We start from the raw sequence: 70,134 nt of genomic DNA, 5'->3' as shown, positions 1-70,134 counted from the left end.
TAACAGAGGTGTGTAGACTTTTTATATCCACTCTATCAGCTTATCTGATTATCTCATTGCAAATTTGCTCAAATCAATTTGATTTAAAATACAACATTTTCCCCACAAGGTCTTGCTGATAGCAATGCATATGCAAGTCAGTAGTATACAAGCATACAGTAGTAGATGAACAGGATACACTTAATATTGCCATGCATTATTGATTTTGTCTGACCACATCTTTTCTATCTGCATTTTTCTTTTTATATTTTTAATAATAGTTCTACAGAGTCCTTCTGATTCTCTATGGTGATTTAATATGTAGCTGAGTTAATCTTACGCTGTAAGATAGAAAATGTAATGAAACTTTGACTTTGCATTGAAAGGCTACACCATATCCAGTACTTTCTTGCCCATTCACTAGATTCTCAGTTTATGTTAATGATGCTTGATCTCCTATGGCTAAGACTTGTTCAAGACTGCTGAAAAGAAGGATCCTCTTTTGCCAGCTTGATTTTGGAACAATTCCTTGGTTTTCTAATATTAATTTTAGAGCATGCTGCATTGAAGAAATTGTATTTAAGCCGAGGGAATGTTTACAAATAGGTGCCAAATTTGAAATTATGTACATTTAGTTCAGTGATGCAATATTGTTTAACATAATAATTTTATTTTGTTTCAAGGTATTGGACACCTTTGGCTTAATGTAAACGTAAGTACTGTGCATTAAACATAGGATGAGAAGCAGTGAAGCAAAGATATCCCAACAGATTGATAATGTCAATCTTTGTATACAATAATAATGTTATGATTTCCATTAAAGTGGATTTTCCTGCAGAAATATGACCAAGAGCACCCTCTTGTGCATAGCAGCCTTTCAATATAAGCACAATCTTACCCTAAGTACAGGATATATGGTCATTTTCAAATTAAGTTTGGATGTTAATCTGTTGATATTAAACTCCCTTTCTTCAGAATTGTGTGTAATGTAATATAGTACATTATAATTGACCGATAATACACTTTCTATATATAAATTAAACTAAATTATGCATGGATGAGCCTTAACAATTAAAGGATACATAGAATTATTATTACCTGCATTTTCGTTCATGAAAAAGACACAATGGTCATATAATGACAGTTTACTATGAAGTAATTATTTTCTCTGTAAATAAACTTGATGTTATTAACATTATAATCTTGGGCCTCTGTCTGCTATGTACACTCACCTAAAGGATTATTAGGAACACCATACTAATACTGTGTTTGACCCCCTTTCGCCTTCAGAACTGCCTTAATTCTACGTGCCATTGATTCAACAAGGTGCCTTTAAGCATTCTTTAGAAATGTTGGCCCATATTTATAGGATAGCATCTTGCAGTTGATGGAGATTTGTGGGATGCACATCCAGGGCACAAAGCTCCCGTTCCACCACATCCCAAAGATGCTCTATTGGGTTGAGATCTGGTGACTGTGGGGGCCATTTCAATACAGTGAACTCATTGTCATGTTCAAGAAACAAATTTGAAATGATTTAAGCTTTGTGACATGATGCATTATCCTGCTGGAAGTAGCCATCAGAGGATGGGTACATGGTGGTCATAAAGGGATGGACATGGTCAGAAACAATGCTCAGGTAGGCCGTGGCATTTAAACGATGCCCAATTGGCACTAAGGGGCCTAAAGTGTGACAAGAAAACATCCCCCACACCATTACACCACCACCACCAGCCTGCACAGTGGTAACAAGGCATGATGGATCCATGTTCTCATTCTGTTTATGCCAAATTCTGTCTCTACCATCTGAATGTCTCAACAGAAATCGAGACTCATCAGACCAGGCAACATTCTTACAGTCTTCAACTGTCCAATTTTGGTGAGCTTGTGCAAATTGTAGCCTCTTTTTCCTATTTGTAGTGGAGATGTGTGGTACCCGGTGGGGTCTTCTGCTGTTGTAGCCCATCCGCCTCAAGGTTGTGCGTGTTGTGGCTTCAGAAGTGCTTTGCTGCATACCTTGGTTGTAACGAGTGGTTATTTCAGTCAAAGTTGCTCTTCTATCAGCTTGAATCATTCGGCCCATTCTCCTCTGACCTCTAGCATCAACAAGGCATTTTCGCCCACAGGACTGCCGCATACTGGATGTTTTTCCCTTTTCACACCATCTGCATCTCCATAAAGTTGGTCAGCAGCAGGAAGCATGAGGTGCACTAAAACTTCCTGGTAGATGGTTGCGTTGACCTTGGACCTCAGAAAACACAGTGGACCAACACCAGCAGATGACATGGCACCCCAAACCATCACTGACTGTGGAAACTTTACACTGGACTTCAAGCAACGTGGATTCTGTGCCTCTCCTCTCTTCCTCCAGACTCTGGGACCTTGATTTCCAAAGCAAAATTTACTTTCATCAGAGAACATAACTCAGCAGCAGTCCAGTCCTTTTTGTCTTTAGCCCAGGCAAGACGTTTCTGACGCTGTGTCTTGTTCAAGAGTGGCTTGACACAAGGAATGCGACAGCTGAAACCCATGTCTTGCATACGTCTGTGTGTGGTGGTTCTTGAAGCACTGACTCCAGCTGCAGTCCACTCTTTGTGAATCACACACATTTTTGAATGGGTGTTGTTTCACAATCCTCTCCAGGGTGTGGTTATCCCTATTGCTTGTACACTTTTTTCTACCACATCTTTTTCTTCCCTTCGCCTCTCTATTAATGTGCCTGGACACAGAGCTCTGTGAACAGCCAGCCTCTTTAGCTATGACCTTTTGTGTCTTGCCCTCCTTGTGCAAGGTGTCAATGGTCGTCTTTTGGACAGCTGTCAAGTCAGCAGTCTTCCCCATGATTGTGTTGCCTACAAAACTAGACTGAGACACCATTTAAAGGCCTTTGCAGGTGTTTTGGGTTAATTAGCTGATTAGAGTGTGGCACCAGGTGTCTTCAATATTGAACCTTTTCACAATATTCTAATTTTCTGAGATACTGAATTTGGGGTTTTCATTAGTTGTCAGTTATAATCATCAAAATTAAAAGAAATAAACACTTGTTAGAGTCAAAGTGTCACCACAGTTTAACGTGAAAAGTAAAAAAACACAAATCTTTCTAAGAAGAGGAGTCCTAAGAACTCATTTAGGCTTGTTGGAAATCCAACCAGTATGTGGAAGCTAAATCTTGGCACTATCTATAGACCTGTCTCATCACAAAACCTCCCAAAAGATTTTGGACAGTTAAGATTGCAGCAAGCCTTCCTCCTAGGCATCCTCTCCCAGCCAATTCTTCTTTTTCCACACTGCTCTTCCAACCGTGAAGTCAAGTGGGTCAACATGTGTGAGGGCATGCTCACTCATCTGACAATCTCATTTAGCTTTGAAGACGTCTGAGCCGCTTGAGGGAGTCACTAGAGCACGATTGATTGGACCAGAGAATCTTCTTCCCTCCTCAGGCAATGCTGGCCAATTAAGCCAATATTGTCAGCTAGCACAGGGATTCAAACTTTATTGCTTTTTGACTGACCTTTCTAGGTGTCTTTTCAGTTGTGAACCAACAGTGTGTGTTTTTGTCAACAATCTCCTCAACATATGTGTTGTGTCTAAGTGGAAGAATAATTATATTTATTTTAAATATATAAAAATAAAATGCTATACTTTGATTAGGTCAGTATTCAATATATTAGAAACACCTCAGGCAATGATTACAATTAACTTGGCACTAAAAAAACTTTCACTGTATTTTTGTTTTGCAACTCCAGTGTAGATTTGGCCTTGCTATTGTCCTGCTGAAAAATGCTGAAGGATGAACTCCTCTCCCACTGTCTGGCGTAAAGCAGACATAAGCAAGTTTCCCTCCAAGATGTCACCTGGGTTTTTCTGCATCCCGTATGTTTTCATTTGAAAGCATCCCAGTCTTTGTTGATGTTAGGCATAGACATACCATATTCAACAAGGTGTGCAGTTACTAAGTAGATAGTGTTTGGATTTGTCCCAATCCCATCAAAAGTATATTCATATTTGTTTAGTATTAAGTATTGTTTAATATAGGATGCATGTTTTGGAATACTTGTATTCTACATTTTACATTTGGATTCTCTTGATTTCAGTTTTCTTCCATCTCAATAACTGGACTCTGTTGCTGTTTTAAAATCACCAAGGGCATCATAGCAGTTCCCTTCCTGTGCTGAGGCTCTATTTAGAAGGAAAACTGTATCTCTGATATATCTGGGTGGTTTCAGTCATCATCTACAACATACTTATTACCCTGATTGTGCATAAAGAGATAAAGACATACAACATGTGTTTTTATGGCAATTTTGACAGCTGAACTAATTTAGGATTTCCTAAACAGGATGTGAATACGCAACAACCATATTACATTTTTATGCCTTTTGTGTCTTGCCCTCCTTGGGCAAGGTGTCAATGGTCATCTTTTGGAAAGCTGTCAAGTCAGCAGTCTTCCCCATGATTGTGTTGCCTACAAAACTAGACTGAGAGACCATTTAAAGGCCTTTGCAGGTGTTTTGGGTTAATTAGCTGATTAGAGTGTGGCACCAGGTGTTTTCAATATTGAACCTTTTAACAATATTCTAATTTTCTGAGATACTGAATTTGGGGTTTTCATTAGTTGTCAGTTATAATCATCAAAATTAAAAGAAATAAACACTTGAAATATATCAGTCTGTGTGGAATGAATGTACAACATACTTATTAACCTGATTGTGCATAAAGAGATAAAGACATACAACATGTTTTTTTATGGCAATTTTGACAGCTGAACTAATTTAGGATTTCCTAAACAGGGTGTGAATTTGCAACAACCATATTACATTTTTATGCCTTTTGTGTCTTGCCCTCCTTGTGCAAGGTGTCAATGGTCGTCTTTTGGACAGCTGTCAAGTCAGCAGTCTTCCCCAAATTGAACAGATGTTCCTAATAATTATTTTATGTGAGTGTATATACAGTATACACACATGGGTCTCTCTTTCCTTTCTTGACTTACTCCACAAAATAACTTCCTTTAAAGCTGTAATAGTTTGGTGTAGTGTTGCGGAGCAAGGAACCAGGTTGCAGGCAGAGGTAGTTCGGTGTAGTTCAATTTAATTACAAGAAACAAACAAACACAGAGCACAAAAAAACACACGAAAGCAAATGGCTGTCTAAAGCAGCAAAATAAATGTAGCAACGGGTATAAGGCACTAACATTTAACGGAAACACACAAGACATCCAAACACGACAATAACAATGATCCACAATGTGAGGAGCAGAGGGGAAACATTTAAATTACAAACGATATTAATTGGGACCTGGTGTGAATGGTTGAAAACAGTCCGGGATGTGTTCGTGAGTGATGGGAAACTGAAGATGCATGGAACAGTGGCGCTGCTGCTCACCTTACCGTGGTAAAAGTGACAAGGTGAAACCACTCCATTCCAAGCCTGGCACTGATTACCAAAACAATGACACATTTCCCTGCCCTTTTAACCTAGTTGATCTGTCAACAGTCAGCCAGGAGCAAGTCATTAGTTCACAGTTGTATTGTACTAGAAAACAACAGATTTAGACTAAGAATATATCTATCACTACTTACAGCAGAAGAGCCGAAGACATCTAGCACCAGATGTGGCACACTAAAATGTAGCTCGGGAAGCTGGATACTGTATATATATATATATACTGACAGGAATGACTACTAAAACAACAAAATGTTGTTGTGCCTCTTACATTTTGTTGATCTCAGGAAAGCACAAGACCTCAAGCCATTTACTGGGTATGTGTTATTAGTGATAGACAATATACAAATTATGTCAAGCTAACAGCTGAGCCCTCAATCTCAAGGTGTAGCGACCGGGTGCGCTTCCTGAAGTCAGCCACCAGCTCCACAGTTTTGTTTTTGTTTAGTTCCAGGTTATTTTGACTGCAACAGCCCACCAGCTGGTCAACCTCTCCATGGTACAGTAAAACAGATGAAAGCAACCAGAGCTGTTGAGTAGTTGACCCGATCCATTGGGGGAAGTACAGTTGTTGGTTTAGAATAAGTAGAGAAGTAGAGAGCATGCATTCTTGCAGCATTCCAGTGCTGAGGGACACAAGTGTATAATGAACACATCCATATTTTTGTGTTTCATCCTGTCAGTCCGAATCCAGTGAATCTCTGATGTTTGGACATAGACACATTCAGTTAGGACCTTTTAATGAGGAGTGCCTTTTGTCTGGCTTAGTTCTGCAGAGATGGTTGTGCTACTGGAAGGTTCTCCCATCACCACTCAGGAAACCTTCTGAGTTTTGTTAAAGTGATCATCAAGTTCTTGGTCACTACGCTGATCTAGGCCCTTCTTGCTTGGTCATTATGGGGTATTGGGTAGATTGGTGAGGAAAAATAGGGCTGTAATCAATTTTAAAATAAGGCTGTAACCTAACAAAATGTGGCAAGTGAAGGGGTCTGAATACTTTCCAAATGCACTGTATACTGACAGAATTGCACCAGCCTTCTGTTGACATAAAAGCAATTATCAGTCATGGAAATAAAATTGCAGAAAATGTTTTGTCACACTGTGTAAAACGAAGATGGAGAACAAGCTATAGGATGAGAAATACAGGAGCTGCTTGTCTGAAACTGCACTATTCAACTGTACTGAATTTCCAGAATCATCGGAATCAAAGCACACATTAGTCCATACATTTCCTAATATGGTACCTAATACAAATGTAAAAATAATCCACATCTAGAGTTGAGGATATTTATATAATTCAGTTTCCTCAAGGTGGCAGTATAACACTATTGTGTATTTCAACACCTCATGACATAAAGGACATGAAAATGACAAGAAACAAGAAAACACACCTTTGGAGACTAGGGACTTGAGCTTGTTGAAGCAAATGTGAACAGCTTTGATATGCATTTGGTAGTGTGACAATATCAAAATCAGTTTAGTATGAAAGTCATTCCACCATACCCTACTGGGAACTCAGATGTAAAATGTCTGCAGCCAAACCTGACGTACCCAAAAGTTTGAATGAGGCCCTGGTTCACTCCGAGGTCTAAATGGAAAGTCTGCGTTTACACAACACTGAGTGTTCATGTCATCTTTACACATAATGGCTATGTCTTCCCTCGCTTCTGAGAAACTTGGGTCGTGAGCAATGGCTGCCGCTGCCTGTTTCGTGTCCAGACATCACAGGCTGTATTTGTGCATATTAGACTGCAGGATAAAACACTGGTATCATCCAGCACATCTAAAGCAGGGTAGTAAATAACAGATGATGTTCGTGCTTGCCAGATCTACATGCCTGCACTCTAAACAGACTCTGTGTGAGTTATGGCTGTTTACTGTAGCCCTCTGTTTTGTTTTTCACATTCAGACTGAACACCAGAAAACTGCTGTGCAAATTGTTGTGTTAAAATGTAAGTAGGGCTAGAGTTGTTACGCATTCATGTAGAACTGGCCAACGTTTTGCTTACTGTTGTTTAAAAGAAGGAAGGTGAACAGTAGTTATTGATTAAAAAGCAATCATTCAAACGTAGCTTTAGTATAATCATATGTAACTTGATTAATAGACTAGCAGCAAGTTCACATAAACTGCTAGTTACAAGAGCTTATGAGGTATAATATTTCATGCACATTGATACAAAATGAAAATGAACACCCAGAAATGAAAAGTGTCAATCAAAAGATTTTACTTCTACCTTGGTTGCCTTATTTTTATATATTTGTTTTGTTGGGGTGAGCCTTCAATAAAAAGTTTAATTGACCACGACATGACCGCAATGTATGCAGTTCCAGTATAATGCAATATAATGTCAAAGCCGGGTTGTTATTTAGTAGGTTTCCATTAACAGTTCTGAATGATGTCATACCACACAAATGCAGGCTCGTAAACAACATCGTTTTATATCAATAGATTGATGGCTGATTGGATGCAAATATTCCTTTCAGAAGTGATGCATATGTACCTGAATATTCATTCACGTAAACATTTCAGTGTTGTAAATGACAAAAGTTCACTTCTTGAAAAGGTACACGACAGTACTCTGAAAATTAACATACGAAGGTCCCTATAAGGTCTTCTATAACCAAGATATCATCCATTCTGAGACCGTTATTCTGATTATTTTTTAAAGACAATTTACATACAACCTTTTATGAAACTTAAATTGCTTATTGTACCATAAAACTTGTTGCCTTTAAAATATTATATGGACACTGCATATTTTCTTCTTCTCATGTGTTTCATAGGTCTTAGCCAGGTCTGTGTGCTGTACTCAACTGCATCATCATTTATTCTTTGTAATACAAAACAAAGAATACAATATTAACAATAATTTATGATATTCATATAATCAGTCAAAACTTGAAGTTAGGAATGAAGGAAACAAGGTGAGAATCTCAATTGTCCAATCGATTTCTCTCATCCTCTGTTCTAGACATTTTCTCCAAACCCATCTGATAAGCAAGGGAGTTTCACCTGGAATTCAGACTCTCCCAACAACAGAGGAAGCAAGCATTTGACAAAATACCATTTTAGACAGTGCCTGAGTATGTGACTGACAGACTATTTCTACCAAAATACCTATAGCCTGTCTGGAAACAACCATACCGTCCTACCTTCCAGAGCTAAAATACTGGTGGAGATCTGAGAATGATGGTCACTCAGTGACCTGGAGAGAACCCACCTTATCCCCGGTTAAAATTGGTGGAATACGTAGAGTGGAGTGTGGATACAAAAAACGCCCTTAAGTTTTGAATTAAAATGTTTACGATTGCAATTTTAACACTGACTATGTATATATTTTCAAACACAATTACTGTAAAGTGGGGTAGTTACATTTTATGAGAAAGCTGATTCACAAACATTTCCTAGTTGGCAACGTTTTGGATGGATATCCAATATAGATGGATGTTGTATGTCAGGGTAGTAGCTACCCACTGCCCAGAAATCCATGGGACCCAAAAGGCTTTACACTCCTTGTTGGCAGGTACATTTCTTTGCAGTTTAGATGCTAATTTCCTGACTTTCCACACACTGTGCAAAGGGGTAAAAGGGGGAGTGACCATTCATTTCCAACAATTCTACACATTTCCAATTTCTTGTGTTCAAAAATATTTGTAATGGAATCCTAAGAAATACAATCAGAAAACCAGAAAATAATAATAGTAATTTAAATGGTATAGGGTTTAGATCTGGCCCCAAAGTCTGCCTATGTAGTAAAGCTGGTGTAGATATTGAACACCATATTGGGTGATGACAATACTGTGAGTGTTATACTCTTTAATATGGTTTATATGTACAAATATTTCCTAGTTCATTTCAAGGAAGCAGTGAAAGGATATAGTATATGTATTCGTTTGTTATTAGCACACTTGCTAAATTCCATTTAATTGCGATGAGCATTGCAACCACCGACTAACTCTAGCTGGGAGCACCTCTCATATCTCAAGACACAGGTACAGTGGCTTTATTGGATAATTAAACAACATACAAACGGTATGCAAGGATATTTTGCAGATATTTACCCAGAGCAACTTACAGGAGCTTAAAGGGCACAACGATTTTTCAACTTGGAATTCACCATCAGCTTTTATCCTTGTTAATAAAAACATGATAAAACATTTGACCCAGCAGGTTTTTGGTTACTGGTGCAGTTTACTACCATTTTCCCTGGAAGACTTGCTTAGAGACCCAGGTATGCTTTCACATAATTAAAAGTGAGTTTGCAGGGAAATAACTCTAAAGCAATAACCAGCTAGGTAATGTGTCCTTTGGCACGTATGAATATACAGATGTTTACAGTTTCCTGAATAAATCGTAAAAACACATAGTATAAAGGCATTAATCATACAGGGATTTTCTCACTGAAGAGACAAAATGAGACCAATATATTATCTTTAACCACAATCTTTTCCACCAGCCAGTTCACTAGCAAATATCCTGGGGAAAAGGTTTCCTTTACCAAAACAAAATTAAGGGGAGAAGGTAACCTTCCCGTAGCAGAAAAACACATTTAGACATGATCATGTCATGTGTTTAAAATAGCATGATCATTTGGACAGTATATTAGGTTGGAAAACAAAGGAGTGTATTTGAATAACATAAAATCTACAAATAAGTTTTAGGTTGGTTAACTCTATAATGAGGCTTTGATAGAATGCTATTAGAAAATACTATCATTATTATTAAATAACAATAGCAATTTCCTATGTTTTGGATATTCAGGTGATTCCTTTCCACTACACTCAGGAAAGGACCCAAAAATTAACCAGAAACTGTATGGACAATTTACAACCTTTTGGACAGTTAACTTTGGTATGTATTTTCTGTCTAAGGTTTTCTGTGCACTGAACTATGTGCACGCGCACACACACACACACACACACACACACACACACACACACACACACACACACACACACACAGGAACAAGGTGCCCCTACACTGAATCATAAGTCTAGACACACATCTTCCTCACCCAGAACATACCTTATCCACATCAATTTACATCCACCTTCATTTTATGGTGAGTGGCTGACTGCATTCTCCTGTATCTCATCAATGTAAGCTTCCATGTAGGGTCTTTGTGGCTGGTAAGAGAACGCATGTAATTGTAGAGAATAGGATACATCAAAGCCACACAGCTAATTACAAATTCCTTGCTATTCACAGTGTGATTAGACCATAACTTTTTCATGTCAATGTGTATGACTTTCCGCTTCAAGCAAACAATTAACACTGTCCTGTTCATTCGTGAGTATATTTCACCCAGGTATTTTCTTCAGTTGTCTTGGGGGGGGCTACAAATGGAAAGGTTTACAGTCACAACTCTCCATCTCTCTTGGTATCGAATGTCTGTGTTATACAATACATCCCCTCCGCTGACTTCATGGCTCTGAAACCTCCTAACAGCGATGCTGTCATCCGCGGGATGGATGATGAGCTCTCAGCAGTGAGTGAGCCAGATACCTCCTGGTTAAACTCCATGAAGGCTGAATATAATCCAGTATCTAGGCCAGGGAAAGGCCAACATGACCTCTTCCAACTGTACAGTTACGGCCCATCACAAACAGTAGGCAGCTTGTGGTGAAATGCCACTCCTGTCTACCCGACATGTTTATATTGTATCTTTGGTGATCCAACTGCATAACAGTGAATCTCAGTGACGCTAACCATATGGAGACAGTCAGACCAATAAATGTCAGTGATTTCTCTGATGCTATTTGATCAACCACCTACTGTAGCTGAGCCATAGGTGACAGGGACAGGACAGCCCTTCATGCACTGAAAGGTTTGAATGGTTTCTTCGTCTGTGATGAATGACCAGCAGTGTGCCTCTCCTAGGCTGGTCCTACGTGCTCCGATAAATCTTTATAATGTCTTTTATTGTCCTTCTGCAGATGGGGCAGCAGGAGTTGGCCATCTTCTTCAGTTTGAGGCCGCAGGTGTAGCACAGACACATATGGCCACAGGCATACAGCACAGTGTCCACGACGTTCTCATAACATATGGTGCACTCGTCACTCCACAGGAAGCCAGGGGATTCTGACAGGCTGGAGAAGGGCAAGCTGAGGGTTGTACCTGAAAGATGATACAGTGGGTTCTAGTGTTAGGTGGAGAACTTCCATAGAGTATAGAATGGAAACTGTATTGATTAAACTTTTTCAATTTCTGACAATACACTTTTTAAAACCCTGTTATATTAATTCAAGGGCCCTAGACTACATCACATTTTTTATTTAAATATAGTCTTGCTAAAATGCCAAATGATATATTCTTGTCCCACTGTGCACCCGGTTTGACTTCTGGGAATATTTGAAACCCCATAACCCCAAAATGTCTACAAACATGGGTCCTTATCTTAATAAAGATTTTTCAGTTTTTTTTTAATCTCCATTTGGATATTTAGTCCAAATATGGCTGGGAAATGTTAGCTTATTTGAGTTGACTGCTCATAATTATCAGTCTTGTTCAGAGGACGAAACAATATTGAGCAGGAGGCATCTAAACAATTCACCATTAGCATGTTGTTGTTATGTATAGATGTGCAATAGGGACGTTGCAGTCATATGGACAAAGATTCAGCACACAGGCAAAGAGTGTAATGGTGGACTACATATTTTACACAGCACTGTACTGTTCTTAAATATTATTATATTTACAAAATGTGTGTTCGCTATGCACCTTAGACCAGGAGGAAGGGCCTAGTTAAAGGCATTTCAACTCCTAACCTTTCTCCTCACACACTTCTTAAATCCCACTGAATGAAATACAGCCACTCCCTTCTGATATCCTCAGGGCTGTTTGTAGGTTATAATTATAATATTGTACAGTCTGGGTTCACTGTTCTCATTGGCATGTGCTCTTATTGGTTGCATACAAGTCTTCTGTTTTATAGATCTCACGTCAGAGTTCCCTGTCATTTCTGTAATTTGTGTGGTAGACTATTAAAAATATCATTATAATGTCTTCAGTACTGCAAAATGGCCTACAATTGCAGATATGATTGAGGCAAAGGAAAAAAGATTCAGACCCATAAATATGCATACAACACTTAATTTAACTGTTTCTTTCATATTATTATTTCTAACCCCCTCAGCCACTTTTTTTTCAGGGCTGTGCATCACATATTCTGAAACCCTTTTGACGCCCCTGATCTGTTGTGCCGTTTGAGCTACAAACAAGTAAGTAACATGTTCTGAAAGATAAGAGTCAAGGGAACAAGCTCGCTATTACTTTCAAAGTCGGAGCTACATACCAATTAATTCAGAGTTGCCAGCCAGGGTCTTTTCTCTGAAGGCATCTTGTCACAAATATTAATGCTGAGACCTAACAAATGGAGCTACAAACTAATAAATAAATACATTAATCAGGCTCAGTAGAGCCTCTTGAACAGAGTCTCTGGTTTTGCTAGGCTCACACAAGCTTTTGTATTGATCAAAAGGCAAGCTAAGTACCATTGAATATTGCTATGGAAGACCACTCATGCCGGAAATTCTTTCCCAAAACAATAAGTTGAAAAAATATATATATTTCACTGTAATTTCAAATATTTAAAATAATCAGTTAGTACTTAGGTCTTAAAACTCTAAATCGAATGGTTTCATGATCCAATGTATGTTCCGATGAATGTAAATGTTAAAACAATTCAGTAAGCGAGCATAGTAGAAAACCTAAAGGCAAAGAAAGGCCAAAATGATCTCATCATTTTGACGGCTGTAATATTGTGCAATAGAAATACAACCTGCCCAGGCTATTCAAGTCAAAAGAAACTCTCAGAATATTCTGCATACGTTTACTGAAGCTAATGTTGCCTTTCCTGGTCATGGATTGGTGAATGTTTAGTCACATTCCTGCCATAAACCCGTGGAAAATGCAAGACAGAGACATGGAGAGAGAGAGGGGTGTGAAGGATACAGAGAGGAGATAAAAGAAATAGACTGAAAGACTATGCAGGGATAATATCTGACACGGGGATAGAGAGAAGCTGGCTATGGTACGAGCCTGTGTTCACCTGTGGAGTCGCTAAACGTTGGTCGGTTGCCGGTGTTGAGACTGGTGTTGGTGTTAAGGTTGGCGATGAGGTTGGACTCGGAGCTGCCGCTGCAGTGCAGGCTGGGGGTGGTGGAGGTCCTGCACGGGGAGCAGGGAGTTGACCGACCCTGAGGGTCCACATCCAGGGATGAGCCTGCAGAAACAGAGAAGCACCGCGCGTCACATACAAATACCTCTGAAGGTCAAGGTTCACGCACACGGACAATACGGCTTTCACAAGCATGACACTGGGTGTTGTTGTTGTACATGCAGAAGTCCACGGTGTGGTTACCATGTGTCAGCTAACGCCATGGTTAGACCTTGAGATTTTTGTTTTTGTTGAAACGTGTTAGTTATTGCACATACACACTTCACAGATTAGGGATTTCCTAAAGAAACATGCAAAACAGAATAGGATTTTGCTAGCTTGTGCTTGGCTCTGCCCACCTCCTATCCTACTGCAGGATCTGCCCACCTCCTATCCTATTGTAGGTTCTGCCCACCTCCTATCCTACTGTAGGTTCTGCCCACCTCCTATCCTACAGTTGGTTCTGCACACCTCCTATCCTACTGTAGGTTCTGCCCACGTCCTATCCTACTGTAGGTTCTGCCCACCTCCTATCCTACTGTAGGTTCTTCCCACCTCCTATCCTACTGTAGGTTCTGCCCACCTCCTATCCTACTGTAGGTTCTGCACACCTCCGATCCAACAGTGGGTTCTGTCCTCCTCCTTTCCTACTGTAGGTTCTGCGCACTTCACTTCACTTGCTACCTTTGGAAACAACAGCTTGTGGACTATTTTGGTTTAATTATAAAAATATATTTGGTATTGTAGTCCTGCCAGAAAAAGCCCCGCCTCCCCAACCCCCACATATGAAGTACAGTCCCCCTGGCCATGTTACACAAAGTCTGCAGTATCTGTCCAGTGCCATCTCCATCTATTGTGAACAGCAGCACTGGCAGCCCAATTTGGCAGCAGCCCTCACACTGGGATCTCTCTCAAAAGAGGAGAACAGCTCTGACAGTTTCAAATCCAGACCTTGTAGGCTTGAATGCTTGAATGGCACAAAACCATTTTTATCTGCAATAAAAGAAATCTTGCACTGGTACGGTCATGGCATAAAATGTTTGTGCGTGCAAAAATGATCCATACTGTCATTTTGTCGGCAACACCCACACCAAAATAAAAGAAAAAGAAAACAAAAATACATTTTTGAAACTTAAACCTGAAATGCAATAAAGCCTTGACAATGGAGTGCCCTATCCTTTCCCCTGTATTCCCATGTCTTAGTTAGACCACCCTTATTAGTGGAGACTCAGTACCAAAAAACATAACAAGCCCTGCAGCCTCTGCAAATACCGGTTGATATTCTGGCCAGGTTGCTGTTCAAACTATACAGACAGAATGTACTGTAGGCTCAAGGAAATAACAGGAGAGCAAAGTGAATAATTCATTTCCACGGCCTTAAAAGTGCACTCCATTCACATAATCACCCCACTGACATTGTCGAGCTCCCCCCAAAAACAGCCTGTTTCATGAAAGAGATCTCTCTTTGTCTAAAGGTGACCCCGCCTAACGTTTCCAATGCCTCACCATTCTACACCAGTACACCATCTTTGCATCGTTACACCTAGACACACCAGGGCCCATTTACAATATACAGCATGCGTGACGTTTCAATGGTAATGTGGAATGCTTTTGGAGCTTGTGCAATCAAAAAAAGTAACCAATCAAAACATGTCTCTTCACACTCCATGACCATTTCACAGCTCCAAAAACACCCAACCGTGGACAAATACGACTTGGGGAGAGGGCTGTGCGTTTCCACAGCAACGCACAGCGTACGGTGGCAAGTGTGTGGGCAGAAATGTTACAGCTGCTCTGTCCTCTGCCGGAGCGGGTAATGGGAGTCTCACAGTCGGACTCTCAAATGAGGTGACGGAGTGGCGGACAGAAAAAGGATGCAAAGGTTAAGTGGGAAGTAGAGAAGAAAGAGCTAGAGAGAAAAAGGGAGGAAGTAAAGCCACTGCAACATTCCGTAGATTAAGGCATGGCCAGAAAACTAGACATGATTGTTTTATATTTATACTTCATTGCTTGGAGAGGGCATTATAAGCAGCTAGCAGAACTCCCCCTGATGGATGAACGACGCTGTCTCATGCTGCTGCTGGGCCCACGCAGGACAGAAATAACCACCTCAAACCAGGAGAGAAGATGATGGTGGAAGAGATAGGACACACAAAAAGGCTGCACAACATCGAACCAGTTTATCCGTTCCCTCATTTTATGTGACTTACAAAATGTGGAAATGTAAAACTCCAAACTGTAAAATTCAGTTTGGAGAACTCTCCAATGAATTACGACAGAACTATTGCCCTTAACAATTTGGCCAGGGGCACACTATGTTTAAGGCTGGATATGTGATTACAAGATGCCTTCTGCATCACAGCTGTTTTCATTTTAAAATAATAAATGTTTGCATAAAGTGCAAAGATGCAAAGTATACAATTTTGTATTTCCTTATTTCTCTGTACCACATTGAAGATTTGCTTTCAGCATTTAAAATTTACTTAATGTAGAAGAATCATTCTAAACCAAATTAAACACCAGCTCTAAACTACACATGCAACTTGTCATAAATTCTCTATTTACAACAGCACCATGCCATTATCTACCACATGCCTTTCTAGCGTTCATTTATTATAGGGTGCTCCTGAAACCACCTTTTTGCCTGGCACCGGAATGCTGAACAGTTGGAGCACTATTCAATATAGGAAGGGTATTTTTCTGTCCATCCAGGCAAGCTTTTCTTGGTCTGTACAGACTGGGCATGATCTTAAAGTCAGCACCAGATAGAGAGTACATATTGTCATTTGTGAAGAGTGTGGCTGGATGTGTGCATATGTGTGTGTAGAGAAAGAATGTGAGTATAGATTTGAATGTGGGTGTGAGGTCCTACTGTATATTAATGTGTGAAACTCTTTAGAGCCAAAGAAAGATTTTGAGTAATCTAAAAGCTTTTACTACGCCCAACAATTTTGTAGAATGTTCTAATGAAGTGCCCTAAAGATTGAGATGACAGGTCCGGACCCGTCTGGACCTTCTGCTGTACACCTTCTGACAAGACCTCAGGGTGAATACAAATATATGTATTTGGTAGATAATATAATTTAGTATTATTTGATCACTTTTTTTCTGATTTAATCTTTTTTGTCTTCATTTTAATGGTATTCCTTTTCAATTTCTTCAGTTAAAATTGGAAAGAGAAGGTTTAATACCAAAGAGTAAAGAATTTCCAATCAGAATTTCTCTAGGGCGGTCTCTGAGTAGACAAAACCAGGATTTGGACAAAAGGCACCTGCCCATGTCATTGGACTTTCCATTCAACTTGATTAGAGCAGCATTTAGAAAGGAAAGTAGAATCCACCAATCACAATTTGACTTGCAATTGGTGGGACTGGTTTGGAGACACTTCACTGACAGCAAATAGCTAGCATTTGCCTTCTTTGCACACACATTTTTAGTTGACAGACTTTCGAAGCTGCTCAAACAGGTGTGTTTAACATTTATGCTGGCTAATATTTGATCTGCCTTTTAGAAGATTAACTTTTTTATGCGTTTATCTTTGCAGTGGGAAGTAATAGTTGTATATTTCGATTTGGAAAGGTGTTTAGTCATGATTGGGGCTTACTGGTATATTCCGACAGTGAATATTTTTATTTTATGTTGCTGTATATTCAGTCATATTTTCTCTCTGCCTGAGTAGATCTGTCATTTTGCAGCTCTCTCAATATACAGGCTGGTAACGTTGGTCATTATTAACCTTATATTACATTTTACTGTTTCACCTTTCCGCATCACAAACCATCCAAGAACTCACCTAAGATCCTGAGTTGTGTGACGGCTCCATGCAGACCGAAAAACATCCACAGAGGTCCGGAGTTGTCGACACACACCTGCATTCCTGCATTGATCCCGTTGTGGCTCAGAAACACCTCCCCCTCAGCGTTCACCACAAAACCCAGGATGTCGCCGTTCTGCAGTGGCGCCCCCACACGACACACCACCCAGAATTCCTTGCGGTCGACCAGGGACTCCAGGTTGTGCGGCAGGTCACTGGGCCGAAGCCCGGCCGGGTCACACGACGTCACACCGTAGGAGAGCGACCCGGGACTCGTGGAGCCCGTCCTGGTCACGTTCACAAAGACTCTCTCTCCGCAGCCCAGTGGCCGGCTGGTGAACACCAGGGTCCTCTCATTACCGCAGCCGTGCGCCGCGCCTCGAGACACAGTGCGCTTATCGGCTGCCTTGACATCGGCGCCTCGGAGTGGGTGTAAGTGGAGGTCACTGTCAAAGAGAGAGAGAAGCAGGGAGGACTGCTGGGAGTTGAGGGAGTTCTGAGGGACGGAGAAGGAGGTGCTGAGTGGGTGCCGTTGGAGGCTTTTGTTACACAGGGTCAGATAGGGGCGGGGATCGTCTGGGTCCTGCCGTGGGGACGCCTGGTGGAGCGTTGGCAACGAGGGAGGAGGCACACACTCCGGAGGCACCATCTCACTATCTGTGGATGCACAAATGTTGAAACAAGCTGATTCACATTTTCTGGTCATTTAAAGTCAATGATTTTGGTTTAAAACAATAGAATACTAGTATTCCGGGGTATTTCTCTTTCTCTTTTCAGTTGTCTTTCTTTTACATTTAAGATGTTAAAACTTTAACATCAATGCACAAATACTGGGAACTGCAGGTTTGTAGAAATTGAAGGGTTAAGGGGGGTATGGACATTGCTGGGGGGTATGTCGATATCAAAATAAAACAGACATAATAACTTTACGTAACATTGACTGAAAGACCATAAAACTAAGCTGTGGACTGGATGGGACAGTTATACACAAAACCAGAGACAAAACATTACAGCCATTCCATACCCTGTACACAGAACCCCATTAACCCCATTAACTTGGTTTTTAACTTGGACACCATTTACTCAAACAGTTTTGGTCACACCATGCAAAATTAGTAGAGCAGTAGCTAATGCTTAAAAATGTGTATTTGGCCTATGTCATTCCATTCAAAATCAGTGTGATCAGTAATTTTGCCAGTGTTTCAATCCGATGTAAGTGTTGTTTAATGTCTCTGAAATGCTTAAAAAATATATTGGAAGTTTAGAAGACAAGGCAATAATGTTTTATGATCTTCTGTGTAAAAAAAAAAGGTCTGATAGAGTGGCCTGGTATTATTGGTTTCAAGTCCTAGACAGCAGGTGGGTATTGGCTTCTGTATTCCTGAGAGTATTATCTTTTAGAGATATTTTTTTTTAGCTTAAACTGTTTAAAACCAACATTTGTGATTGTGTTCCTACATGAATCACAATATGTTCAGTATATTTCTGCTGTAACCTTTTGAACTATGTACACTCACCTAAAGAATTATTAGGAACACCATACTAATACTGTGTTTGACCCCCTTTCGCCTTCAGAACTGCCTTAATTCTACGTGGCATTGATTCAACAAGGTGCTGAAAGCATTCTTTAGAAATGTTGGCCCATATGCAAGGATTGCATCTTGCAGTTGATGGAGATTTGTGGGAAGATGGAGATGGAGATTGGTGCCAAGAAAATATACCCCACACCATTACACCACCAGCCTGCACAGTGGTAACAAGGCATGATGGATCCATGTTCTCATTCTGTTTATGCCAAATTCTGACTTTACCATCTGAATGTCTCAACAGAAATAGCGACTCATCAGACCAGGCAACATTCTTCCAGTCTTCAACTGTCCAATTTTGGTGAGCTTGTGCAAATTGTAGCCTCTTTTTCCTATTTGTAGTGGAGATGAGTGGTACCCGGTGGGGTCTTCTGCTGTTGTATCCCATCCGCCTCAAGGTTGTGCATGTTGTGGCTTCACAAATGCTTTGCTGCATACCTCGGTTGTAACGAGTGGTTATTTCAGTCAAAGTTGCTCTTCTATCAGCTTGAATCAGTCGGCCCATTCTCCTCTGACCTCTAGTATCAACAAGGCATTTTCGCCCACAGGACTGCCGCATACTGGATGTTTTTCCCTTTTCACACCATTCTTTGTAAACCCTAGAAATTGTTGTGCGTGAAAATCCCAGTAACTGAGCAGATTGTGAAATACTCAGACCGGCCCATCTGGCACCAACAACCATGCCACGCTCAAAATTGCTTAAATCACCTTTCTTTCCCATTCTGACATTCAGTTTGGAGTTCAGGAGATTGTCTTGACCAGGACTACACCCCTAAATGCATTGAAGCAACTGCCATGTGATTGGTTGATTAGATAATTGCATTAATAAGAAATTGAACAGGTGTTCCTAATAATCCTTTAGGTGAGTGTATTTGGGTGTTAGAAATATGCAACTCAGAAAGACAAACATTCTGGAGTGCTAACAATATCACCTTTCCTTGGACTGTGCACTTATAAATAGCCTCCCCTGGGCAAAATTTGCACCCTGTTGAGGAAAACCCACAAGGTCATTCATAAAGAGCCATAAGAAAGAAAATATACCATGGGTTGGTAAAACAGATCTGCATCTAATCATCCCCGGGGACAGCCAAAATTAACCTGGCCCTCTAAACCTGGGCTAAAATTAGCCAGAATGTACTCGGATGAAGAGTGAAAAAGGGCATTGGCCAAGGTTGATTAACATAAGAGGCAGAGTCCATTCTTGTACAAGAGTGTTTGAAGTCTGAGTAAAGGCCACATATCATCGGTCTTGATCTTGTCTAATATTTTCCCGAGTCTAGTCATGAAAAGTAAAGTAAGTAATTTTTTGTTTCAAAATAAAGCCTTAATACTCGTAATACTTTTTTTCTCTAGTGATGCTTGCAATAGTTTTTTATCTGATCCAATTCAGCTGTGAAATGACTCTAAGTAATTAATTTGCATTTTATTGCATGACATATGTATTTGATACATCAGAAAAGTAGAACTTAATATTTGGTACAGAAACTTTGTTTGCAATTACAGGGATCATACGTTTCCTGTAGTTCTTGACCAGGTTTGCACACTGGCTAGGCCACTCCAGGACCTTGAGATGCTTCTTACGGAACAACTCCTTAGTTGCCCTGGCTGTGTGTTTCGGTTCGTTGTCATGCTGGATGACCCAGCCACAACACATCTTCAATGCTCTTACTAAGGGAAGGATCTTGCGATACATGGCCCCATCCATCCTCCCCTCAATACGGTGCAGTCGTCCTGTCCCCTTTGCAGAAAAGCATCCCCAAAGAATGATGTTTCCACCTCCATGCTTCACGGTTGGGATGGTGTTCTTGGGGTTGTACTCATCCTTCTTCTTCTTCCTCCAAACACGGCAAGTGGATTTTAGACCAAAAAGCTCTATTTTTGTCTCATCAGATCACATGACCTTCTCCCATTCCTCCTCTGGATCATCCAGATGGTCATTGGCAAACTTCAGACGGGCTTGGATATGCGCTGGCTTGAGCAGGGGGATCTTCCGTGTGCTGCAGGATTTTAATCCATGACACTGTAGTGTGTTACTAATGGTTTTCTTTGAGACTGTGGTCCCAGCTCTCTTCAGGTCATTTACCAGGTCCTGCCGTGTAGTTTTGGGCTGATCCCTCACCTTCCTCATGATCATTGATGCCCCACGAGGTGAGATTTTGCATGGAGCCCCAGACAGAGGGAGATTGACCGTCATCTTGAACTTCTTCCATTTTCTAATAATTGCGCCAGCAGTTGTTGCCTTCTCACCAAGCTGCTTGCCTATTGTCCTGTAGCCAATCCCAGCCTTTTGCAGGTCTACAATTTTATCCCTGATGTCCTAACACAGCTCTCTGGTCTTGGCTATTGTGGAGAGGTTGGAGTCTGTTTGATTGAGAATGTGAACAGGTGTTTTTTTTATATAGGTAACGGGTTCAAACAGGTGCAGTTAATACAGGAAATGAGTGGAGAACAGGAGGGCTTCTTAAAGAAAAACTAACAGGTCTGTGAGAGCTGGAATTCTTACTGGTTAGTAGGTGATCAAATACTTATGTCATGCAATAAAATGCAAATTAATTCTTTAAAAATCATACATTGTAATTTTCTGGATTTTTTAAATTCCGTCTCTCACAGTTCAAGTGTACCTATGAAAAAAATTACAGACCTCTACATGCTTTGTAAGTAGGAAAACCTGCAAAATCGGCAGTATATCAAATACTTGTTCTCCCCACTGTAACTGGTCAAGAGACGAGTAGATTCAAATGCAAGAGAAGGAGTGTGAGATATCCAGTCATGTCGGCGGAGTCTGCAATTGCCTGGTTTGCCTTCCAGCAACACACAGAATGTTTGTGTAAAAACAAAAATAAAAAAGCACAATTAAAATAACTGAGACAGCAGGGACAACATCCAATTTATATTGTCATCTGGAGAGAAAACACAAGAAAAGATAAGTTGACATAAGCTAAACGCTAGCTAGCTAACAGTCGTTAACTTGCTAACAGTCGTTAACTTACTAACATTTGTTAACTTGCTAACATTAAATAGTTCTCCAGCATTTGAATGCTGGCCTCTTACTGTAACTGTAGTCTAGCTAGATCTTGCTCCATAATGTGAACAGGTGCCCACACTGTTGCTTGCTATTTATCTAACTGAAGCATTGTATATAGGTTGTGATTTAGTACTACCACTCACGTTTTTGCCACACCGCACTTGAATGTGTTGAATGTGCACTGTCTGCAATCTATATTACTTCCTTGTTTAACATCATACATACAGCACCTCTGCAATTATTGACAGTGCAGCCAAACATGTTATTTGGTTCTATTTAGTTTTATCTAACCTTTTGGATTTGCAATCTGACAGTACACGTACACAATGGCCCTCATTTATCATTCTTGCGTAGAAACGGGCGTATATGTTAGCGTAAGATTTTGCTTACACTCCTCTCACCGCCTGATTTATGAAGATGTGCGTACCTTTAAAATCCAGGTGTACGCAATACCTGCCCTTGATAAATGCCGCGGCTGAAAACGTTCGTCATTAGAATAACACGCCCCTATATATTCAAGTCTCCGCTTCCCCCACGCCCTCATTTTATGCCATGGACACACGGAAGACGGCAAAAAAGAGAAACTTCTCTGACGTGGAGATTGAGACGATCACCAGGGAGGTAGAAAGAAATAAAATTGTTTTATTTGGCAGTTTAAAAAGCGGAATAAAAGATGATGATGTGATGTGGAGTACCATTCATTCACATTAATTATTGCATGACAATTTGTAATATTCGTCTTATTATTTTATGATATTTATTATTAATGACGTTTATGGTTATTTAGAAGAATGTCGTCATTATTATTATTTCAATTATTATTATTTAAAAGAAGAATGTCATTTTTATAATTTTGTCAGTCTGAATTATATTTTGGTCATTAAAAGCCTTTTATTACTGAACCCAGTCCGTGCGCAACTGCCGGGCCTAACCCTGAAACGTAATGTAAAGCGCACAGGCTCGCATCTGAAGGAATACATATAAATCAAATGCTTTGGTAAAGTCACACAAATTAAACATTGAAGTCCATGTTGCACAAAAATAAACACTGAAGTTTGTAATTATTATGTTGTTTGTTTTACAGTGGGTCATAATATATCATATCTTTTAGTTTGTCAGTGCGTTAGGATTTATTTTCCTGCGCATTCCCGAACTAACTCAAAACGTGCGTACACCACCTCCTGAGCTGGCGTAGGATTTGAGAGTGCCGTACGCCAACGTCCATATTGATAAATCTCAAAGTCACCGTGGTTTTGGGTGTACGCCAGGTGTACGCTGGAAATTTGGTGTACGCACTTTTGATAAATGAGGGCCAATGTCACCATTTACTTTTAGGGAATTCTCAGGGATACTGCATTAAAAACAAATAGTGACATTTAAACAGTTTGTCTTCCTCTCTTTAGGAAACGTTTATATTTATTGCTTTGTATGCCTATCAAAAATTCCAAAAAAAATTTGAAGTGTTTTTTTTACTACCACTTATCCAGCACATTATGGATACCATAGATTTACTTTTGTTTGGATTTTAAGACACTGATTAAAAATGTCCTGGCCTAAAAAGACGAATATATGGAGATTGAGAAGGCATTTTAGTTTCGGACCGGCTTAATATGTTTCTGATACTAACCCAAAAAATATGTAAAGGAGCCATTATGTATGTTCTTGTGAAATTGTAACAGTAGTGTCAGTATAGTGGGGAAACTGACTGAATCCAACTGGCATTACCCTGGTCTTGGTCCTGACTCAGTCTTGACCCCCCACGGTCTTGGTCTTTACTTGAACTCGATTTGCTATGGTCTTGGTCTTGAATCGGTCTTGTGTCACGTGGTTTTGACAACAACACTGCAGATTCCTGACCTTCATCAAGGATAATCATGTTTATCTTACATCAAAAGAGATCTGCCACATCACCTTCTAATCAGTGGACTAGCACACACATAGTTAAAAACAATATTACTTACATAGTAACTTTGATTAGGAAAGTGCCTTGCACAACCAACTTATTTTTTATCACTTTTGGGACCCATCCATGTGAACTGTGTATTTCTTTAACTGTTACCACATTTTCCTACAGGTTCCTACTTCAGTTGGCCTCTTGTCTTTTATCTTTGACCTTATTTTTAAATAGCTAAAGAGAGGATGAAAGAGGGATGGAGGAGTTTGCAAAACCAACTGATAAAAGGCTGAAGTGAAGAGACCTGCCACCTAAACCCCCATTGGAGATAAACTGACATAATTGCTTCCTATGTGAAGGGTTTCTACTAACAACAACCAAAGTCTTATCACTACTACAGTATCACTATTGTCTAAAGAAACCTTTTCTGTTAATCACATCAAAGTCCTGATGATAAAATAAATGGTTCCTCCATATAGTTTACATTCCATGTCACTTAGGGTGAGTAGTACAGTTAAAATACAGCATGTTAGTATCAGACATTCCTCTCAATTTAGATTGGTAGAGAATGAAAAGAAACATGAAAAAAAGAAGGTAGGATTGTAGAAACGTACTAAAAGCCATTTCCTTATTTGAGCACTAGCTTCTGTGGAGATAATTCCTTCTGTCACAGTCTATTGCTTTAATTACTACAATAAATTAGCTTCTTCAGACAGTATAAGGATTATATTATGTGAAAACGAAAATAAATGCCTTGTTTCTGGGTGCCCATCCAAGGTTGGTTTTCTGTGGTTCTGATTTCTCTGGTGTCCTGTTGGACTTCAAGAGGGTCTGAGCCCAAGGAGAATGCCTCAGGACTACCTGGCCTGACAACTCGTACTGTTGCTGTCCCTGTTTGTGTTGCATGTCTAGTTGCTTCCTGATGATTCCTGATGTCAATGCTCACAGCCAACCTGGTCGTCTAGCTAGTTGTGTTGCTGATCTGGATTCTGCCTAAAGACTCTGACCACAGCCTACCTGATTGAGAAAACCAGAGCCTAGTGATATTATCACCAGTTTATTTTAGTGGGTAATTTCTGCTAACACCTACATTGTGTGCATTGGAGTAACACAATATTTTCACCAGAAACAGTGGCAGTGTACATCCCACCGCAGAAACAGTACTCCAACGGTACAAATACTGTGTCAAATGTACTATTTTGTTTTGGCATGGACCAAAAACTTCATTAATAAAGCTAATTCTTAATCCAAATATAATTACTCTTTCCGCTGGGGGGTTGGAGCTTAACTCCTCTCAGACCTACTGTTGTTTCTTGATTGATTCAAAAGCTTGCTCGTCAACATTTAAAGAGGTTTAAACTTTCTTGCATTTTTTTTTGTTTTACATGAAGCCTATCTGACGCTATTGTGCAGGGAACTGGCACACATTTCAGGCTCTCTGCTAACTAAAAGGGTTAAGGTGCAGCTGTTCCTTCTTAGTAGTGAGGGAGGGCTCTACCTCCCACACTTTAATGCACCCAAAATAATTTCTGTGGGAAGAAATATTGTGCAACACTTTCATTCCAATATTGCTGCAGATATATCATGAACATTTTCTGGTATTACATTGAGGAAATTCCACATATTGCTCCTTTAAACACTTTGCCCATCAGTTATCCTTTGTTTTCTCATACATATTTAAATTTCACTTGAGCAATGCATGGCTCCCAACAGTTTGAAATACACCATCATTGTTCACGTTCTAAAAAAAGGAGAGTGTCATGCCTGAATGACACTAGCTCTGCAGACGGCGCTAACAACATGGGCCTCCAATGCATCCTCTAACCCCTCAACATCCCAAAGGATGTCAACAATACTGAGTGGTGGCCTGGTGCAGTCAAAAATAACCTGGAACTTAACACAGACTAAAATCCATCCTGAGATTGAGGTCTCAGCTGTTAGTTGGCAGAATCATTCAATCTCACGTGGCAGGACAACATCACTAAGAGGGAACACCAACGGATGTACCAGTTGTGGCAGCAGAAAAACAGAAATCACCCAACAACCCCGATCCAGCTCCACCCACACCGCCGCCAATAAGTCTGGTTAGGATCTACGACTGTTTGGTCTGAAGACAGACTCACTGGCTGTCACGTGTTGTCCATTGAGGTCTGACTCAACACCTGTGCAAGGTCATGTGCAGGCAAAATCACTGCTGTCTCCTTCCTTGTTACCAAATTGTTCCAAACAATATGGTGAGAATATACTGAGCCTTTACCAATGCAGGAATAGGGTTAGGTCTGGACCACTGATTACTATTTCCTTCTGATTAAACAAATGGAGAACCTTCTCATTAAAACACATGATTAGTCTGATGCAGCCTATATGTGTACTCCTATTTTCTGCAGCAAAAAATATAATATCTTTCCACAAACAGGACAGTTGAAACCATGCTTTTAACTATCAAATTGTATTCACTATGGCATATTTTTAGAAGGCTCCACATTCAATAGCAGTAAAGACAGAATGCAGTCCAGTTAAGTCCACTTAAGGCATTTAAAGGGAAACCATTCACGCTCATTCTGAAAATCCATGCCTTTAATAGGAAAAAAAAAATGTAGCGTGCAGCTGTGTGTTGGCTGACAGAATCTGATTCATTTCTTGGCATAGTGGAGCTGGATTAGGGGGCTCACCGGGTTTTACTGAGAGCGTGGCTGTAACCTATTCAAGGTCAGTGATCTCAAGTGCCTTTGTGCAATGTGTGTGTGTGCGTGTGTGTGTGTGTGCATGCGTGACATGTACTGTATGCATGACTCAAGGGCCTCAACTCTGTGCAGAGTAAGTGTGTATCTCTCATTAAAAACAGAGGGACTGCCTGGGATAAAGGGAGAGGGTCAGCTTTGTCTTTCCCAAAACGTTGATTGAGAAGGGTCCTTATGAATTAGCTTCAATAGGGAGTACTTTTTGATCCAATATTTAACTGCAGAAAACCCTGCATACTCCAATTGACTACATACTTTTCCAATTAACCTAAAAAAACATTGGTCAGTTTAACACAATACTTAATGGTGTCCAGCGAAATGTAAAAACGGGGCATGATGTTAATGGGCATGATGTTGTGATAACGTTTTGGAGACAACTAAAAAATAGGTATCATGTTCAAGTGATGGAAGAATACAGTACTTGGGCTGATATGGACTACAAAGTGGATCTGGTGCTCATATTTCTCCTTCAAGTAACCTCTCCATGAGTAGCACACTAGCTACCTACAGTACTAGTATTAGTCATAAGCTACCTATTATATATCTCTAGCGCCACACTAGACAGGGAAAAGTAGACAAAAAGCATTTGTTTGCCTGGTTATAGTTAATAGTTACAGTTGAATTGGTTGATTTCCCACTACCACTCTTTTCACTTGCTTTGTTAATGATAGTGAATAATCTAACACCCCAAAACAGACTTTAGCGCCAAATGTCCCTTATCTATCACAGATTAACAAGTCAGTGATTGATAAACACCTAATTTACTAAATTAGAACACAGCAACACCAACCGGACACCGATTGGATGCCACAGTTCCACAGGATTCATCCCAACAACATTCATGTACAAACAAGAAAAGTAACCAGACAAGCTTAGTTCGGCCGGCACGTGATTAGAAGGCATGAATGTTGTTGCCCATTTCATGGCAAAACAACGTTTGTTTTTCTTTAATTCATGAATTACATTGATACAATAACTATCAATATAGGTGACGATAACTGACAGAATCATGGAAACCCCTCCTCTTTTACTGCACAAAGGGTTGTGATCAATATAACCCCAAAAAGCATGCACGGATGCGAACATCGAAAATCCACAAGAAATAATCCATCAGTTATAATAACCCTAAACAGTTTTATTTTAAGCTTACTATAACATAGCTACTGAAGGTTGTAGCCATCAAAGTGTTTGTCTATCTTTAACAAATCGTAATGTACAATTTTGACTGGGGTGAGGCTCAAACACTGGTCCCCTGCATGGCAGTCCTAACCACTACGCTATTTAAGTCAGTCAGTCAGTCATCTGAATATACATTTCTGTTGTGTAAAGCCTGTGATTTTTTATCATCTGCTGCCACAAAAGGGAGGTATTATGACCTGCCCTCACAAGGAACTTTTCAGTTCTCACAACAAATCTGATTCATCTTGGTGAGTGACTCAGGTTCTTCATACAGGAATTCAAGATAACGGTTAGCTTGACCTTATTATAAGGGATGATTGTTAAACAGGCTCTAGAAAATGCAGTGGTTTTAAATAAAATAAACATGAAATTCAGCTAAATAACTGTGTATCCAAAAGGGGAATGTTAGACAATTTACAGTAGTACAACCGTGTTGCTGTGTAAAATGTAAAGAAAAACAGAATGCAATGATGTGCAAATCATTTAAACCATATATTCAATAGAAAATAGGACAAAGACAACATGTTATTGTTTACTGAGAATACATGTTATTATACATGTTTCTCATGTTATTGAGAAATGTTATTGTTTCTTGAAAAATACATGTTCACTTTGAATTTGATGCCAGTAACATGTTTCAGAAACCTGGGACAGAGGCAACAAAAGACTTGAAACATTGTGTAATGCTAAAAAACTAAACCTGGTGGAATATCACACAACTAATTAGGTCAATTGGCAACAGGCCAGTAACATGATTGAGTATTTAAAGATAATTCCAGTGAGGATGGGCCTGTCAGGAGTGAGGATGGGGAGGCGTTCAGCAATCTGTGAAAGACAGCGCAGACAAATAGTGCCACAATTCAAGAAAAATGTATCACAACATAAAATAGCTAAGAGTTTGGGGATCTCATCATTTACGGTACATAATATCATTAAAAGATTCAGAGAATCTGGAGTAATCTCTGTACGCAAGGGACAAGGCCGAAAACCAGTATTGGATGGCTGTGATCTACGGGCCCCCAGGAAGGCATTTCATTAAAAGCAGACACAATTCTGTTGTGGAAATCACTGCATGGGCTCAGGAACCCTTCCGAAATATATACACAGTATCTATACACAGTATGTCTCTGCATCCACAATTGCAAGTCAATACCATGCAAAGAAGAATCCATACAAAAAGAACATCCAGAAATGCCAGTGCCTTCTCTAGGCCCAAGCTCATTTTAGATGGACTGAGGGGAAGGGGAAATCTGTCATGTGGTCTGACTAATCAAAATGTTGGATTATTTTCAGGAATCACAGACGCCGTGTCCTCCATGCTAAAGAGTAGAGGGACCATTCGGCTTGTTATCAGGGCACAGTGCAAAAGCCAGCATTTGTGATGGCATGGGGGTGCATTAGTATGGCATGTATATGTATATATATGGCATGGGTGACTTGCACCTTTGTTGAAGGCATAGGGAAGGCCTTGCTTATTTCAGCAAGACAATGCCAAACCACATTCTGCACCTACCACAATAGCATGGCTCTGTAGAAAGAGTACATATGCTAAACCGGCCTGCCTGCATTTCAGACTTCTCCCCTATTGAAAACATTTGGCGCATTATGAAATGACAAATACAGCAAAGGACACCCTGAACTGTTGAGCAGCTGAAATCTTATATCTAGCAAGAATGGGAAAACATTCCACTTACAAAACTATAGCAACTGGTCTTCTTAGTTCCCAAACACTCATTGAGTGATGTTAAAACAAGAGGTGTTGCAACACAGTGGTAAACATGTCCCCTGTCCCAACTTTTTTGAAATGTGTATATCTGGAAGCCACAGTGAGGGCCTGACTGCAGAGGTGCCTCTTGGCACCTCTATGTGCACTTCTGTTTAAGCATCCCCAATCAGAGGCAGCTGCTCCCTATTGCCTCTGATTGGCTATCCTATTTTAGTTACTCTGGTTTGCCTTCTGTTTGTAGTTCATTGTTTGCTATGTGCTTCAGTTCACGTATCTTTATTATTTTGTAGTCTGTTGAGAGTAGCAATAATAAAGGAAGTTTCCATGTTCACTCTGCTCCACGCATCCTGCTTTCCCTGAAACGTGACAATTGAACAATGTTGATGTAGCTAACCATTTAATTATCCAGCTGCTATGGATAATTAAATGGTTAATTTCATCTGTGGATAAAGTTATGGTTTATCCACAATAATTCTAAATTAGAAATCTCTGGACATCTATATAAAATCAACAAAATGTGATGTGTGGTCATATGTGAATAACAATTGTAATTACAATTTTGTTGATAGGACTATATTAAATTGCTACTCTATAACTTCAGTAGCTTATATTTAGTGTTTGTGTATTATTTTGAAGGAATATTAAGCATTCATATTCAGGATGAATTGATTTATGCTTCTGCACTTGCCAGAATATTACAAAGAATCTGTCCAAGAAAAATACTGCATCTTTTCCCTCAATTTGTAAGTTGCATATAAAATACTTAGGGAACTCCCAACACTCATAGAGATTTTGCACACTTTCAACACATAAACATTGAAGTGTAGAACATACATTATATTTATTAGCGAGACATTACACTGTCCATTTTCAGTAGCTGGATTTGTATAAATAAAGTAGACATAACCCAAAATAGAATTATATGCCACCCTTGAATTTCAACCTGGCCCTTTTCTGCCACCCCATGTGACATTTTCTAGAAATGCCACTGATTTTAATTACAACATGACCCTTTACAACACAGCCTCCGATTACAAACACAACCAGAAATGTAAATCTGGGGTTTGAAACACTAAATGCTGATATGCTGAAAACAGAAATATCAGATACATGCATTGTGTTGTAAATAAGAACAGCCCTTAGACTTGGCTTATAGGACATATACTGTACCACACCCAGTGGGCTTATTGATTAATTGTTTAGAACCCTTATACAATTTATCTCAGATCTAAATGCCACATGACCATGCTAGTATGCTCTACTTTAACTGAGAGAACCTTTTCTCAGCCTTTCTATAAGGCTTTGAAAGAGCATTAGCAAAATGTGTCTTTAACATCACCAGTTAACAACACAATAAAAAGTCTTGTTCAAATGTTATTTGTGATTCGAAAGCCTATGATGTAACATATATTACTTAAATTGCAGGAGCAGCATTGTTGGTCCAGAAGACCCTTGAGGCTTAGTTTGATTCCAGCAGATTAATTTAGCTTCCCTGGTTATGCAACATCATCTCGGCTTTCATGCAGTCTCACCAGTCAGTTTTTTACCTATGACCTCTCATATCGTTGGCTAGCTACTAAGCTACACTCCCCTGATACTGTAGCAGCCTAACAGGAAACTCAGCCAGAGATACTTGTCAGGCTTTGTAATAATGAGTGGAGCAGAGGAGTCAAATGAAGGAGTGTTTATTTCAAAACCTCACAGAAAAGAGGCTTATAACTCGACCAAACAGTAAAGGTCGTAATGAAAACAATAAACGTGAAAATAGCACCGAATCCAAATGTATGTAACAGGAGACAATCACACACAAAGACAAGGGGTGCAGAAGGAACATATATATAACTGGGATGATGACTAAATGGGAATCAGTTGTGTGTGCTCAACGAGACAGGAGTGAGTGATGAAATGATGAACAGGGCGGTGGTGTCAGAAGGCTGGTGACGCCGAACACTGATGCCTGCCCAAAACAAGATGGGGGGGGGGTAATAGACCAAAATCCTTTAAATAATTTATTTAGTGAAGTATTATTTAGGAGAGCCTTAGCTAGATGCGCCACTTGGGAGACCAAGACAGTGTTATGCCATCTAATCACGGATAAGAAAATATGCAAATGTATCTGTTTTGCAACACCACTTTCTTTTCCAGTGCAATCATGATCTATAGGGTGTATTTGTCATTTTCAATGTTTAGTAATGTCTATTTTATATATACACTGAAAACACCTATATATATATATTTACGGCTTTACTTCCTGCTCGCTACTGCGCATAACTACTGCGCAGAACTGGTCCCAAGATCGCTATCTGCGCAGATGCAAGTCCAAGATGTCAGCGCCATATCGGGACACTGGCGGCTTCAGTTTTCACCAATGGAAAAGAGCGAAGGGGCGTCGTCCATTTTTTTTTACAGTCTATGGTTTTCACACGCTGGATAGCTAAATTCCCAGAATACAAAGGACGAATGCTAACAACATGCTAACAACATGGACCACAATAAGATTCCAAAAATAGCTGATAAGTAACATCAAATAACCCATTTATCATGAAATAATGCAATACAAATGTGATCATTATAGATATAGGCTACATTGCGTATTTGGAATGGGAGAACTGTTCCACATGGTTGTTTGTGGCCTGGTATCATTGATAAATAAAAAAATAATAATGGGAGTCATACACATATTTGACTGTGTGCACATAAGATGAATTATTTCATTGTTCACATTTATTGTGATACAATGCATATTTGTGTAAGAAAAGGATTTGCAAGAAACATTTGTGTTGGAAAAAACTGTTCCACATGGATTTGTGGCCAGAATTCAGTGATAAATAGAAGAATGGGTGTCAAAAACCTATTGGACTGTTTGCATAAAAGGTGAATTCTTTCATTGTTCTGTTCACATTTATTGTGAAAAAATGCATATTTGTGTAAGAAAAGGGTTTGCAGAAAACATTTCTGTTGGAAAAACTGCTCCATATGGTTGTGTTGTGGTCAGCTTATGAAATGATTTACTTTATTGTCACTCAAATACTACCTTTATAAGTACATTTTCATGCAGGCTTATATTAGCTGAGGTTATTTAGAATCATTTGATGCCAAATTACTGATGATCCATAAACATTACATATTGTTTATAAGCCCAAATGTAAGAGTAGTGAAAAAGGGGGAAAAAATGCTCAGTCTCCCTTAAATTCCGTTTAGTATGTGTGCATTTCTCATTTGTCAAGATCATCAGTGGTTGTTGTATGAAGAAGCTGATTAAAAAGTATGATTATTACACAGGTGCAACTTGTGCTGGGGACAATAAAAGGACCAATCTCCTGTACTGTAGACTGGAATGCAGACTGCAGGAATGTCCACTAGAGCTGTTGCCAGATAATGGTTTGTTTCCCTATCAAAAGTGTTACCACGCCAGACCAGCACCTCCACAACCAGCTTCCTCACCTGCATTAAGAGTTGTCTGGGACCAGCAACACAACAAAACAACAATTTCACCATTCAATAATTGATTTTGAGTCTCAGTATTTTCAAACAACATATCAAACAGAACAAAATGTGAAATTGTGTGATATGAGAGAATTGTTGTTTGAAAACTTTTGCAATGCATTGTATATATTTTACATATTACAATATTGTATATTAATTTAAAAGTATACTGCTACGTTTGGCTATATGTGGGCATTTTTTAAGTACACTGTGCACTCGCCTTTAGAGAAATGAAAAGAGAAATCCGTAACAAACACCAAAAACTGTAATGAACGACATTCAGAGATCGTCATTAATTAGGGCTAGACTGCTAATCTGAATAGATGTGTACACTGTCCTCAAGTCTTGGTTCTTTTTGGCATCTTTGTTTTACTATTGTAAAAGACTCATGTTCAACCAGTTTGAGATCTCTACATTCCATTGTTTCTCTAGCATACAGCATATATTTACACAAAATCCTTGAAGTTATATTGTTCCACGACCCACTATTTACTATTCCCATCATTCAACTCTGGCCTCACAATAAATATTAGGGGAAATACATTTATAGCACAGTGCAGTATCCTTAGGGTTGGTACAGAGGAACTGCTTTAGTTACACTAATCCGTTACGACATGTGATCAGGGTTACTTTTAAAATCATTCCATCAATTGTGAAAGGCGAGGCACTAGACTCTTTAGAGAGATGACACTTGCAATTCCATTATGCACTGAGACTGAGCATGGATCTCTGACCGAAGCACAGAATGAAAGCTGGATTGAAGTTCATTTAATGACCAGTCACAAACAATTGTCACCGAGACGAAAAAAAGTCAGGCTTTGGTTGTGGAGCTGGTCAAGATTTGTAGATGAAGAAATTGGTCACATAAGATCAAATAAAAGCCTTCTTCACCAAATGTAAAATTTCCTCTAATAAAGTATTCTCTGATAATCCATACAACCCACTTATTTGTAGCTCCACAAAAACGTCTGAAAGTACAACAAATTCTGAAGACTTTCAAAGAAGTTTGTCATAACACCATCATAATACCAAAAGCTCCAAGCTCCATCGATCCATTGCATATTAACAGTATCTCAAGTATCTTGCAATATCTTTCATTTCTTTTAAGTAACTCTCATGCTAGGAAAGGTTGGAGACCACTCTAAAGATACTTAATACAGTACCAACCTTCTAAAAGATTGCATGATAATAAACACCTTTACACACAACAGGTGCAATTGTTCCACTTATATCAACTGGGTCAGCGTTATAATGTCAGCTCCTAGTGTAAGCTTCATCAAGTATCAAAATGCAGCCCCCACTCCGCATGTGGAAACTGAGCACATGCGCCAGTTCACTGAGGCAGGCTTTGTTGTGGCCACCCATGTTTAATTAAGTGGTGCTTGAACTCCTGCCAGGATAATACTGGGGTCTTGAGATATACTATGCTCTTGACTGATGATGCTCTCAGGCTATAGAAGAGGACTGATAGCGAAGTGAACCTTTAGCTCTCTGAGGGCTAAGGCTGCTCTTTTGATTGGGTATGGCAGCAGGCTAGTTAGTGTAGACAAATAATAGCATTGAGTCTCTAATAGGTCACAGTAAAATACGAGAGCTACTGTACATTTTTCATTTACCTATTAGACATTTAGCACACGCTCATCCATTGCGACTTTCTTTTAGTGAATACATTTTAAGAAGCTAACAACCACATAACGCAGTATTAAGTAGAATATATAAAGCAAATTAGTTATCTGCCAAAGTCAGTGCTAGAAAGAAGACATTACAAATAATGAACATAGCAAGTGCTTGTTTACAACAGCAACTGATGGGTTTGATGTATAGTTATTTTAGGTACATTTTCGAAGTTTTTAGAAAACGGACAGAGACAGCTGACCCTAGCTCAATTGTTCCACAACTGGGTGTAAGGACAGAGAATAGATTTGTCAGGGTACATCGTGGGCTTCCTTCCCATAGGAGCGGGAAGGACGCAAATGAAGAGCCCAAAGAGCTGTGGTTAGGATGTATGGTTTGAGCATTGCTTGAAGGCAGGAAGGGGAAGCTGTTCCGTAGGTAAGTGTGGTGAGTGGAGACCAGTGGAGTGAGCAGCCAGTTGAGTAAGCAGAGGAGCAGTGTGACATTGGAAAACTTGGGAAGGCTGAACACCAGGTGACCGCAGCATTCTGGATAAGTTACAGGGGTGTGGTGGCAAACAATGAAGGCCCCACCAACTGCGAATTGCAGAAATCCAGACGAGACGAGAAGTGGCTGGATTAGTACCTGCTCTGCTTCCTGTTAGGTAACGATGTACTCTATGAATGTTGCAGAGCATGAACCTGCAGGAGCAAGTCAACTCCTTGATGTATGCGGAGAACAACAAGGCTGTATACGGCAAGGTCATTTGGGGGTATACTGTGGAGTTGGGTTTAGGTGCGTGTTCCCACTTGGGTGTAAGTAGGTGGGAAAGAGAGTAGTGGAGTGGCATCTACATTGCATACTGTATATGGGACAGACCATGTCAGGATGACAGAGCTAGGTGACAGGACATAGAACCAAGTCTTATGAAACACTAGTATTAAGTGGCTGCAAGTCGGACACCAATCCACTCCATGTCCTGCCAAACTGAGCAATCAGCGGAGAAGAGCCTTGGTCAAAGAAGTGACCAAGAACGTGATGGTCTCTCTGACAAAGCTCCAGAGTTCCTGTGTGGAGATGGAAGAACCTCCCAGAAGAACAACTACCTCCCCAATCAAACCATAATTGTAGAGTGGCCAGAAGGAAGCCACTCCTCAGTAAAAGGCACACAACAGCCCGCTTGAAGTTTGCCAAAAGACACCTCAGGATTTTCTGGTCTGATGAAACCAAGACTGAACTCTTTGGCTTAAATACCAAGTGTCACATCTGGAGGAAACCAAGCACCGCTCATTAGTTGGCCAACAACATCCAAATGGTGAAGCATGGTGGTGGCAGCATAATGCTGCAGGGATGTTTGTCAGTTGCAAGAACTGAGAGACTAGGCAGGATTGAGGGAAAGTACAGACAGATCCTAGATGAAATCCTGCTCAAGGGCGCTCAGAACCTCAGACTCAGAACCCTCCTATACATTATAATCACTGTACCAGCTCTCCAAGTTAAAACTTTAGATACACAGAAAAAATTTAACAACCAAAACTAAAACTAAAAATCTATTATTTTCAAAATCAGCTGGCTGGGAAACTTCTCTTCAGGGTAAACCGATCAAACAGGAGGGTTAACATTTTAGAATAGATGCTTTGTTTTCCAGAGGTTCTGAAATTCCACTTTGGTGGCATTTCTTTCATGCAAATTACTGAGTAACCTTTCTAATCTCTGTGCATCTTTTTCCATTGGACTAATGTGGTGTGATGCCGTGCAGGAAAACAAAAAAACATACTCCAGAAAACATCAGCCACATAAAATGTTACATTTTCAACTCTGACTTGCCATATTAATTTGGTAAGTTAATTTAAATTAATTGGAAGAGAAAATTAATCTTAAAACTGAACATTTGGACATGCATTTAATAGGTTGCCATAACACTGTCCATTTTCCCTGTAAAACTTACCCAGTAGCTGGACCCCTCGTGTCAGGCCATAAACATCTATGAGAGCCCAGAGTGCCTCTGACACATGGACCCCACTGAAGAACATCAAGGGTCTGGATTCATTGACACGATAAAAGACGCAGCCCTTTTTGTCCACCCAGAAGGAGATAATGTTGCCCTCATTGGACAGCTCCTCAGGCAGGGCCTTGGCCCAAAAGCCATTCTGGGAGACCAGGTCTGGGCAGGCATACTTGGGCAGGTTGTCTGGGTTGATGCGGGATGGGTCCTTGGAGGTAAAACCAAGACGTACCGCTCCACTCCAGCAGCACTGCTTCTTCGTGACCTGGTGGGGAAAAGGTAATGGGATTTGTACCACTTAAGCGAGTGAATGACCTAAAGACCATTCCATTAGTCATGTTTGCCTAAGATTTATCAGTACACATTCTGGTTGGCCATCTGTTAAAACTTTGACAAACCAAATGTTAAACAACAACAACAACAAAAATAGACACGTCTGTTTATCATCCACAGACTAGCTATTCTGGTCTTATCTAATTTAAAACTACTATTTACACTGCTTTCACCAAGCAAGATAACAGCATGGCTCACATGGAAATGCTTCCCTTGCTTTTTCACTTTCGAGACATAGATGGACTGATAGGTGAACTGGAAACTTTGGCTAAGCTGCTTTGGCCCAGAGAATCAAGGGAATAATAATGCCAAGATTCACAATAAGTCAGACAGACAAAAAATAAAATAAAAATAGGCTAAAGGAAATGCAGAAACGAGACAACATTTGCTGATAATCACGACATAAACTTCCCTGGTCTGTCCATACCTTCAGGCGGACCTGCTCGTACAGGTCGATGGTTCGGTTGCTGAAAGTGATAGCATTGCAGAAGCTGGCCTGCCTCTTAACAGTCCTTTGGGCAATGTCCATGATGATTTGGGAGCCCTTGGCACTGGGGTGGAAAAGCAGAGGAAAGGAAGAAAGGCTGTTTCCACACTGCTGGATGGGCATACCTCGCTTGATTGGCTTATGGTGGGATGTGGTAGGGAAAGGGCCACCCAGAGAATCTGAAAATTAGCAAACATAGGCGGAGTTAATATGATCTAAGTGAGAGATCAAAGTATTACCAAAAACCACCCAATCACAAAATTTGCGGTTCTAAGGCTTCCACTGTATAAATATGTATATAAAAAAATATTAAACAACATTAAACACACAATCATTAACAAGAAACCAGGCAAGCCTAGTTCAGTCGGCCCACAACAGAAAGTGTTGCCATTTTGAAATTCAAACCCGGGTCACCCACGTGAAAGGCTGTGTTGTTAACCACTACACCACAGAGCTGCACAGCTGCTAGGTGTCACTACAGCCTCTGTCTCTATCCTGAACAAATCCTCTTTTGCCAGTGGCCGTTAAAATAGTTAATTGGCCATTCGTGAATGAAACGTTTCTTACTAAGTTCACCTCTACCACAAATAGCAGCTATCTATTGCGTTTGCCACTGGCCGTTTTAACAGTGCATTAGCCAGTAATAAACTTTACCGGTATCTACTAACTTACTGGAATTGTCATAAAGGTTGAGCAATTGCTAGAGTCAGCCAAAGCTATTTCATTTCATGGCAAAACAACATACTTTTTTCTTTCATTCGTGAATTACTTTTATACAATAACTATCAATAAAGGCGACGATAACTAACCTTTTCATCAAGTGAAAAGACGAGAGAATCGTGGAATCTACCAGAAATAATCAATAAATGTTGTTGCTTTCAATAGATTTGAATGTAGATCTTCATATAAGAGACACTGTCAGGGATTTTGGCCCACTCCTCCATACAGTCCTTCTCCAGATCCTTCAGGTTTCGAGGCTGTCGCTGGGCAATACAGACTTTCAGCTCCCTCCAAAGATTTTCTATTGGGTCCAGGTCTGGAGACTGGCTAGGCCACTCCAGGACCAACTAAGGAGTGGCTCTTATGGAGCCAATCCTTAGTTGACCTGGCTGTGTGTTTCGGGTCATTGTCATGCTGGAAGACCCAGCCACCACCCATCTTCAATGCTCTTACTGAGGGAAGGAGGTTGTTGGCCAAGATCTCGCGATACATGGCCCCATCCATCCTCCCCTCAATACGGTGCAGTCGTCCTGTCCCCTTTGCAGAAAAGCATCCCCAAAGAATGATGTTTCCACCTCCATGCTTCCCGGTTAGGATGGTGTTCTTGGGGTTGTACTCATCCTTCTTCTTCCTCCAAAAATAGACCAAAGCTCTATTTTTGTCTCATCAGACCAAATGTCTGATGTCTCCCATTCATCCTCTGGATCATCCAGATGGTCATTGGCAAACTTCGGACGGGCCTGGACATGCGCTGGCTTGAGCAGGGGGACCTTGCGTGCGCTGCAGGATTTTAATCCATGACGGCGTAGTGTGTTACTAATGGTTTTCTTTGAGACTGTGGTCCCAGCTCTCTTCAGGTCATTGACCAGGTCCTGCCATGTAGTTCTGGGCTGATCCCTCACCTTCCTCATCATCATTGATGCCCCATGAGGTGAGATCTTGCATGGAGCCCCAGACCGAGGGAGACTGACCATCATCTTGAACTTCTTCCATTTTCTAATAATTGCACCAACAGTTGTTGCCTTCTCACCAAGCTGCTTGTAGCCCATCCCAGCCTTGTGCAGGTCTACAATTTTATCCCTGATGTCCTTACAAAGCTCTCTGGTCTTGGCCATTGTGGAGAGGTTGGAGTCTGTTTGATTGAGTGTGTGGACAGGTGTCTTTTATACAGGTAACGAGTTCAAACAGGTGCAGTTAATACTATTACTATACTATTAATAATGAGTGGAGAACAAGAGGGCTTCTTGAAGAAAAACTAACAGGTCATTACAATTCTTAATGGTTGGTAGGTGATCAAATAGTTATGTCATGCAATAAAATGCAAATTAATTATAAAAAAATCGTACAATGTGATTTTCTGGATTTTTGTTTTAGATTCCGTCTCTCACAGTTGAAGTGTACCTATGATAAGAATGACAGACCTTTACATGCTTTGTAAGTAGGAAAACCTGCTAAATCAAATACTATCAAATACTTGTTCTCCCCAATGTAGGTGTTGAAACACATTTCATAGATGTACATTACCAAAATACATTTCATCTTATAGTTACAAATACAGTCTAATGTACTAAGGCAAACATGGTCCACTACTTGCCCCTTTCAACGGAAAAATCCTGTTTGGAGTAGTGGTTAGTGTGCCTGACTGTGGAACATGAGGTCGCAGGTCCGAAACACCGGCTGACTGATGCTGCATTACATTTAGACATGCATTTTAAAAATGTATTAAATAAACATTTTATAAATATATTTAAGTGACCAATTTCAAACATTTTGACATTACCACATTTCTTCAGGAATATATTTTCCAAATGTGTTCAGAAATACATTTTCCAAATGTATTCAACAATATATTTAAAATACATTTATTTTCCGTAAGGGTAAGATATCATAAATAAGTTGTTAAGACAGCAAATGTGTTTGTCTATCCTGACCCAAAACGCATGTACAATGCATACTTCGAAAATCCACCAGAAACAGTCGCAATATAACCATAAACTGTTTTATTTCAGGCTTGCCATAATGTAGATACTAACGGTTTTTGCCAGCAAAGTTTTCGTCTATATACGGAATAATTCATAATGCGTACTACGCATCGCCTGCGAGGAGATACACAGGACCTATAGTTTACAATTCCTCTTCTCTAACCACTATGCTGTTTAACAAGAGTCAGTCAGTCAGCAAGAGACATTCGCTCTTCTTTACTCGGTGCCGGCAAAAAGTGTTTTTTTCAATGTAGCCATGATGGGTATATGTTTAAGAATAATTTAACTCATGCTCTGTTTTTGGGAATCCAGTCAGAAATGCAAACAAAATGTAATGCAGGTATGTTAGTACAGGTATGTTTATCACTTTTAGGTTACATGATACTACGGATGTCACGATACCAGAAATTTAGTAGTCGATACCAATACCAGCAAAGTTTCACGATTCTCAATACCCAATTCCACACCACTGTAAAAAACTAAAACAAAACAATAAATCCCATGTACTAAACACGTGCAACAGTAGTTTAAATGTACTCACATGGTGACAGACCATTAGCCCCGAAATATTTCTTTGAAAATATTTTGATGACATGTGACAGCTAGGAGACTGAACCGTAAGGACGGTAGCCTACTAATACGAGTTCATTACGGTAGCAAACACGGTAGCCTTTAGCCATTGCAAACGTCATTTGAAAGTTGGCTAAGCTACCCAGCAATGCCAGCTGTCTCATAAAAAATTTGGTAACGTGTATTTCAGGATAATGATATAGCAAGGATAAGCTTGGATACGCTGTTAATTTGACGTGAATTGAAAATGTAATTCTTTAAATCTGCACATCTGGCTTGGTGGTGCTTTTTACAAGTGTTTCTTCCTTTAGTCTCTAAAATTTGAGGGCACTGGCGAATGTATTTGTCCCTGATCATCAGCCTCGAACGCAAAGTTTGTGACACATACTGTTTTTCTTCTCGACGAGTCGAGCCGGAACTGCAGCTGCACTTGCCGCCATCTGTCACGTTTTGGATCCCCGGTATCTACCGTACAAAAACGAGTAGTCATGATTTCAGAATTTTGGCATCAACTTGGTACCGAAATATCGGTTCTTGTGACATCCCTACATGATGCCATATGTGTAATTTCATAATTATGATGCCTTTAAAATTATTCTACAATGTGGAAAATAGTTTTAAAAATAAAGAAATACCCTTTAACGCAGTGGCTCCCAACCTTTTTCAGTTACTGTACGCCCAAAAAGAATTTGCACTGCTTGGAGTACCCCTGAAGTACCCCCTCATGTTAATTTCACTAGTAAGTCTATGGTGTCATGAGTGTTTTCAAGTACCCCCTGTGGAAAGGCCAAGTACCCCCAGGGGTCCTAGTACCCCTGGTTGGGAACCACTGCTTTAACGAGTATAGTTGTCTCCAAACTTGACTGGTACTGAAAACTGTACTTGCCGCTTTGCTTGTTCCCTTTAGTTGCACTATTCTAGTATCGTTTTCTTACAGTTGTTTTTAAAATAAATATATTTGTTTATTTACTCTGTTTATATTGGTCTTGCACCTGGAAGATGAAACTATTCAGGGAAGGATTTCATTGATTGGACCATGCCTTCATATGAAAAATAAAGCTTGAAACATGAAAACTGCACACAGACCTACACACTCCATCATGATGGAAGTAGGTTTGTTTGTTGCGATAGGAGAATACACAGGTAACAAACACAGGTTAAATGCTTAGGGCTCAGGGGGATGTTTATTAATAGAAAAACTAATATTCAAAAACTCTAATACAAAACACTTGGGGTGGTGAGGCAGCTTCCCTCTGGACGGGCTCACCGGTGGCGGTTTTGGAAGTATGGGTGCCAGCGGTCATGTCATAAGCACTCTCCTCCTCATCTCTTGTGAATGGTTTTTATCTCAGGGGCAGGACTGTGAGGTTCAACATCACACTTTGACTCTGTTTGCTTTTCCCTGAGCGGCTCTTCTGGGGTCCTTTTATTATTACCCAGACGAGGCTTGAAATAATAAAAGGAAGGAGGAGGAAGGTGTGCCATGTCAGAGGGGCGGTAGCCGACAATGTTCAAGGGGCCCATTCTGTAGCTATGTGCCAGCTGGTTCTCACTGGGGCATTGGCCCAAGAAAAATATGTGAGAGGGTGCAATCACGCCACAATGTACATCAGTCAGTAGTGGCCTGGAGTTGTTTTGATCCTCTCCAGCAAGTCTTTATGAATGTGTTGTAAACAGTCATCAGCAAAAAGATACAAGATACAGCCATACAAAGCACCCGGGTAAGCAGGACTAAATTACTAAAAGGCAAATAATAGGATTGCAATTCCACCCTTTACTGAAACAGTATAGACAACAAAAGGGATACAGATAGGCAGGAGACACATTGAACCTTAAACTCTGTTGGTAAAGGGGTTATGCATCCAAAGCCAGGAGCTTTTCCAATAGACCACAGGCTGTGCAAATAGGATTGGCATTCAATGTGCTATTCAAAGCTTAGGGCATGCCCTATTTAAAGGATACCACAATAAAAACACTCAAATAATACTGTATAGTATATTTCCCTTAACAAATACAAAAATTAATGTGCATATAATTAAATGGAAAATAAATGACTAAAAAGCTACTTTGGGATTCTCCAACTTGACTAAATGCAATAAATACCTAATTGACTCCAAATCGTATTTTCTCACATCTGGCAGTTTATAAGACACTGATAATGAGTAAGTTGGCTCCATGCCTCTGAATACACTAAATCAACGGTTAGCCTTCACTCTGTGGTTCACCTAATCTCCCCATTTTCACATCTCTCTTCAAAGCACTACAACAATGCCAAGGACATTGAGCTTTCATATATCTCTGGTGAGATCATTCCAAATAATGACCACTCCCCTCCAAATGTCTGAGTTTATTTGCCTCTGTATTTTAGATAAATTATACAATGACTAAGGGGTTAACATGCAGACTGAGATCTACTGAATATATTTTCATCCATTTCGGATGATCCTTTTGGAAATTACAGCACATTTTGTACATAGTCATTTTGCCTTCATTCTTGTCTTCAGCATGTAACTGAAATGCTCAATTGAATTCTGATCAGGTGATTGATAATTTTAGCATCCCTGAAAAACTCCTTTAAAGCAATTTCATTGTGTTTGCGTTCATTGTCTTGTTGAATGGTTAAGCACTGTGCAATAGGTTTAGTGATATTTGGATGTATCTCAGCAGACATTATGTTTCTTTTTACTTCAAGATTCAATCTGCTGCTGCTGTTTTTTCTTTATATTATCGATGAAGACGAGAAGTGAGCTAGTTTCTGTGACATTTAGACATTCCACAAACAGACGCCATCATTTTCCACAGCTGAGGTGGTATATCAGTTCCCTTTTTTCTCTGCACTTTCCACTTTTCATCACTCTGTAAGACATTAATATTTGTATCATCTGTCCACACAACCCTTTTCCAGAAGTCTACAGGCTCCCAGAAGTCTTCAGGCTCTTTTAGGTGCTTTTTTGGCCAACCTGTTATTGAGGCTAAATTGTGTTTTTGCTCTTTGCAGTCCAGCCTCTATAGTTCAATTGTTCATTAAGCCTTTGGTGGATGGTAGTTGAAAATTTGAAATGGGCAAAGATAAACCACAAAACATCATTCTGAGGTAAATTGGGTAATTTTCTTTTTAAACAGCCACTCCTATTCCATAGAAATTAATGCAAGTAATTTAAATGATTTCTTCCAAAAAGTCAAGGAGGTGAGTAAGATCCCAATGGCTACTCTAACAAAGTATCAGAGGTTCAGGACTTTAAGGTAGAGCGGGCAGACAGCCACCATTAGATCTCCGATCCCACCTTTCAGCACTACAACGACCCCAAGTACACAACCAAGACAACACTGACATGGTTTCGGGACAAATCTATGAATGTCCTTAAGTGACCCAGCCAAAGCCTGGACTTCAACCCTCATTGAACATCTGTAAGGACACCTAGTGATCGCAGTTCACCAACACTCTCTATAATATTTAACAGAGTTTGGGAGGATCTACAAGGACCTTGTAGATTTCAGTATTTGTACACTCAATAAATTGGCATACATTTTTTTTAATCTGTTTTTCCTTGGTCAATTTAGGGTGTCCAGACTGATAGCAACATTTTTGTATTTAATCAATTAGAAATGATGTCTATAACAAAACCTAATGTGGAGAAAGTAAAGGGTTCTGAATACTTTCCAGAGGCACAGAATGTTGCTACCACCACTGGCATATTTATACCAACACCACTGAAGTAATTGTTCCTATGTATATTTCAAATGACTGTATATTTTATTGTTTAAGAAGGGCAGTGTCTACCTACCTGACTGCATATAGGTTCTCTGGGCATGTCTAAAAAGCTATGAAATTGGCCTTGAAAAAGAGAGGTGCTGCTACAAGCTTTAGGAAGCAGGGGGAATATAGCCCAGATCTTAAGGGTCACGTATTCACGTATTGGTTAGGAAAAACAAGACAGTGGAAACAGATCCAGAGAAAGCCTCGCAATATGCTGTCTCACCTGTCCAGCAGCTCCAAAGTCTTGTGGAGTAATAAGTAAACAGAGGTTCAAGCCATGAATGCTGACTGGTTGAAAACCATGGTATATTAAGGATAAGACATATATTCTTTTTTTTACTGTTCTACTTGCATTGGTAACTATTGTAGGTTATAACAATAAGACACATTGAGAGTTTGTGCAACAGCTGAGGGCTGTATTCAGGCACTGCGTTGTGTTTTGCTGTGCATAAGAACAGACCTTATAATTGTTTATTAGCCAAACACCACACCACTGTGTACCATATTGCTTAATTATGTACCAGGGGGTTCATATCCTGAAAGCTTTTTGGATGAAAACAGTGATATATGAGACTGTATATCACGGGAATAACAACAACAGCTTTTACTACAGTAATTTCATTGGTAACCAGTTTCTGAGCAATAAGGCATCTCTGGGGTTTGTGATATCTTGCCAATATACCATGACTTAGTGACATGAACAGCTCTTAGTCATGGTAGATTGGCCATATACCACACACCCATGCTTATGTATAGCAGAGGTATGACATCACATACCATCAATTTTTCTAATTACATTGGCAACAAGTTTGAAAATAAAAATAACACATCTTGGGGGTTTGTGGTATATTGTCAATATATCAAGGCTAAGTGCTGTATCCAGGAATGCAAAAAAGCTCTTAGCCCTGGTTATTGCCCTCCATGTCTTATTCCTTGAATGCAACTCTGGAAATACAGTATCATTGTGTAGCCAAGAAAACTTGTTGTGATGTCTATAAATGTTTACAGCCTAATCAAACAATAACAGTCAAAGAAAAAAAGGTTCATAATATTTGGTTACATCATGAAGCAATGATCAGAGTAGAACTTCAGACTGAAGATGTATTCAGTAAGAGCATAACCATGAAGTGGTAAGATTAGTTTACTGCCCATGTATACAGCATGTGGTTTTGGTATCAATAGATTGGACACCAGCAGTCAATGAGAGGTAGTAAAAAAATATATTCAAATAATTTCAATGAAGGAAAAAATATATACATTCGAAATACATTAATAAATTGATCACTTTCTATGGAATTTTAGCAACACGGTTGGATAGTGGTCTGTTGAAATATTATTCTTGTTTTCTTACTATCTCATTCACTGGTCTCTAATAAGTTATGGTGTTGGCTTTACAGTAAGTACACAGAACTTGTCAGTGAAGTTCGTTCTTTTACAAGACTACAATAACTTTTCTGCAGACAACGTTAACAAGTATTTAAAATAATATGCAAGTGTTCATGTTTTAATAGCCTCTAAATGCTTTCACGCTGGGGTTTTTTTCTACTGAAAAACAGCTGCTAGATTTTCGAAGTAGACTTACTAGACTATCAGCATCAGCATCATGCAACTGCACTCAATAACCAATAACCTAAAATACCTCCCTTGAAATGTCTAAATATTCTTACCGCACAAAAAATAATTTCTTGTTATCTGTCCTCCCATGTTAGGTGAGTTCCTCTTCTCTGGTTTTGTTAGATACAATATCTGAGCGCTCTCGCTATTTGTCAAAATAACATCATCAGTGCCAACAAGCTTTTTCCCTCGTCGAGAAGTGGATCTCCTAGCCCATTCACGTCGGACCACGAGTCGGCGGCAATAGTCAACACAGCCGTACTAAGCCGCGCACAATCTTCGAAATAAACATGAACAGTGGAACTGGAGGTGGAGCTTCGAGAATAACCATTATCATTACCGGTACCGCAGCGAAGAAGGCTAATTACAACCGAAGATAATCCAACGAGTTGTAACCATGTGGAAGTTGGTACCTTTACGTTCAATAAACCTATTCCTCAAAGCAGATTCCGTTACTTATCACAAAGAACTAACGAGGTATGCGTTTTGGCATACTGGTTTTGTAGAAATTAAATGAATTACATTCATAGTCAACGTGAAAGACGTTTTTTGGTGGGTAAACATTGTCATTTTGTCCTCAGTACCACATGACAAGATCATGTAGGGAAAACCGGGGATGGTTGTAACACGCCGTCGTATTAACGCGTTCACTATCTTCAGGCATAAAAACGTTAGGATCAAAACACAACATTCTGCACCTGATGTAAATTGAATATGACGTTTACATAAAAGTTAATACTTGGTGAAAATCCTAAATTAATTGGGATTATGTAGCCGAGTAACAGTGGGGAGAACAAGTATTTGATACACTGCCGATTTTGCAGGTTTTCCTACTTACAAAGCATGTAAAGGTCTGTAATTTTTTATCATAGGTACACATCAACTGTGAGAGACCGAATCTAAAACAGAAATCCAGAAAATCACATTGTATGATTTTTAAATAATTAATTTGCATTTTACTGCATGACATGACTATTTGATCACCTAACAACCAGTAAGACTTCCGGCTCTCACAGACTTGTTAGTTTTTCTTTAAGAAGCCCTCCTGTTCTCCACTCATTACCTGTATTAACTGGAACTGTTTGAACTCGTTACCTGTATAAAAGACACCTGTCCACACACTCAATCAGACTCCAACCTCTCCACAATGGCCAAGACCAAGGAGCTGTGTAAGGACATCAGGGATAAAATTGTAGACCTGCACAAGGCTGGGATGGGCTACAGGACAATAGGCAAGCAGCTTGGTGAGAAGGCAACTACTGTTGGCACAATTATTAGAAAATGGAAGAAGTTCAAGATGACGGTCAATCTCCCTCGGTCTGGGGCTCCATGCAAGATCTCACCTCGTGGGGCATCAATGATCATGAGGAAGGTGAGGGATCAACCCAGAACTACACGGCATGATCTGGTCAATGACCTGAAGAGAGCTGGGACCACAGTCTCAAAGAAAATCATTACTAACACACAATGCCGTCATGGATTAAAATGGTATGGAATGGGAGAAGGTCATGTGGTCTGATGAGACAAAAACAGACCTTTTTGGTCTAAACTCCACTCACCGTGTTAGGAGGAAGAAGAAGGATGAGTACAACCCCAAGAACACCATCCCAACCATGAAGCATGGAGGTGGAAACATCATTCTTTGGGAACACTTTTCTGCAAAGGGGACAGGACGACTGCACCATATTGAGGGGAGGATGGATGGGGCAATGTATTGCGATATCTCCCTGAGTAAGAGCATTGAAGATGGGTCGTGGCTGGGTCTTCCAGCATGACAACGACCCGAAACACACAACTAAGGAGTGGCTCCGTAAGAAGCATCTCAAGGTCCTGGAGTGACCTACCCAGTCTCCAGACCTGAACCCAATACAAAATCTTTGGAGGGAGCTGAAAGTCCGTATTGCCCAGCGACAGCCCCGAAACCTGAAGGATCGGGAGAAGGTCTGTATAGAGGAGTGGGCCAAAATCCCTGCTGTAGTGTGTGCAAACCTGGTCAAGAACTACAAGAAACGTATGATCTCTGTAATTGCAAACAAAGGTTTCTGTACCAAATATTAAGTTCTGCTTCTCTGATGTCATGCATGTAACTTATGTCATGTTATTGCATGACATAAGTATCAAATACTTATGTCATGCAATAAAATGTAAATGAATTACTTAAAAATCATACAATGTGATTTTCTGGATTTTTGTTTTAGATTCCGTCACTCACACAGTTGAAGTGTACCTATGATAACAATTACAGACTTCTGCATGCTTTGTAAGTGGGAAAACCTGCAAAATCGGCAGTGTATCAAATACTTGTTCTCCCCACTGTAACTAGTACCTATAAAAACATTTGGACGCATATAGTCAATACCCGAGCAAAAAAATAAATCTACTTCACGTGTAGCCTACATCATGAATGTGGGAGTTTGGTAATAATTGTGGAAATGTTTTCTCAAAAAATTTATCTACTTTCACACAGCCTACCTCATAAGCCTACGGATGTGGCCAGGGCCATATTCATCTGGTAGGGGCCTCTGGGCTACAGCCCATTATTGGCAATATATCGTAACCCTCCGTCATGCTTTATTGAGCTTATAAACCAGTTACCAATGCAATTAGAGCAGTAATAACTGATTTGATGTCATGCCTGTGGTATACAGTCTCTAATACCATGGCTGTCATCAACATTGATGAATAGAAAGACACATTGTGCCAAACCTCAAGTCACTCTTATGCCACCACCCAACAGACAGCAAAGGAGTACAGTCCTCCATAGGCTTACCAGCCAATAAAACAATGTCAAACAGCAGTTACTGAATTTGAGTTTAACTGACCACCAGAGCAGCAATACAAGTAACCTTATGTGACTAAATGGATGCCTAATGTAGGCCATTCCATACCGTTCTAAACATAATATAATTGTATTTTAGGGAAGTGTCAATTGGCGTGAGAAGGGGGGTGCTGAGGTTGCTGCAGCACCCCTTCATTGTTGGTGTGTGTGCAGCACCCCTACTTCCAGAGGGAAATTAAACAGATATATATATTATTTTTTTAAATAAAGGAATATTAAATATTAAAGGAATGAATGACACAAAGCACTACAATTATTGTTTTGTTTTGGTGGATGTAATATGTAATTGTTGGTAAAACAGTGTTTGCTCATTTTTGATAAACCCGATGCTACGCATCCCAACCAATCACGAACAATTTTGTTGGGCGTCGTAGCAGTTTGTGCTGCGACTGGGAGTTCGCACGCAAAACAATGGCACACAAACGTGTAAACAACTTTCTCCAAAAAAAATCTAAAATGTTAAGAACAGGAGACTCGGTGACCAGGCTTTATACAGAACAGCTTTGACGATCCCCCTCCAATGGAAAAAAAATACCTGCAGACAGTGGAGGGAATAGATCGTCAAGTTCAACTGTAGAAGTGAATGGGCAAAATCTAAGCAGCACGAGCTGTCTGACCTGCCATCGGTAAGAATGCTTGCATTGCTCACGAAAACACTGATAAATGCTTTACTGAGTAACCTAGGATCTGATCCTCTGGGCCGCGCTAAAACGAATGTGACAGTCACGCGGGTTTCGCGACTTGGACGCGGATCCGCATAGGAGTCTTCTGCTGTGTGGGCTGGTCGAGAGAGAGCAATGAACCGCCAGAACAGTTTTAGAACTGTTATTCAGGTCAATCCGATTTCTTGGCCATGGAAAATAAGTTTAAATGTCAATATGTTTGTGATATAACCTACAAATATTGACATTGCTGTGTATTGTCTGACAGGACATACTTGGAAATTGACAACCATGTGATCAGTGATTATTTGAGTGAGTGTATTTGCGCGATGAAATTATTTCCCCTTGCTACGGGATGAAAACCGAAGCAGAAATTTTATAGTAGGCTATAAAATATTTACACCCCCTATTCAAAACACCTTCCTGCGCCGCTGGTGTCAAAATTATAATTTACCCACTAGTTGTAACCCAATAATGATAACATGTGAATGCGTAACTTTTTTGCTCTGTCCGTCCCATGCTAACCAATTAAACCTCTGAACTCAAAGTAGACTGTCACACACGAAGCATCTTTACCTCACCCCATAAAAGCCAAGTCCCTTCAAGGTCTCATAGCGAATAACGTAACTGATTGAAATGCTGTCCGCACCGACCACAGCTACTCACTAGCCATTTCACATCGGGTACCAGGGGCGGAGCAGAGCTTTCTCTCACACGGGTTCGAACCTTATGGCCCCGACTCAAACATCGGCGCTAAAATCTTAATATTGCTACCTGATATCCCACGGACAACCACGAATTTGAAGCGTGGCACACGCTCTATCTCAGTGCCTTCGATGAGAACTGGGGTGTGACTGCAGCCTTAAGACTTCCTGTAAGCCACATTTTAACACATTTTTATCTATGAATTTTGTTGACTTTTTTGATTGATATAGCTTACATTTCCAGACGGTCAAAACTAAAGTGTGGGTCTTTGTTTCCTTGTGTCAACATCACTTTAATGAACTCCCTCACCTTTAACTCTCACTCAAGCATCATGTTTTTTCACTTTTGTTTAAGTGGTGTGACATACTGCAAACACTAGGGAAGGCCCATCTTTTTCTATCTTATCAGATATAAAGAGATTAGGTGGCAGGCTAGATTCACTGTAAATACTGCCTTAGTACATAATATTGTCCTGTTAGAAAGACAAACAGGAAACACAGGGCTGGCAAAAGAGGGTAACAGTCAAGAACATCGAACAGTTAAAATGTCCAACAAGTGTGATTGGTGAGAACTGAAGGTGCAGTATTACTTTCCTGTGCCTATCAATAACATTACTGACATATTCAACACCTCCTACAATCTTTCCTGTAGCAACTGTAAACAGGCATGTGACTAATTGCAGTTTTTTATTTTTTTTGCAGTTCATGTGCATTCCTTGTAAGGTAGCTGGAACACCGTACCATAGTAGATCTAGGTTGCAATGTCCAAATATTTAGACAATGAAAAGCAATGAAGTATTTGATAGTCAACACTGCTATTCACATCAGCCAATGGATTAGTCTGCACTTTCTGGAATCTAATGTGCATGAATGGAATGCAAGGCACGGGACCACTTCATATAAATATATTTTAAGCAGTTTTATCTTTCAGCAATAACTCTTTTTTATTTTTTATTTACATTTCCTTCATTCATACAGAGAAATCAATTTGAGACTTAGCTCTGTGTTGCAATTTAGCCCAGTATTAAACCAATAATAATAAAAAAACAATAGATTTTCAAGTAAATTGTTTTAAGGTAAGATAATATTGACATTGTTGCAGTACAGCCTTATATGCACATATTCACCAATGTTTGGCCCTTCTGGAAGTCAGGGAGTCCCAGACAACTGAAATCTAGGGGCAGTTCTGTTCTAAGTAGAGTGTCTGTCTGCTAGAGCATTGTGGCCGGGAAATGTGGGCGGGTGTTTCTTCAACCCACTTTGAGTTTGATGGTTGCGAGTTCGATTCCAGAGAGAGACAACATTTACTTTTGTTGGGGAATTGTATTGTTTAGACAGCTGTTTTTCAGTTTTTGTAAGCTTACCCTTAACTTTCATCCTAACCCTAACCTCAGTACTGTGATGCCTAACCTTAACCGTAACCTACCCTAACCTCATTCCAAACACTAACGCCAGTAGTCATGCCTTACCTTAACCCTATGTTAACCTTAACCGGTATCCCTAATGTTATTGTTAATGAGGCGTTTTTCCTTTTGAATTGATTATGTTAACACTAGGGATATGTTGATAGAGAACGTAATTCCACCATTTATGTTAATACAGAAGGTGATTGCGGTTTACCAAATAGTTCCATACAAACGTAGTTCCTGAGAGGTACGGTGGCATGGGAGTCTACATCCAGAGGTTTCAAGTGATGTTGATGCATGCATGTATATAACCACTAAAATCAAGAACAAACATAAAATCTATTTAAAGTGATGATTTGTTTCTTTAAAAAACATTTGGATTTTCAGTTACTCCTCCAACTTATCAATGAATGTTTTTCAAAGAGAAGTTATCATGTTGGAGAACAATTCCAAGTTATATGTACATTGGAACAGGTTGATTTGGTGAATTTGGTGATCTGTAGTAGAGATCTGTAGTGTTTTAAAAGTGCTATGCAATGTAATAGGGTTTTATCCTCTTCTTCAGCCACCATATTATATAGCTTTGATAATGTATTACTTTATTTTCAGAATAAACAGACAGGCCACTTAGAAGATATGAATCATGGTGATGTTATTTTACCTACTAAAGATTTGTGATCTCTTTCATTCTAACTGTTGCTCTTACAGTTCTCAGATAGTAGTGTCACTTGGGACAGGCTGGATTGTCTTATGCCAAACTAGGTGTTTCATTAATAGAGTGAATTGTTGTGTCATTTATAGCTCGACTATTGCTTCTCTATTCAGGAGTGATATGGATATCTAAAGTTTTCTAGTATTGCTCGACAGAACAATTCATTCAGTTTCCCCCCCTTTCTACCCCAACTCACAAGGCAGGCAAAGAGCTTAACCTCATCTTTACTAGATGCTGTATGTCGACTCACTGAAAACCCTCCTCTCCCTCCCCTCCTCGCCACTACCTAGATACACGTGTGCTGTTGTTCTTACTTCTTACTTGTTCTTACTAATTTGTTCTTACTTTCTCTTTTCTCAATCATATCATTTCTCATATCTCCTAAATCTGTAGCCTTCTCTGTGGATAATTTACAAACTCACAAAAGAGGACTACAGGCAGTTGAGCAAAATAGGACCTACAGTGGATATAAAAAGTCTAAACACCCCTGTTAAAATGGCAGGTTCTTGTGGTGTGAAAGAATGAGACAAAGATAAATCTTGTCAGAACGTTTTCCACCTTTAATGTGACCTATAACGTGAACAATTCAGTTGAAAAACAAACTGAAATCTTTGAGGGGTAAAAAAAATAACCTGGTTGCATAAGTGTGCACACCCTTAAACTAATACTTTGTTGAAGCACCTTTTGATTTTATTACAGCACTTAGTCTTTTGGGGTATTAGTCTATTAGCATGGCACATCTTGAGGTTGCAATATTTGCCCACTTTTCTTTGCAAAAGCGCTCCAAATTGGTCAGATTGCGAGGACATCTCCTGTGCACAGCCCTCTTCAGATCAACCCACAGATGTTCAATTGGATTCAGGTCTGGGCTCTGGCTGGGCCATTCCAAAACGTTAATCCTCTTCTGGTGAAGCCATGCTTTTGTGGATTTGGATGTGTGCTTTGGGTCGTTGTTGTGCTGAAAGGTGAACTTCATCTTTCTAACAGACGCCTAATGGTTTTGTGCCAAAATTGCCTGGTATTTGGAACTGTTCATAATTCCCTCCATCCTGACTAAGGCCCCGGTTCCAGCTGAAGAAAAACAGCCCAAAGCATGATGCTGCCACCACCATGTTTCACTGTGAGTATGGTGTTCTTTGGGTGATGTGCAGTGTTGTTTTTGCGCCAAACATACCTTTTGGAATTATGGCCACAAAGTTCAACCTTGGTTCCACAGACCATAACACATTTTCCCACATGCTTTTGGGGGACTTGATGTTTGTTTTTGCAAACTTTAGCCGGGCTTGGATGTTTTTCTTTTTAAGAAAAGGCTTCTGTTTTGCCACCCTACCCAGTAGCCCATTCATATGAAGAATACGGAGATTGTTGTCACATGTAGCTCACAGCCAGTACTTGCCAGAAATTCCGGCAGTTCCATTAATGTTGCTGTAGGTCTCTTGGAAGCCTCCCTGACCAGTTTTCTTGTTGTTTTTTCATACATTTTGGATGGATGTATCTGTTGTGCCATATATTCTCCACTTGATGATGACTGTCTTCACTGTGTTCCATGGTATATCTTATGCTTTGGAAATTCTTTTGTACCCTTCTCCTGACTGATATCTTTCAACAATGAGATCCCTCTGATGCTTTGGAAGCTCACTGCAGACCATGGCTTTTGCTCTGAGATTGCTCTAAGAAAATGTCAGGAAAACCCTACTAGAACCGCTGAACTTTATTTGTGATTAATCAGAGTCACTTTAAATGATGGCAGGTGTGTAATGACTTCTATTTAACATGAGTTTGATTGTGATTGGTTAATTCTGAACACGGCCACATCTCCAGTTATAAGAGGGTGTGCACACTTATGCAGCCAGGTTATTGTAAGGATTTCAGTTTGTTTTTCAAATGAATTGTTCACATTATTTATCTTTGTCTCATTACTTTACATCACAAAATCCTGGCATTTTCACAGGGGTGTGTAGACATTTTATATCCACTGTATTATTCTTTTGCTCCCTCCTCACTACCTTCTCTTCCTCTTTGTCCGCTAACCACTTTCTATCTCTCCATATTTCAAGGTACTTTCCCCTTTATCTTCCCTTTCTGCGGATACCTTTGTCAGCCACTTTGAAATTAAGTTTGATGACTTTTGCACCTCATATACTCAGCCTACTGGGTCTACTCTTCGCCCACACACAGGACATGTTCTCAAATTACCCGCTTTTCCCCCACTCTCTCCAGATTAAAATCCTGCACATGGAAATGTCCAGGCACTCCGACAACCTGGCCCTTTGAACCCATCAGCTCCTACTTCCTTCAGATCTCTCGGGGGACCTCCTATTCTTCACTTCCACTTATCAACTCATCCCAGACCACTGGCATTGTCCTTCACAACCCCTCCGTATCCAATCTGTCTTTCCTGTCCAAAACACTTGAACATGCTGATATCTCTCAGAACTCTCAGAATCTCCTCAACCCTAACCAGTCAGACAGTTAATTCAACCAAGACCGCTTGCCTGTGCTGCAGAGGCTCTTTGCACAGCACAAGCTGACTCGCTTCCCTCTGTTCTCATATTCAAAGATCTATCTATCAAAGATCTATCCTTCAACGCTGCCTCTTGGGGCTGTGACATAGAGTGGATCAGAGTCTTCCCAGTGGGCTACCACCACTGCTGTCCCCTAGAGCTCGGTGCTAGGCCCTCTTCGTTTCTCTCTATATACCAAGTCACTTGGTTTCATCATATCCCCTGTAACTGGGAGAGAAACAGCGTACGAGCCAGAGTATGTGAGCAGAGCTGAGCTGTCAGAAATCCTGCTCCTCGCTCTCTGAGCTAAATACTGCTCCTCACACACAGGGGAAAAAACGCAGCTCTTAATTTGCTCCATAGTATTTTCTATTTTAAGCTATTATTTAAACAAAACCAAACATTCTTTGATTATGTATGTTAACCACTTGTTTTTACATATTAAAATATAACCATGAATGATTTGATCAATGCCTATTTTAATCAATGACATGAAGGTGACCATAAACACTTTTAAATGGGCTACGTGTCATGGGCTATGCCTTTTAACGAACAGGTATACAACTGAAAAGTTAAGGTTCCATTTTTAACTTATTATTAAGCCTATAAAAAAAGTTAAGCATTTGTGACACCCTCTGTCACAACCCCCTCCAAAGCTGGCTCCTCTTCTTGGTGGCGGCCTTATAGCCGCCACCTTTCCTCCTTTCATCGTTCTATTTGTCTTGTCTTGTTTTCACGTACACCTGGTACATAACCCATCATTAGTCTCTGTATATATACTCCCTCTTCTCCCCAATGTCTTTGTGTGTTATTGTTTCCATGTGGAGGCGTTGCTAGCTCCTTCACAAGACTTATTTTATTTTTATCTCTGGGAAATGTCCTTATGTGTTTTTGTTTTTGCTATATGCACTTAAGTGGAACAGTATTGGTTTACGCGTTGCTGTGGATTGCTGTACCAGCTGATTAAACCATTTCCTTGGTTCACACTATTCTGCAACTGGCTCCGTCCTCTTCTCCCACCACACCCTCAAGGTTAGTAAAATCAAGTGCTTCATATTTAACATTTTTGCATCTAAGCTCCATGTAATAAAATACAAAAAGTACTGCCTATACTGAGTGTAGATGTTCTGATAGAGATATGGTAGTCAGAGAATTCTTTATTTCCAAAACAATAGTGAGAATGGTGCCAAGGTTTTTCAAGTTTTTCTGCATTTTATTTGTGAGGTCTGCTAGTGAGACAGTATTTGTAACAGGACCTGAAGCCACAATGCACCCCTGCCATACAGTGCTGGGGCATTATGCACAACAAGGTAATTTCAAAAGGTGATGTTTGCTGCTGACTCTAATACAAATTAATGCATTATCAGCCCATTACCAGGCTACCTTAAATTAGTACCAAACTAATGTGCCACCAAAACCCTGCCACCTAGAATAGTGTTCAACTAGCTGCATTATTGTGAGATCAGTGTTTGAATCTTGCTTGCAGATTAGATCAAGTTAGTTATCTAATATGGTTGCCGTGCCTTGTCGTAATCTAAGAACCTCTTCGGCCATTACAGCCTGTGAGCTCAGTCAATTAGGCAAGAGTGTGTTATTTTCTATTTGTTAGGTCTAGACCTTCCGTTTGAGTGACCAGCATGATAACAAACAGAACGGCATCAGATGTGCTTTGGAAGACACATCTCCACATCAACGGTCCCAGGTCTGCTGGGAATTGCTCCAATGATGCAGGGAAAATTGAATGACCTGTTCAAGTCCTCCCATGTTACCCAGCGTTTCTGCTCACTTCACTGGCTTCCAGTTGAAGCTCGTATCCACAGAAATATTGTGCCGCTTGCTTATGTAACAACAAAGGCAACCTCACCTCCCTACCTTCAGCTAAGGATCAAACCCTACATTGCTACCCAAGTTCTTCATTCTGTCACCTCTAGGATCATTTTATACACGGTAGATAGTAAATCTGACAGGTTGGAGGGGTACTAGGGTCTATTGCTATCTTTAGGACCATTCACATAAATAAAGTGAATTTATTTTGATCAACAAGTCTTATTGTGCCATTTCAGCATATAGGTAAGGTATTTTGTGAAACAATGGTGAATATTTACACTCTCATTCAAAAGTTTGGGGTCACTTAGACATTTTTGAAAGAAAAGCAAATTGTTGTCCATTCAAATGAAATAAAACTGATCAAAATACAGTGAAGACGTTGATAATGTTGTAAACGACTTTTTGAAAGGAAAGAAAATCATTTGTCCATTAAACTAACATCAAATTGGTCAGAAATACAGTATAGACATTGATAGCAATGTAAATGACTATTGTAGCTGTAAATGGCTGATTTAAATGGAATATCTACATAAGTATACTGTACAGAGACCCATTATCAGCAACCATAGTCCTGTGTTTCAATGGCTTTTTGTGTTTGCTAATCCAAGTTTATTATTTCAAAAGGCTTATTGATCATTAAAAAACCCTTTTGCGATTGTTATCCCAGCTGAAAAGTGTTGTGTTGATTAAAGAAGCATTAAAACTGGCATTTAGACTAGTTCAGTATCTTCAGCATCAGTGATTGTGGGTTTGTTTACAGACTCAGAATGGCCAGAAACAAAGAACTTTCTTCAGAAACTCGTCAGTCTCTTCTTGTTCTGAGAAAGGAATGCCATTCCATGCAAGAAATTGCCAAGAAACTGTTGATCTCATACAAGGATGTGTAGTACTCCATTCACAGGACAACCCAAACTGGCTCTAACCAGGATAGAAAGAGGAGTGGGAGGCCCCTGTGCACAACTTAGGAAGCGGATAAACACATTAGAGTGTCTGGTTTGAGAAACAGACGCCTCACAGGTCCTCAACTGGCAGCCTCATTAAATAGTACCTGTAAAACACCAGTCTCAACGTCAACAGTAAAGCGGCGACTCCAGGATGCTGGCCTTCTAGGTAGATTCCATCCTTTGGCCACTGTCTATGTTCTTGTGCCCATCTTAATCTTTTTTTATTGGCCAGCTTAAGATATGGCTTTTTCTTTGCAACTCTAGATTTGCAAACACATTGTGCCATTGGAACACTGGAGCGATGGTTGCTTATAATGGGCCTCTGTTGTCGATATTCCATTGAAAATATGCCATTTCCAACTACAATAGTCATTTACATAGTGTAAAATCTTTTTGGCATACGTTTAAGAAGGTTTTTGACTACTATTGGCTTAATTGTTTATTGTACTTCTGGACATGAATTAATCATTATTTTCACCCAGTTTGGTCCTAACTATGCTTGCTGGAAACAAGCACGAGGAACAGTTTCTTCTTCCGGTGAACAGGCTGTCCATACAGTTCATTAGAATTTATTAGAGTTGATTTCCAAATTTTCTATTTCCAGGATGTCAACAAGCTAGTCAAATGTGCATCATAACTGTAACACTTGGGATCGGTTCACACCAGTGAGCATTTTGTGCCAAGGCCTCAAAGTCACAAAGTGTTAAGCAGTGCGTGAACCAATCAAAAAAACGCTTCTGCAGGATTACGGCTCCATTTATGTTAAACCTGGCCCATTACATTATGGTAATGATCACTAGGTCTATTGCCAAAAACAAATGTATCAGCTTGGTTGCCCCCATTCCTTTCAGGCACCATTCATAATGGAAAAAAAAGTCAAAATATAATTCACAACATGGTCTAATTTGCAGCATTCAGGCTTGGTATGAATAAGACACAAGTAAGCATTTCAATGTTAGTTACCAGCTGTTAGTTAGTGAAACATAACATTTAATTATGTTATAGCATCCAGATATCTGACCATTAAAATTAGTCTGATTTCTGTAATTTGCTCTCTGATCAATATAAATGGATGTATGAACTCTCTGGTAATATGTATCTCTTCTGGGCGAACCTTCAATTACTGTATGCAAATGTGTTATCAGCTTTAGGAAGCTTTACCTTTTGTATCCATCATAACCCTCTGCCAGGAACACCAAGGTGTGACCCCAACTCTGAGAATGCTATCTATTTTGATCTGATTGGATATCCTTTACTTCTGATTTTGTTTCTTTCTTTATTTACTTCTAAATTGGTCTGTGGGTTCAAGTTATAAATATAAACAGGTCAAGTGAAAATGCGTTGTCCTGTCCATTGTCCGGCTCTCCACTGATAGCTTACCCCTTAGGGGCCATTCATTGTTGTTTGTCTTGTAACTGTAACCTTGTCTAGACTCTCAATGCCTTGCTATTTCTATCCCTTGTATAATTTAATCAGTTATAAATACTTTTGAAATTGATTTAATTCTCACACCAATTCATAAAGTCAAATAGTTTATAAATATTGCATACTATCTTCTTAGAATTAGATACAATAATGCACTTAATTAAATTAATGTATCATCCTAAACAGATCACGTGTGATCTTTGATCATGTGTATATTGTATGCACAAACCGTAAATATACAGTGCATTTAATCAAATATTATGCTACAGCTGAGAAATGTCACAAGCTGCACTTGAGACCTTGGCATTTGATTGAGTACCTCATTCACTAATTGTGTAAATAGCTATCAACCTTCTGATCTTCCAAAAAACTGTAATTGTGGCTCCTATTCTGACCTGCTGTATCTATGCTTTTCCTACCTTGTTTCACCTGAGCAATAATACATTAATAGGGTACCTCATTACTTACTTGAGGTAACTTACTTTAAGTTAGGGGAAGCCCATTATTATGCATGGAACTACAATGTTTTCAGAACCGCGGACAGCGACACTACACAACATTTTGAACTGGCATTTGATTTGCCCATGTATAACCATGAGCTGTTTTCAGAACCATGGACAGCTTTCATAGAAAATAAAGTTCTGAATGTAAAAGTGCACTTCAATGCTTCACTGTTTTTTGATAAATGCATGGTTTGGGAATACATTTAGCTTTTTAAAGCTGTAAACATGAGTCTGTTTGTTATGACATTTTTGTTTGTGCTATTACCACATCACAGAGATGATAGAAATGTCATAACACATGGTCTTCATGTATTATCGCTTAAGTGAACCTTAATTTGCCCATCAGTGCACACAAAAAAAAATATAAATGTTTTATTTCATTTTCCTCTTTTTTGCAAGTGTGGGCTGGCATGCTGAAAAATCAAACACCCCATTGCACAAAACATGTTAGTCATCTGTTAGTTATAGGCTAGTCCCTGAATTTCTTGCCTAATGGATTTTAGCAACAAAAAAAAACGTATTGTTCTGAAAGTTATTTCATTAAGAATATAATCATAGTAACACCACCAGGGGGCACTGTAAAGCCAGACAATTGCAGGCATTAGGCTTAGGTCTGCCATTTTCAGAATCTCATTTCTTCAGCAAAAACATTTCCATGTACAGGAATTTGACTCAGTGAAATGGTTCTGCCACCATAAACATAATATACATACACACATAGCAGACAGAAAAAATATATAAATGCAGAGTTTACACAATCCACATGAAGTACAGTGTAGACTATGAACACTGAAGCTGAAAACTACAGACCACATTATAACTCATGCATTTGGAGAAGTACAGGAAAAACTATCCTGGATGATGTGCGATGGGAGATGCTAAGATCAATGTGCAGATCTAGGATGAAAATGCAGAACGCATAGTCAGTTATTAAATATTGTACAGAGCAAAGTCCATGAATGAGAACATCATTTTGATGGGCAATGGCCACTGCAGAGAAAAGGTTATTCCATTGGTTGGAGCTTTTGTTCATGATTGAACAGTTGTCATTTTCACAACAATATTTGTATCTAATTTAATATATATATATATATATATATATATATATATATATATATATATATATATATATATATATTTTAAACTGGTCCAGTTGATAGATTCATATATTTTCCCTTTATGAAATCAAAGGTTATGTTGTCTATAATATGCAAATCTGTCTCTGGTAAGTCCCAGGGTGTGGATCACTTATTAAAAGAATAGTTGGGAAGGTTTATGCAAATTTAGTTAAATCAAAGCAAGCAGTCCCTTGGCTGGTTCCATTCCATCGCACAAGGCAGGACTTTTGAAGTTGGGACTGATATAGTACCTCATATCAATGTGTGGTTTAGCTACTTCACTACTCATTCAAATTATCAGGGATCACCTTTGCTAGTATTAAACAAAGCAACAGTGAACATGTTGTCACAAATGTTGCACTGACCCCTTTGCTCCAATTAAGATATGCATATTACTGACAGGCTAATTTCTGTTAAACTAGACAATCAGTGTCCTTGTAAATGTTGTACACATCATTTAGCTGAAGCTCTTATCGAGAGCGACTAGTATACCTTAGTGATTCCGTAAGTGTTAATACCTATGCCGGCCTTCTAGGCAGAGTTCTTTCTCTGTCTAGTGTCTGCATTCTTCTGCCCGTCTTAATCTTTTCTTTTTATTGTCTACACACCCCTGTGAAAATGGCAATTTTTTGTGATGTAGAAGAATGAGACAAAGATATATCTTGTCAGACCTTTTTCCCCTTTTAATGTGACCTATAATGTGAACAATTCAATTGAAAAGCAAACTGAAATCTTCGAGGGGGAAAAATTAAAAATAAAAACCTTACAATAACCTGGTTGCATAAGTGTGCACGGCCTCTTATAACTGGGGATGTGGCTGTGTTCAGAATTAACCAATCACATTCGAACTCATGTTAAATTGAAGTCATTACACACCTGCCATCATTTAAAGTGACACTGAATAATCACAAATAAAGTTCAACTGTTCTAGTAGGATTTTCCTGACATTTTCTTAGTTGCATCTCAGAGCAAAAGCCATGACTAGTAAGACTAAGACTAAATCCGCAAAGAGCATCCAAAGCATCAGAGGGATCTCATTGTTGAAAGATATCAGTCAGGAGAAGGGTACAAAAGAATTTCCAAAGCATTAGATATACCATGGAACACAGTGAAGACAGTCATCATCAAGTGGAGAAAATATGGCACAACAGAGACATTACCAAGAACTGGATGTCCCTCCAAAATGTATGAAAAGACGAGAAGAAAACTGGTCAGGGAGGCTTCCAAGAGGCCTACAGCAACATTAAAGGAACTGCAGGAATTTCTGGAAAGTACCGGCTGTGTGGTACATGTGACAACAATCTCCCATATTCTTCATATGAATGGGCTATGGGGTAGGGTGGCAAGACGGAAGCCTTTTCTTACAATGAAAATCATCCAAGCCCGGCTGAAGTTTGCAAAAACAAACATCAAGTCCCCCATAATTCCAAAAGGTATGTTTGGCGCAAAAACAACATAGTGAAGCATGGTGGTGGCAGCATCACGCATTGGGGCTGTTGTGCTTCAACACAGTATTAGTTCAAGGGTGTGCACAATTATGCAACCAGATTATTGTGAGTTTTTAATTTTTCCCCCTCAAAGATTTCCATTTGTTTTTCAATTGAATTGTTCATGTAATAGGACACATTAAAGGTGGAAAAAGACACTCTAATGTATTTATTCTCTTAGTTGTACACCAGGGCTTCACACTCTTCACACTCACTATATATTCTGGTTAGAGCCAGTTTGTCACATGCGGTAGCCTTAATTTCTCAGAACAAGAATAGACTGCGAGTTTCAGAAAAAAGTTCTGGCCATTTTAAGCCTGTAATCGAACCCACAAACACTGATGCTGAAGATACTGAACTAGTCAAAAGAAGAACAGTTTTATTGCTTCTTTAATCAGCACAACAGTTTTCATCCGTGCTAACATAATCACAAAAGGGTTTTCTAATGATCAATTAACCTTTTTAAATGATAAACTTGGATTAGCAAACACAACATGCCATTGGAACACAGGACTGAAGGTTGCTGATAATCGGTCTCTGTACATCAATGTAGATATTCCATTGTATATCTGCATATTCCAGCTACAATAGTCATTTACATTATTAGCATTGTCTACACTGTATTTCTGATTACTTTTATGTTATTTTAATGGACAAATAATTTGCTTTTCTTTCAAAAACAAGGACATTTCTAAGTGACCCCAAACTTTTGAACATTTGTGTATATTTTCTATATAATGCTTTTTTTGACTAATGTTCTTTTAACAGTTTTACACAGAAAATGTGACAGCAACTTTATTGGTTCACAGATGGAGGCCAATGGTAAGGTAATATTGGCAATAACTTCAGTGCAAACAGGAAGCATCCACAGCACATGAGTTGAATAAATATGCCAGCAACATATAGTATTTCAGTTTTTAATTTTCTTTTGTAATATTTCCGAACATAAAACCAACATCGTTTTACAATCATTTTGAGTGTCAGTGTCTTAAAATAAAATATCTAATAGAATGACATTTTAATGTAAATTGGTTATTAAAACGTTTTGAACTATTCCAGAGCACCATATTTACCAAATGTCATGACATTAGGTCAAACAAGGTTAGGGCCCTGAGGGCCTTTTTAAAATGCTTATAATATCTACCATCAGACAACATCCAGCCAATCAGTGAAATTCTATAAATCTTGAATGTCTATAAAGTTTTCAAAATCAGGCCTGTGGTGTCTGATACGGCAGGTGTGACATTTGGACATGTAAATTGACAGACAGAGACAGATGCAGAGACAGACCCCTCCCTGACATTGTGTGGGACAATGAGGAATTCAAGTTTTCTGCTTCCTCTTTTTGCCAGGGTGTTCCAGAAAACAGTTAGCTTGTCAGCAAAGTGAGAAGTTTAATTTCCCGTTGGGTGGACTGACAGATTTGTTCGAGGGAAAGATGGGTAATATCCGCTGTGTCCAAAGGCTGCTGCGAAGTAGTTTGACACATACACTGATTAAGCCTCTTGAGATCTAAAGGGATTGTGGGTCTTAGCAGAGAGAGAAAAAAATAAAAGAGATTGTGAGTATGGCAAGGCATTAAATTGGATTGCATGATGTCCCTGTGTCCTTGGGTGTAGTATGTCAAGTTCAACTGTATTCCGTTAGTTTTTGGGAAGGGTATACTAATCTTAAAGAAGTTGTACGGGCAAGCTTCTTGACTTGTTTTCTGCTGTATTGTGACTCTGAGTGACTTCTCTGTACAATGGTCAGTTACAGTACATAGGGATTGTCCATAACTTACAGGATGGCTTTGGGTTGAAAGAGTGGACATCTAAATTGGACTTCTTGGATTTGTGTAGTCATGGACACAGAAGCTAACATGAACCCATCTGACATATAATATCACTCTGGCTAACCATATTGCCAATTCAATCGCCAAATGATTGCAAAGGTGAGGCCTCAGAGTTCAATATATTTAGGCAGCAAATTAAGTGAAAAGAGCAGATGTCAATATACTTCACACAGTCAAATTGCTAAATGGGCACTTTGGTAGGCTAAATATCACCAGCCAGTCAAGGCCCCACAAAAGAAAAGGTTTGTTTTTGAAAACCAGGGGAAATTATATGTTTACACAATTTGTTGTTTTAAATAAAACATTGTTTTTTATTATTGGAAAATTAGGACTGTATTCCAGAGAACATATCACTGTTTATATTTTACTTCTGGTAGTACCATCTTTAATTTTATATTGTTTTTATTAAAGTTAAAAATGTATTTATTTGGCAAAAAGCCGAAAGTGTTTACCTCTTAGTTGAAAGAAAGCACATGACGTGTAATATCCATTGCCCATAGTCATCTAGGGGGACAATTACCAAGTACACAATTGCTAGCTAAGATGTAATCAAGAGACTAAACATTGAGACTGAGTAGAGACCCAAGTGCTCTCTACTCAAGTCTGTTTGGTTAAGTCAGAGTTGAGACTGAGTCTAAATATGAGCCACCTAGTCTCTATGGCTGAAGTCTTAATTCCAGCATTCCTACTGCTCAATTTCAAGTCAATAAGTCCACCAATGTTACACTGAACAAAATTATAAACGCAACACTTTGCGTGTTTGGGATGCGATCCAGAGCATCCCAAACATGCTCAATGGGTGACATGTCCGGTGAGTATGCTGGCCATGTAAGAACTGGAATGTTTTCAGCTTCCAGGAATTGTGTACAGATCCTTGCAACATGGGGCCGTGCATTATCATGCTGCAAAATGAGGTGATGGTCGTGGATAAATGGCACAACAATGGGCCTCAGGATCTCGTCACGGTATCTCTGTGCATTCAAAATGCCATCAATAAAATGCACCTGTGTTGGTTGTCCATAACACACGCCTGCCCATACCATAACCCCACCGCCACCATGGACCACTCGATCCACAACGTTGACATCAGCAAACCGCTCACCCACACAACGCCATACACGCTGTCTGCCATCTGGCCTGTACAGTGAAAACCGGGATTCATCCGTGAAGAGAAAACCTCTCCAAAGTGCCAGACGCCATCAAATGTGAGCATTTTCCCACTCAAGTCGGTTACGATGATGAACTGCAGTCAGGTCGAGACCCCGATGAGGACGACGAACATGCAGATGTGCTTCCCTGAGATGGTTTCTTACAGTTTGTGCAGAAATTCTTTGGTTATGCAAACCGATTGTTGCAGCAGCTGTCCGGGTGACTGGTCTCAGATGATCTTGGAGGTAAAGATGCTGGATGTGGAGGTCCTGGGCTGGTGTAGTTACACGTGGTCTGCGGTTGTGAGACCGGTTGGATGTACTGCCAAATTCTCTGAAACACCTTTGGAGATGGCTTATGGTAGAGAAATGAACATTCAATTCACAAGCAACAGCTCTGGTGGCCAATTGCACGCTCCCTCAAAACTTGTGACATCTGTGGCATTGTGCTTTGTGATGGAACTGCACATTTTAGAGTGGCCTTTTATTGTGGCCAGCCTAAGGCACACCTGTGCAATAATCATGCTGTCTAATCAACTACACATTGTGTAGTTGTCACCAATGAAGTACAAATCCTAGAATGAACAGGCTTTCCCACAGGAAGAGCACCTCAGTCTTGTCAAGGTTAAGCTTGAAGTTGTCTGTCAAGCAGAACCAGGCATTCAGAGATGCATGTTTTCACCTAGGTTTCAGAAGTGTGGTAGGAGAAAATAGCTTAGTGTCATCTGTATAGTAGTGATAAGAAAGATCATGTGAATGTATACTTAGTACAGAGAAGAGTTTTCTTGATTTTCTTAACTCAACATATGCAATATCTCCCTCTGCACATTATATTACACATATAATCTACCTACAAGCCCACTTCATCACAAAGACATGAACAGTGAATTTCAAATGTCAATTAATTACTCACTAACTAAATGGAGCACATACCTGTAAAGACACGATAGAACACACTGTGTAGAACTTTCCACTTGCATCTGCACATACACTTATAACAGAAATATCCACATTTCGTGTGACAACAAAACTAGCAGACGTATGTGCACAGAGGTGGCTGCTCAATTATGGAGAAACTCAAAATATTTATAGGTGCATATGTAGGTACATATTCTAACCCTGTTACATGATGATTTGACATAGCCAAGGACTTGGTGTATAGAGAGAAGAGGAGAGGGTCCACCACCCAGCCTTGGGGAACACCAGTTATAAGAGGTTGAGCGCCCGACCCAAATCCTCTCCACGTCTCCTGGGAGGAGCAGCCTGCCAGATAGGTTGAAATCCAAGATCGTGAATAGCCTGTGACACCCAGATTTGAGAGTGTGGAAAGTAGGATGCAATGGTTCAGAGTGCCGACGTCTGCAGATCTAGGTGTATGACAACAAAGACAGAGTTAGCTTGAGCATTGAGCATTGTGATTGTGTTACATAGAGGAGAGCAGTCTCAGTCGAGTGGTTTGTTTTGAAGCCTGACTGGTTAGAGTCGAGCGGATTGCTCTGAGACAGGTTAGAAGTGTCTTGGAAATAAAAGATAAGCGAGATACAGGCCTGTAACTTGTGTCATCAGAGGGATCAAGTGTTGGTTTCTTTGAGAGGGGAGCAAGTCATGCCATCTTGAAGTCCACTGGGACACAGCCAGTGGTCAGGAATGAGTTGGGAAGTGAGGAATGGGAGAAGATCTCCAGAGACGGTTTGATGAAAGGAGGATGGGATGGGGCCGAGACAACACGATGTCGGGCGGCCAGCCATCACTACCTGCAATTTTTCGGAGATGGGAGAAATAATACACAAGTTTCTCTGGTGGCCCTAATACTTTTGCGCAGTAATATATCTGCTGCAGCAAAAACATGTTGGCTCTATATTTGACTGATTATCAGCCTTAATTTAGATAACAAACATGATCATTTATACTGAGTGGAAATTGTGCAACATACTATTGTAATTTCTTGATTGTGTTGATTGTGACCATTCTCCATTCTCAGGTTAGTCTTCCACGGATTGAGTTGACCTATACTGTAAATCTGTTTTTGTATCTGTGCATTGTACGTGGCATTTAATTTATTTGTTCTTAAGCAAATTTACATAGAAACATGTGAGGACATTCATTTATCAGCTGGTGAAACAATGCACTAGCTAGCAAACAGGCCCTGTACAGCTTAATACAGCTCCGGAAAGAATTAAGAGACCACTGCACCTTTTTCTTTCCTTTCCAAAAAAGTTGACAGCATGGACAGCAGGAGCCTTCCACATAAAAATGCTTGAAAGTAAACATCAGCAACAGAATGTAGAAATTGCTAACAGGGATCAAGAGTAAGCTGGTGTTACAATGGAAATGTTTGGAACGATCAATTAGGTTTTGGAAGCGGACTGTATGGAATATATAGAGAGACTTGGTCACTTTTTCTTAACAAATGGCATTACAAATAAGGCTAAACAATGCTCTGATTAAGTTTATGTAGGATTAAAACCAACATTAGAATGAATAATATGGCATAATATATATATAATATATCACAGTGAAATGGAGAGATTACTTTTTTGGGCCTCTCGTGTAGTTTCATCACAATCCAAAGCCTTTAATGATTGTCCAGAGGTTCAAGTTGCCATTTTCAAAAAACAGGTCAGTCTGTTACTAACTTTTTGGCTGAATTACATCAGCTCTCTGAACTTTTTGAGTTTTGGGCAGTGTTAGAGGACATGCTTTGTGACAGATTAGAGTGTGGCATTAATGAGGATAGCATTCAGTGCAGTATGCTGGGGAAAGCCATGTTGTCTTTCAAGAGAGCAGTGGAGTTGCCTCTAAGGATGGAGATGGCAGCTAACAAGGTTAAAGACATACAGAAGGCTAATAGTGGTGCAATGCATAGGGCGACAAAAGACGGATGGGAAAAAGGGAAAAGCGGTGGAACTTCCAGATGTGACAAAATACATTGCAAACAACTGTATATTCATGAATAATGACTGTTGCAATTGCAACATCAGGTACATTTGGATAGAAAGTGCAGGGGCGCCTAAGTGACAGCCAGTGGGTGGGCATACTGGGTGGGCATACTGGGTGAGCGCATTTAAATAGAGGCTGCAGTCAACAGGGCAGTACCTAGACTGCATGGAGGAGGAGGAATAGGATTTTTCCTACAGCATGTTTAGGCTGAGTGAGCTACATTGAGCCTGTCTATGCTACGGGGGATGTAAATGGAAGGGAGATGAGGATGGAGGTTGATGCCGGTGCCTCAGCATCAGTCATCAGTAAGGAGAGAAAGAAAGCCTTTGGGTCTCAAAACAGGCTCCTGCCAGCAAGGCATCTGGGAGCAGACTGAGCACATACACAGGAGAGGAAATGACTCTAAGGGTTGAAATTGCATACGACAGCAAGGAAGAAATCGGCCTCAACAATACCTTGATGGTACGCTGCTTGATGGTTTCTCGTTGGCTAGGACAGAGGACAAAAAAAAGAGTCAGAGGTGGGGTTGTTCCTGGGCATACTGAACTACAATGTTAAGTTCCTCTTCAGTTGTTAGCTCCACTGTACTACCTGCTCAACAAAGCCTGTAAGTTGAAGAAAGAGCTTTCAAGGAAGTTAAATCACTGCTACAGTTAACACTTTGACTAAAACAAAGTGACAATCTGTCTTGTCTCGCTACCATTCCTTGACCTGTCTAATCAGGTTAAGGATGGGTCAGCAAAACTAATTTGCATTGGTCTCACAGACAAGAATGGTCTAGCCATAATCTTGGCTACACAGATTCATTGATACCACAGTGGCTGACATTTTATCATATGTGCTGTCCACAATCATCTGATGAGCCTTTGTAGTGAATCAAGATGCATTCCACTCATGGCAAAGAAGCAGAAAGGGACCTAGACAATTTTACTGATGGGGAGATTGTCAAGCTCACCTGTATATGCCGACCAGTTCAAGTGATGGTTGACATGCCCAAGGATGGTTGGCATCCTGTCCCAGTGGGTGATGCTGAGACTTCATGCAAAGTGCAAAACTGACCTTAGTGTGCAGGATGGCTGCATACACTGGGGGTTAAGAGTGGTCATCCCAACCCCTGGCTGGCCAAAATTAAGGAAGTCCACAAGGCTCAACCAAGATTTAGCCAGTCATTATATCTGGTGTTCTAATATGGATCAGGACTTAAATAACAAAGTGAAATCCTGTTTGGTGGGTCAGGTCAACCAGTAGATGGGAGTGGTCTGACTGCCCATGATCCAGACTTCACATAGAATACCAAGGCCCTTTCATGGGTCACATGTTCCTTGTTATTGTGGATGCACACTCAAAATGTCAGGAGACTCACAAAATTTTCAGCATTAGAGCAACAACCACCATCAAAAAGCTTTGCCAGGAATTTGAAATCCATGGTTTGCCTGACTGTCAGACAATGAAAAGAGAAAAAAAATATTTGCCATGTTTGCAGTATCCATTTCACCCTGCCTCAAACGTTTTAGCAGATGGGGCTGTGCAGATCCTGAATTAGGGGCTAAAATGAACAACAGTAGGAACCATTAGAATGAAGCTTTCTTGGCTTTTGTTCCAGTACTGCATCATGCTACAAACAACCACAGGGCAGACTCCAGCCCTGGTCCACTGCAGACTTCACAAGCAGCCAACACTGGTTACCAGGTATAATTTAGATCCAGAGGTGTTCCGTCTACTTTGTGAAAAAACGAATTCATGGTCGAGTCATATGCAGACACCAGGACCACATACGCTTGCGCTATGAAAAAAACAAGACAATGTTTTCTGGCAAAACAACTGTGGGTGAGTATAAGCTGAAACCCTACAGTAAATAATAGCTGAGGAACAGTGGCATTCAATGTCACTAGGAGAGGGTGACAAGACTCTCTTACAAACAACCAAACCCTCTCCAGTGCCCTCTAAATGAGCCCCCAAGGGGCAGGC

The 70,134-nt window shown here is 39.9% G+C and overlaps 1 protein-coding gene across 3 annotated transcripts; it reads right to left on the bottom strand.

Annotated features, from left to right (window-relative positions):
- Nucleotides 1–9,403: 9,403 nt before the first annotated feature.
- On the bottom strand, nt 9,404–46,648 carry neurl1ab (neuralized E3 ubiquitin protein ligase 1Ab). Of its 3 annotated transcripts, XM_020047098.3 has the most exons (7): nt 46,167–46,648; nt 41,131–41,207; nt 37,411–37,649; nt 36,594–36,915; nt 17,374–18,051; nt 13,473–13,646; nt 9,404–11,539 (listed from the first exon to the last, which is right to left on the bottom strand). In XM_020047098.3, the coding sequence occupies exons 2-7, from the start codon at nt 41,180–41,182 to the stop codon at nt 11,310–11,312; spliced, it is 1,695 nt and encodes a 564-aa protein (XP_019902657.2). In that variant the 5' UTR covers nt 41,183–41,207; nt 46,167–46,648; the 3' UTR covers nt 9,404–11,309. The 3 variants fall into 3 exon arrangements, with proteins under 3 accessions (XP_019902657.2, XP_010868435.2, XP_019902658.2); XM_010870133.4 differs by lacking the exon at nt 41,131–41,207; XM_020047099.3 differs by lacking the exons at nt 41,131–41,207; nt 46,167–46,648 and adding an exon at nt 40,714–40,810.
- Nucleotides 46,649–70,134: the final 23,486 nt, after the last annotated feature.

The sequence above is a fragment of the Esox lucius genome, chromosome 6 (genome assembly GCF_011004845.1).
Source record: "Esox lucius isolate fEsoLuc1 chromosome 6, fEsoLuc1.pri, whole genome shotgun sequence".
Taxonomy (NCBI): Eukaryota; Metazoa; Chordata; class Actinopteri; order Esociformes; family Esocidae; genus Esox; species Esox lucius.
This window is presented reverse-complemented; position numbering and strand designations above follow the sequence as displayed.

Bases quoted from the DNA above. Each gene is read 5' to 3' on its own strand.
- neurl1ab (XM_020047098.3), bottom strand. From the start codon at position 41,182: ATGGCGGCAAGTGCAGCTGCAGTTCCGGCTCGACTCGTCGAGAAGAAA. The intron at 37,650-41,130 runs GTATGTGTCACA...GCTAATTTTCAG, and splicing joins ACTCGTCGAGAAGAAAAACA to ATTCTCTGGGTGGCCCTTTC. The intron at 13,647-17,373 runs GTGAGTTCTTGG...CTGTTTCTGCAG, and splicing joins CACACAACTCAGGATCTTAG to GCTCATCCCTGGATGTGGAC.